This window comes from Mustela putorius, unplaced genomic scaffold (genome assembly GCF_011764305.1).
Source record: "Mustela putorius furo isolate JIRA1106 unplaced genomic scaffold, ASM1176430v1.1 tig00000095_pilon_pilon_pilon, whole genome shotgun sequence".
Classification (NCBI taxonomy): domain Eukaryota; kingdom Metazoa; phylum Chordata; class Mammalia; order Carnivora; family Mustelidae; genus Mustela; species Mustela putorius.
The window spans coordinates 28,675,338-28,736,285 of NW_025421280.1; the positions used below are offsets into that span (position 1 = coordinate 28,675,338).

At 48.1% G+C, this 60,948-nt stretch overlaps 2 protein-coding genes across 4 annotated transcripts; both read right to left on the reverse strand.

Moving 5' to 3' along the window:
* Positions 1–19,126: 19,126 nt before the first annotated feature.
* AP1M1 (adaptor related protein complex 1 subunit mu 1) lies at positions 19,127–44,566 on the reverse strand. Of its 2 annotated transcripts, none has more exons than XM_004761084.3 (12): positions 44,398–44,566; positions 38,787–38,943; positions 37,355–37,422; positions 35,617–35,747; positions 34,791–34,938; positions 27,779–27,905; positions 26,599–26,741; positions 26,216–26,287; positions 25,646–25,804; positions 20,746–20,871; positions 20,113–20,188; positions 19,127–19,992 (listed from the first exon to the last, which is right to left on the reverse strand). In XM_004761084.3, the coding sequence occupies exons 1-12, from the start codon at positions 44,437–44,439 to the stop codon at positions 19,970–19,972; spliced, it is 1,272 nt and encodes a 423-aa protein (XP_004761141.1). In that variant the 5' UTR covers positions 44,440–44,566; the 3' UTR covers positions 19,127–19,969. The 2 variants fall into 2 exon arrangements, with proteins under 2 accessions (XP_004761141.1, XP_044938243.1); XM_045082308.1 differs by lacking the exon at positions 44,398–44,566 and adding an exon at positions 40,618–40,636.
* Positions 44,567–46,671: 2,105 nt separating this feature from the next.
* FAM32A (family with sequence similarity 32 member A) lies at positions 46,672–52,181 on the reverse strand. Of its 2 annotated transcripts, XM_045082309.1 has the most exons (5): positions 52,042–52,181; positions 51,785–51,926; positions 48,414–48,511; positions 48,105–48,158; positions 46,672–47,837 (listed from the first exon to the last, which is right to left on the reverse strand). In XM_045082309.1, the coding sequence occupies exons 1-4, from the start codon at positions 52,113–52,115 to the stop codon at positions 48,140–48,142; spliced, it is 333 nt and encodes a 110-aa protein (XP_044938244.1). In that variant the 5' UTR covers positions 52,116–52,181; the 3' UTR covers positions 46,672–47,837; positions 48,105–48,139. The 2 variants fall into 2 exon arrangements, with proteins under 2 accessions (XP_044938244.1, XP_004761144.1); XM_004761087.2 differs by lacking the exon at positions 48,414–48,511 and having other exon boundaries at positions 47,583–47,837.
* Between the last annotated feature and the right edge of the window lie 8,767 nt (positions 52,182–60,948).

Sequence of the window (60,948 nt, forward strand, 5' to 3'; positions counted from 1 at the left end):
CTGTCAAGAAGACAGCCAAGAGAAGGCTGCACCAGGAGAGGGACCTGCATGTACAAATGGTGCAGGGGAGACAAGCTGGGGGCAAAGAGGCAGGGGTGGCAGGAGCAGAGGGAAGGAGGGTGTGCATGGAAGCCGGAGCCAGGACTGGGCTGGACCTGCAGGAGGAGGGGTTTTATTCTTGAGGGCACTGGGGAGCCATAATAGGATTTTGAGCAGGGGAAAAACATGATCTGAATTGCGACCTTTAGTAAGAGCCATCTTAGGCCATCACAAAAACACGGGTGCTAATTTAACAAATATTTGTTTGTGCACCACTGACCAGAAGGAATGAACGTGACAGATGGAGTGGAGGCATGCGGTCTCCAGCTGTCGCTCTCCTGCCCCAGAGCAGACGGCTGTCTAGAACTGGGAGTCAGTCCTTCCTTCATGGGCTTTACACTTTATTGTGTACTGTGTTGGCCAAAGGCAACAGGATTTATGCGATTTTAGGCTTTATGTAAATAACAGGACAACATCCTCCTGTAATTGGTTGATTTCATTAAGATCATTCATATTTTTGACGAGATTGGGAGGGAGACAAACCATAAGTGACTCTTAATCTCACAAAACAAACTGAGGGTTGCTGGGGGGAGGGGGGTTGGGGGAAGGGGGTGGGGTTATGGACATTGGGGAGGGTATGTGCTATGGCGAGTGCTGTGAAGTGTGTAAACCTGGTGATTCACGTACCTGTACCCCAGGGGATAAAAATATATTATATGTTTATAAAAAATTAAAAATTATTTTTAAAAAAAGATCATTCATATTTTTAACTATTGGTATTTTTATTTTTTAAGCTTTGAAGAACAAACACACAAGTGAAATGAATAAAGTGCACGTGTGCTAGATGTCCATCTTGGTGTGTGTTATCTACGTGCACACGAGTGGGAGCAGCACCCAGGTCAAAATGTAGGACCTTCCCATCCTTCCAGAAGGTTCCGTCCAGTCTGCTGTTCCCAGGGATAGATATTTCCGCACTTGCCTGCACTCTGTTCTGCAGAGGCAGGGAGTGGACCTCTGTGGCTTTTCATTGCTGTGTCCTATGGGGCTGAGAGGGGCTCCCACCATTTGTGTTTCTAGTGTGGGGCTCCCGTGAGTCCGGCTGCCGTAAGCATTCGTGTCCATGTGTTTTCGGGGACCCACGTGCTCACTTCTCTTGGGTAGATGCCCAGGGGTGCAACTGACGGGGTCGCAGGCTGCGTGAAAGTTCAGCTTTGGTGGGAACCACTGAGCGGAGCTGCAGCTGTGGCCGTGTCAGCACACCCAGCCCTGGCCAGTTACGGAGTGAGCAGAATATTCACCTGGATGGGCACACAGCTGCTCTGCCCTCCTTCTCTTGGTTGTGCTTGGGCCGTGCCCTACTGTCCGTTCTTACAGGGCTGTGGGGAGTCTTCTGGAACGTTAGTGCCTGTGTGAGGCGGGATGCAGGGGTGTGATGGAACTCAGACCAGGACAGCAGGACGGCGATGACAGTGTTGCTTTCACTAACCCCTAAGTGAGGTTCAGCATCTCCCAGGGGCACTTGTCACATCACGGGGGCTTTGGGGCAGGTCCTGGCCTCCCCCCACCTGCTGTGCACGTTTCTAGAGAAAGCCACCAACCAAACCCTCCTTCCCTGCTTGTCTGCTACTAGAGGGCACTTTTTGATGCTTGGTGGGAAATGGGGTCGTTTGTAGTAGGGAAGCTGCTCCCTCCTATTGCTGTGCTTGTTTCCATTAGGGATGTCTGTTGTGGCAACACTTCATTCTCAAACTTACAGACGTGGTTTAGTTTGGTGGTGGGATGAGTTACAGGGATTGAGTGGCTTCGGAGGAACCCATTCATGCTCCTGGAGTCAACCCTGCTTAGTCACAGCATGTGGTACCATTCACCCATCCAGTTGCTAATATTTTGTCTAAGAGTTTTGTTTGGTTATTCATAAGTAAGTTTCACCCATGGTTTCTTTTTTTTTTTTTTTAATTAACATATAATGTATTATTTGTTTCAGGGGTACAGGTCTGTGATTCATCAGTCTTACACAACTCACAGGGCTCATCATAGAACACACCCTCCCTGATGGCCATCACCCAGCCACCCCATCTCCCCTCCCCACCCTCAGTTTGTTTCGTGAGATTAAGAGTCTCTTAGGGTTTGTCTCCTTCTCTGGTTTCGTCTCGTTTCATTTTGCCTCCCTTCCCCTATGATCCTCTGTCTTATTTCTCAAATTCTTCTTATCAGTGAGATCATATGATAATTGTCTTTCTCTGATTGACTTATTTCACTTAGCGTAATACCCTCTAGTTTCATTCGCGTCATTGCAAGTGGCAAGATTTCATATTTTTTGATGGCTGCATAGTATTCACACACACACACACACACACACACATACACATACACACATATCACATCTTCTTTATCCGATCATCGGTTGATAGACATCTAGGTTCTTTCCATAGTTTGGCTATTGTGGACATTGCTGCTATAAACAATCAGGTGCATGTGCCCCTTCAGATCACTATATTTGCATCTTTAGGGCAAATACCCAATGCGATTGCTGGGTTGTAGGGTAGCTCTATTTTCAACTTTTTGAGGAACCTCCATGCTGTTTTCCAGAGTGGCTGCACCAGCTTGCATTCCTGCCAACAGTGTAGGAGAGTTCCCCTTTCTCCACATCCTCACCAACACCTGTCATTTCCTGACTTGTTAATTTTAGCCATTCTGACTGATGTGAGGTGATATCTCATTGGGGTTTTGATTTGTATTTCCCTGATGCTGAGTGATGTGGAGCACTTTTTCATGTGTCTGTTGGCCATCTGGATGTCTTCTTTGCAGAAATGTCTGTTCATGTCTTCTGCCCATTTCTTGATTGGATTATTTGTTCTTTGGGTGTTGAGTTTGGTAAGTTCTTTATAGATTTTGGATACTAGCCTTTTATCTGATATGTCCTTTACAAATATCTTCACCCATTTTGTCAATTGTCTTTTGCTTTTGTTAACTCTTTCCTTTGCTGTGCAAAAGCTTTTGATCTTGATGAAGTCCCAATAGTTCATTTTTGCCCTTGCTTCCCTTGCCTTTGGCGATGTTCCTAGGAAGAAGCTGCTGCGGCTGAGGTCGAAGAGGTTGCTGCCTGTGTTCTCCTCAAGGATTTTGATGGATCCCTTTCTCACATTGAGGTTCTTCATCTATTTTGAGTCTATTTTCGTGTGTGGTATAAGGAAATGGCCCAGTTTCATTTTTCTGCATGTGGCTGTCCAATTTTCCCAACACCATTTGTTGAAGAGGCTGTCTTTTGTCCATTGGACATTTTTTCCTGCTTTGTTGAAGATTAGTTGACCATAGAGTCAAGAGTCCATTTCTGGGCTCTCTATTCAGTTTCATTGATCTATGTGTCTGTGTTTGTCCAGTACCATACCGTCTTGATGATTACAGCTTTGTAATAGAGCCTGAAGTCTGGAATTGTGATGCCACCAGCTTTGGTTTTCTTTATTTGTTCTTCCAATCCATGAGCATGGAACGTTTTTCCATTTGTGTCTTTCTCAATTTCTTTCATGAGTATGCTATAGTTTTCTGAGTACAGACCTTTTGCCTCCTTGGTTAGATTTATTCCTAGGTATCCTATGGTTTGGGGGACAATTGTAAATGGGATGGACTCCTTAATTTCTTTCTCTTCTGTCTTGTTGTTGGTGTATAGAAATGCAACTGATTTCTGTGAATTGATTTTATATCCTGAATTCTTGTATGAGTTCTAGCAGTTTTGGGGGGAGTCTTTTTGGTTATCCACATATAGTATCATATCATCTGCAAAGAGTGAGAGTTTGACCTTTTTGCCAATTTGGATACATTTTATTTCTTTTTGTTTTCTGATTGCTGAGGCTAGGATTTCTAGTACTATGTTGAATAGCAGTGGTGATAGTGGACATCCCAGGTATGTTCCTGACCCTAGGGGAAAAGTTTTTCCCCATTGAGAATGATATTCGTTTTTCATAGATGGCTTTTATGATATTGAGGTATGTGCTGTCTATCCCCACACTGTGAAAAGTTTTGATCAAGTAAGGATGCTGTACTTTGTCAAATGCTTTTTCTTCATCTTTTGAGAGTATCATAGGGTTATTGTTCTTTCTTTTATTCATGTAGTGTATCACACTGATGGATTTGTGGATGTTGAACAAAACTTGCAGCCCAGGAATAAATCCCACTTGGTCAGTGAATAATCTTTTTAATGTACTGTTGGATCCTATTCCCTAGTATTTTGGTGAGAATTTCTGCATCCATGTTAATCAGAAATAGTGGTCTGTAATTCTCCTTTTTGATGGAATCTGTGTCTGGTTTTGGAATCAAGGTAATGCTGGCCTCATAAAATGACTTTGGAAGTTTTCCTTCCATGTCTATTTTTTGGAACAGTTTCAGGAAAATAGGTATTAATTCTTTTTTAAATGTCTGGTTGGGGAGGGAAGTAGATGGTGGAGAAGTAGAAGGCTGAGATGACATCAGGTAGCAGGAGATCAGCTAGATAGCTTATCAAACCATTCCGAACACCTACAAATCCAACAGGAGATTGAAGAGAAGAAGAGCAACAATTCTAGAAACAGAAAATCAAGCACTTTCTGAAAGGTAGGAATGGTGGAGAAATGAATCCAAAGTGATGAGAGGATAGCCTGCAGGAAGAGGGGCCGGCTCCCGGCAAGCAGCGGAGCAACGAGCACAAAATCAGAACTTTTGAAAAAGTCTGCTCCAATGAGGACCATCGCTCCAGAGGCTAAGCCGGGGTGAAGCCCATGCAGGGACAGTGTGGTCTCAGGTCCCGCGGGGTCACAGAAGGATTGGGGCTGTCTGAGTGTCACAGAGCTCATAGGTATTAGAGCAGGGAAGCCGGCTACAGAGACGGAGCAGAGGAGTGAGCTCTCAACTCGGGGTTACCTTAAATCGTGATCCATGGCAGAGGCCACTGCTCTGTTATGAGGGACTCCACAAGATCCAGGGAGACCCTCCTGGAACTGCTCAGGGATCTGTGGGGCTCAGAGACTCCAGGTGGGGCTGGATGTCAGGGAAGAGACGCTTGGTCACAGGCTGGGTGAGCTCAGAGCACAGGCAGAGGCCAGGGAGACGGGAGTGACTGAGCGCTTTACTCTGAGGTGCGGGGCCCCAAGCTCTCCAGGCTGGAGACCGCCATTTTCATTCCTGTCCTCCAGAACTCTACGGAAAGCATTCAGGGAAAAAAAGCTCACAAAAGCAAACCCAAGTGGATTACTTAGCCAGGCCCCTGGTTAGGGCACTGCAATTCCACCTCCAGCAAAGACACCTGAGAACCACTACAACAGACCCCTCCCCCAGAAGATCAACAAGAAATCCAGCCAAGACCAAGTTCACTTACCAGGGAGAACAGCAGAATTCCAGAGGAGGAGAAAGCAAAGCATGGAATACATGGCTTTCTCCCCATGATTCTTTAGTCTTGCAAAGTTAATTTTTTTAATTTTATTTTTTCTTCTGCTATTTTAAAAAAATGTTTACCCTTTACTCTTTTAACATTTTAAACTAGTTTATCTTAACAATATCTTTCATTAAAAAAATCTTTTTCGAAACTTCATTATTATAGTAATATTTTATCCTTCATTGTATCTAACTTTACTTTTTTGTATACACATAAGGTTTTTTCTTCTAAAAAAATTTGGGGTACAACTTCTTCTAATAGATCTAAATACACCCTAAATCTATCACAGGGCTTTGTTCTAGCCTCCAACCTGAGTAAATTCTCTACACTTTCTTTTTCTTTATTCTCCCAACCAACTTATCTTATCAACTCCTTTTTTAGAAATTTCTTAAAAAATTTTCATCTTTATAGTCATATTCCATCCCTTCATTATGTTTACACTTATGTGTGGTTTTCATTCTTTAAAGTTTTGGGAGGTAGTTTCTTCTAAGAGACCAAAATACTCCCCAAATTAACTGGGTGACCCTGTTCGATTCACCAGTCTAATATACATATATTTTCTTTTTTATATTTTTTCTTAATTTGTTTTATTTTTTAAAATATTTTTTCTGAACTTCTTTTTCCCCCTTTCTTCCCCCCACAATTTGGGGCTTCTTCTGATTTGATTAAAGCACATTTTCCTGGGATCTTTGCCACCCTCTTAGTATTTTATTTGCTCCTTCATAAATTCTTACCTGGATAAAATGACAAGGTGGAAAAATTCACCACAAAAAAAACCAGAACAAGAGGCAGTACCGAAGGCTAGGGACCTAATCAATATGGACATTGGTAATATGTCAGATTTAGAGTTCAGAATGATGATTCTCAAGGTGCTAGCCAGGCTCAAAAAAAGGCATGGAAGATATTAGAGAAACCTGTCTGGAGAAATAAAAGAACTAAAATCTAACCAAGTTGAAATTTTAAAAAGCTATTAATGAGGTGCAATAAAAAATGGAGGCTCTAACTGCTAGGATAAATGAGGCAGAAGAGAGAATTAGTGATATAGAAGACCAAATGACAGAGAATAAAGAAGTTGAGCAAAACAGAGACAAAGAACTACTGAACCATGAGGGGAGAATTCGAGAGATACGTGATACCATAAGACGAAACAACATTAGAAGAATTGGGATTCCAGAAGAAAAAGAAAGAGAGATGGGAGCAGAAGGTATATTGAAGAGAATTATTGTAGAGAATTCCCCTAATATGGCAAAAGAAACAAGCATCAAAATCCAGGAGGTGCAGAGAACCCCCCTCAAAATCAATAAGAATAGGTCCACACCCCGTCATTTAATAGTAAAATTTACAAGTCTTAGCGAAAAAGAGAAAATCCTAAAAGCAGCCTGGGACAAGAAATCTATAACATACAATGGTAAAAATATTAGATTGGCAGCAGACTTATCCACAGAGACCTGGCAGGCCAGAAAGAACTGGCATGATATATTCAGAGCACTAAACGAGAAAAACATGCAGCCAAGAATACTATACCCAGCTAGGCTATAATTGAAAATAGAAGGAGAGGGGTGCATGGGTGGCTCAGTGGGCTAAAGCTTCTGCGTTCGGCTCGGGTCATGGTCCCAGGGTCCTGGGATTGAGCCCCGCATCGGGCTGTCTGCTCCAAGGGGAGCCTGCTTTCTCCTCTCTCTCTGCCTGCCTCTCTGCCTGCTTGTGATTTCTGTCAAATTGAAAAAGAAAGAAAGAAAGAAAGAAAGAAAGAAAGAAAGAAAGAAAGAAAGAAAATAGAAGGAGAGATAAAAAGCTTCCAGGACAAACAAAAGCTAAAAGAATTTGTAAACACCAAACCAGCTCTACAGGAAATATTGAAAAGGGTACTCTAAGCAAAGAGAGAGCCTAAAAGTAGCAGATCAGAAAGGAACAGAGACAGTATACAGTAATACTCACCTTACCGGCAATACAATGGCACTAAATTCATATCTCTCAATAGTTACCATGAATGTAAATGGGCTAAATGCCCCAATCAAAAGACACAGGGTATCAGAATGGATAAAAAAACAAAACCCATCAATATGCTGTCTACAAGAAACTCATTTTAGACCACAAGACACCTCCAGATTTAAAGCGAGGGGAAAACAATTTACCATGCTAATGGACATCAAAAGAAAGCTGGGGAGGCAATCCCTATATTAGACAAATTAGATTATAAACCAAAGACTATAATAAGAGATCAGGAAGGATACTATATCATACTCAAAGGGTCTGTCCAACAAGAAGATCGAAGAATTTTAAATATCTATGCCCCTAACATGGGAGCAGCCAACTATATAAACCAATTAATAACAAAATAAAAGAAACACATTTACAATAATATAATAATAGTAGGGGACTTTAACACTCCCCTCACTGAAATGGACAGATTACCCAAGCAAATATCAACAAGGAAATAAAGGCTTTAAATGACACACTGGACCAGATGGACATCACAGATATATTCAGAACATTCCATCCCAAAGCAACAGAATACACGTTCTTCTCTAGTGCACAAGGAACATTCTCCAGAAGATATCGCATCCTGGATCATAAATCAGGTCTCAACCGGTATCAAAAGATTGGGATCATTCCCTGCATATTTTTAGAACACAATGCTTTGAAGCTAGAAATCAATCACAAGAGAAAATTTGGAAAGAACTCAAACACATGGAGACTAAAGAGCATCCTTCTAAAGAATGAATGGGTCAACCAGGAAATTAAAGAAGAATTGAAAAAATTCATGGAAACAAATGATAATGAAAACACAACAGTTCAAAATCCGTGGGACACAGCAAAGGCAGTCCTGAAAGGAAAATATACAGTGATACAAGCCTTTCTCAAGAAACAAGAAAGGTCTCAAATACACAACCTAACCCTACACCTAAAGGAGCTGGAGAAAGAACAACAAAGAATGCCTGAACCCAGCAGAATAGAAATCATAAAGATCAGAGCAGAAATCAATGAAATAGAAACAACAAAACAACAGAACAAATCAATGAAACTAGGATCTGGTTTTTTGAGAGAATTAATAAGATTGATAAACCCCTGGCCAGACTTATCAAAAAGACAAGAGAAAGGGCCCAAATAAATAAAATCATGAATGAAAGAGGAGAGATCACAGCCAACACCAAAGAAATACAATTATAATAAAATATTATTAGCAACTCTACGCCAACAAATTTGACAATCTGGAAGAAATGGATGCATTCCTAGAGACATATAAACTACCACAACTGAACCAGGAAGAAATAGAAAACCTGACAGACCCATAACTAGTAAGGAGATTGAAACAGTCATCAAAAATCTCCAAACAAACAAAAGCCCAGGGCCAGATGGCTTCCCAGGGGAATTCTACCAAACATTTAAAGAAGAATTAATTCCTACTCTCCTGAAACTGCTCCAAAAAATAGAAATGGAAGGAAAACTTCCAAACTCATTTTATGAGGTCAGCATCACCTTGTTCCCAAAACCAGACAAGGATCCCATCAAAAAAGAGAATTACAGACCAATATCCTTGATGAACACAGATGCGAAAATTCTCACCAAAATACTAGCCAATAGGATCCAACAGTACATTAAAAGGATTATTTACCACAACCAAGTAGCATTTATTCCAGGTCTTCAAGTTTGGTTCAACATCCATAAATCAATCAATGTGATACAACACATTAATAAAAGAAAGAACAAGAACCATATGATACTCTTAATAGATGCTGAAAAAACATTTGACAAAGTACAGCATCCTTTCCTGATCAAAACTCTTCAAAGTGTAGGGATAGAGGGCACATACCTCAATATCATAAAAGCCATCTATGAAAAACCCACCACAAATATTCTCAATGGAGAAAAACTGAGAGCTTTTCCCCTAAGGCATGGCAGGGATGCCCATTATCACCACTGCTATTCGACATAGTACTAAATGTCCTAGCCTCAACAATCAGACGACAAAAAGAAATTAAAGCCATTGAAATTGGCAAAGAAGAAGTCAAACTATCACTCTTTGCAGATTATATGATACTATATGTGAAAAACCCAAAAGACTCCACTCCAAATCTGCTGGAACTTGTACAGGAATTCAGTAAAGTGTCAGGATATAAAATCAATTCACAGAAATCAGTTGCATTACTTTACACCAACAGCAAGAGGGAAGAAAAAGAAATTAAGGACTCAATCCCATTTACAATTGCACCCAAAACCATAAGATACCTGTGAATAAACCTAACCAAAGAGGCAAAGAATCTATCCTCAGAAAACTATAAAGTACTCATGAAAGAAATTGAGGAAGACACAAAGAAATGGAAAAATGTTCCATGCTCATGGATTGGAAGAAAAAATATTGTGAAAATGTCTATGCTACCTAAAGCAATCTACACATTTCATGCAATCTCTATCAAAATCCCATCCATTTTTTTCAAAGAAATGGAACAAATAATCCTAAAATTTATATGGAACCAGAAGAGACCTCAAATAGCCAGAGGAATGTTGAAAAAGAAAACCAAAGTTGGTGGCATCACAATTCCAGACTTCAGGCTCTATTACAAAGCTGTCATCATCAAGACAGTATGGTACTGGCACAAAAATGGACACATAGATCAATGGAACAGAATAGAGAATCCAGAAATAGACCCTCAATTCTATGGTCAACGAATCTTCGACAAAGCAGGAAAGAATGTCCAATGGAAAAAAGACAGCCTCTTCAACAAATGGTGTTGGGAAAATTGGACAGCCACATGCAGAAAAAATGAAACTGGACCATTTCCTTATGACACACACAAAATAGACTCAAAATAGATGAAGAACCTCAATGTGAGAAAGGGATCCATCAAAATCCTTGAGGAGAACACAGGCAGCAACCTCTTCAACCTCAGCCGCAGCAGCTTCTTCCTAGGAACATCGCTAAAGGAAAGGGAAGCATGGGCAAAAATGAACTATTGGGACTTCATCAAGATCAAAAGCTTTTGCACAGCAAAGGAAAGAGTTAACAAAAGCAAAAGACAATTGACAAAATGGGTGAAGATATTTGTAAAGGACATATCAGATAAAAGGCTAGTATCCAAAATCTATAAAGAACTTACCAAACTCAACACCCAAAGAACAAATAATCCAATCAAGAAATGGGCAGAAGACATGAACAGATATTTCTGCAAAGAAGACATCCAGATGGTCAGCAGACACATGAAAAAGTGCTCCACATCACTCGGCATCAGGGAAATACAAATCAAAACCTCAATGAGATACCACCTCACACCAGTCAGAATGGCTAAAATTAACAAGTCAGGAAATGACAGGTGTTGGTGAGGATGTGGAGAAAGGGGAACCCTCCTACACTGTTGGCAGGAATGCAAGCTGGTGCAGCCACTCTGGAAAACAGCATGGAGGTTTCTCAAAAAGTTGAAAATAGAGCTACCCTATGACCCAGCAATTGCACTACTGGGTATTTACCCAAAAGATACAAATATAGTGATCTGAAGGGGCACATGCACCCGAATGTTTATTGCAGCAATGTCCACAATAGCTAAACTATGGAAAGAACCTAGATGTCCATCAAGAGATGAATGAATAAAGAAGACGTGATATATATATATATATATATATATATATATATATCATATATTGCAGCCATCAAAAGAAATGAAGTCTTGCCATTTATGACAATGTGGATGGAATTAGAGGGTATTATGCTTAGTGAAATAAGTCAATTGGAGAAAGACAGTTATTGTATGATCTCCCTGATATGAGGAAATGGAGATGCAATGTGGGGGGTTTGGGGGTAGGAAAAGAATAAATGAAACAAGATGGGATTGGGAGGGAGAGAAACCATAAAAGACTCAATCTCACAAAACAAACTGAAGGTTGCGGAGGAGGGGGGTAGTGAGAGGGTGGTGGGGTTATGGACATTGGTGAGGGTATGTGCTATGGTGAGTGCTGTGAAGTGTGTAAACCTGGCAATTCACAGATCTGTACCCCTGGGGCTTATAATACATTATGTGTTTATAATAATTTTTTAAAAAATTACTAAAAATTTTTAAAAAGGAAAGGGAAAAAAAGTCTGGTTGAAGTCCCCTGGGAAGTCATTTGGCCCTGCGCTCTTATTCTTTGGGAGATTTTTGATTACTGCTTCAATTTCCGTACTGGTTATGGGTCTGTTCAGGTTTTCTATTTCTTCCTGGTTCAGTTTTGGTCATTTATACATCTCTAGGAATGCATTCATTTCTTCCAGATTATCTAATTTGCTGGCATATGGTTGCTCATAATATGTTCTTATAATTGTATTTGGTGTTGGTTGTGATTGCTCCTTTTTCATTCATGATTTTTTAAAAAATTTGGGTCCTTTCTCTCTTTCTCTCTCTCTCTCTCTCTTTTTTTTTTTTTTTTTTTGATACGTCTGGCCGGGGGTTTATCAATCTTATTCTTTCAAAGAACCAGTTCTTAGTTCTGTTGATCTGTTCTATTGTTCTTTTGGTTTCTGTTCCATTGTTTTCTGCCCTGATCTTTATTATTTCTCTTATCCTGGGTTTGGGCTTTATTTGCTGTTCTTTCTCCAGCTCCTTTAGGGGTAGGATTAGGTAGTGTATTTAAGACCTTTCTTGTTTCTTGAAAATCATTGTATTGATATATACTTTCCTCTTAGGACCATCCTTTGCTGCATTCCAAAGCTTTTGAACAGTTGTGTTTTCATTTTCATTTGTTTCCATGAATTTTTTAAAAAGTATCCTTTAATTTCCTGGTTGACCCATTCATTCTTTTTTTTTTTTTAAGATTTTATTTATTTGACAGAGAGAGAGATCACGAGTAGGCAGAAAGGCAGGCAGAGAGAGAGAGAGATAAAGAGGGAGGAGGAAGGAGGCTCCCTGCGTAGCAGAGAGCCTGATGTGGGACTTGATCCCAGCACCCTGAGACCATGACCCGAGCTGAAGGCAAAGGCTTAACCCACTGATCCACCCAGGCACCCCGACCCATTCATTCTTCAGAGGGATTCCCTGTAGGCTCCATGTATTTGAGTTCTTTCCAAATTTCCTCTTGTGATTGAGTTCTAGTTTCAAAGCACTGTGGTCCAAAAATATGCAGGGAATGATTCCAATCATTTGGTTCTAGTTGAGGCCTGATTTGTGACCTGAAATGTGATCTATCCAGGAGAATGTTCCATGTGTACTAGAGAAGAATGTGTATTCCATTGTACTGGGATGAAATGTTCTGAATATATCTGTGATGTCCATCTAGTCCAGTGTGTCATTTAAAGCCTTTATTGCCTTGTTGATCTTTTGTTTAGATGATCTGTCCATTCAGTGAGGGGAGAGGGTTAAAGTCCCCCACTATTATTGTATTATTGTTGATGTGTTTCTTTGATTTTGTTATTAATTGGCTTATATAGTTGGCTGCTCCTATGTTAGGGGCATAGATATTTAAAACTGCTAGATCTTCTTGATAGATGGACCCTTTAAGTATGATATAGTGTCCTTCCTCATCTCTTCTTATAGTCTTTGGTTTACAATCTAATTTGTCTGATATAAGGATTGCCACCCCAGCTTTCTTTTGATGTCCGTTAGCATGGTAAATTGTTTTCCACCCCTTCACTTTAAATCTGGAGGTGTCTTATGGTCTAAAATGAGTTTCTTGTAGACAGCATATTGATGGGTTTTGTTTTTTTATCCATTCTGATACCATGTGTCTTTTGATTGGGGCATTTAGCCCATTTACATTCATGGTAACTATTGAGAGATATGAATTTAGTGCCATTGTATTGCCTGTAAGGTGACTATTATTGTATATTGTCTCTGTTCTTTTCTGGTCTATGTTACTTTTAGGCTCTCTCTTTGCTTAGAGGACCCCTTTCAATATTCCCTGTAGAGCTGGTTTGGTAGTTGCAAATGCTTTTAGCTTTTGTTTGTCCTGGAAGCTTTTTATCTCTCCTTCTATTTTCAATGATAGCCTAGCTGGATATAGTATTCTTGGCTGTATATTTTTCTCATTTACTGCTCTGAATATATCATGCCAGTCCTTTCTGCCCTGCCACGTCTCTGTGGATAGGACTGCTGTCAATCTAATGTTTCTACCATTGTAGGTTACAGACCTCTTGTCCTGAAATGCTTTCAGGATTTTCTCTTTATCTCTGAGACTTTTAAGTTTTACTATTAGATGATGGGGTGTTGACCTATTTTTATTGATATTGAGGGGGAGGTTCTCTGTATCTCTGGGATTTGATGCCTCCTTCCTTCTCCAAATTAGGGAAGTTCTCTGCTAAAATCTGCTCCAACATACCTTCTACCCCTCTCTCTTTATTCTTCTTCTGGGATCCCAATTATTCTAATATTGTTTCATCTTAGGGTATCCCTTATCTCTCAAATTCTCCCCCTTGTGATCCAGTAGTTGTTTATCCCTCCTTATCTCAGCTATCATTTGGTCTTCTATATCACTAATTCTCTCTTCTGCCTCATTTATCCTAGCAGTTAGAGCCTCCATTTTTTTTTATTGCACCTCAATAATAGCTTTTTGACTTGATTAGATTTTAGTTCTTTTATCTCTCCAGAAAGAAATTCTCTAGTGTCTCCTATGCTTTTTTCGAGACCATCTTTATAATCATCATTCTGAATGATGATGTATCTTTATAATCATCATTCTGAATGATGATGTATCTTTATAATCATCATTCTGAATGATGATGTATCTTTATAATCATCATTCTGAATTCTAGTTCTGACATTTTACTAATGTCCATATTGATTAGGTCCCTGGCAGTCAGTACTACCTCTTCCTCTTTTTTTTTTTTTTTTTTTTTTTGAGGGGAGTTTTTCCATTTTGTCATTTTGTCCAGAGAAGAATAGATGAATGGGGGAACAAAATGCAAACAGGGGAACAACCACCCCAGAAAAATATACACTAAACAAATCAGAAGAGACCCAAAACCAGGGGTGGGTGGTGAGGAAAAAAAGGAATATGATCAGACTGGTGAATAGAACAGAGCAACACACTAGATTTTGGGTGTCTTTTGGTCTGTTAGAAGAAACTGTCTCCCAAAATTTTAAAGAAAGACATATATACAAAAATAAGGGTAAATATGAAGAAGGATGGAATATGACTAAAAAATGAAAATTAAAAAAGATTTTTAAAAAAGTATTGTTAAGATGTTGGTTAGAATAGGAAAGAGGAAAAATTTTTAAAAATAGAAAAAAAAATAAAGAAAATTTTAAAATTTTGAAAAATGAAAGAATCATGGGAAAAAGGCCAAGAAGAATTCTATGTGGTGTATTCCCCTAACTCTGGAGTTCAGCAGCTCTCATTGATTGGTGAACTTGGTGTTGGCTGGATGTTCTTGCTGATCTCCTGGGGGAGGGGCCCGTTGCAGTGATTCTCAAATGTCTTGCCTGAGGCAGAATTGCTCCACCCTTGCCAAAGCAGGCTAAGTAATCTACTAGGGTTTGCTCTCAGAGCTTTTGTTCCCTGGAGGCTTTACATACAGCTTTGGAGGACAGGAATGAAGCTGGTGGCCTCCTAGTCTCTGGCCCTGGAGAAGCCAAGAGCTTGGAGACCCACTCCTCAGTACAACCTCAGAGAAAAGCAGTCAGTTCCTCCTGTTTCCCTGGTCTCCAGCCGCTGTCCATGCTCACCCGGCCTACGACCAAGCATTTCTTTCTTTTTTTTTTTTTTTTAAGATTTTATTTATTTATTTGAGAAAGAGAGACAGTGAGAGAGAGCATGAGCGAGGAGAAGGTCAGAGGGAGAAGCAGACTCCCCATGGAGCTGGGAGCCTGATGTGGGATTTGATCCTGCGATTCCAGGATCATGACCTGAGCCGAAGGCAGTCGTCCAACCAACTGAGCCACCCAGGCATCCCGACCAAGCATTTCTATCTCTGGTGCATGGCTCCATTTGGAGTCTCCAAACCCAGCAGATTCCTGCCATGTGCTCCCGTGCCACTCCTCCGAGGGGGGAGGAAGATGATTCTCCCTGGATCAGCTGCTTGTGGAGTCCCTTCTCAAAGGGTAGTGACTTGACTGTGCCAGGTATCATGGTTTAAGGTAACCCCAAGCTGAGAGCTCACTCCTCAGCTCTGTCTCTGAGCTCCGGCTTCCCCACTCTGATATCTGCCACATCAGGCACCCCCCGTCTTTCTGTGGCCCCATGAGTCCTGATACCACATTGTCCCCCTGAGGGCTCCACCCCCACTTAGCCACTGGAGCCAAATCCCTCCATGGAGCAGACTTCTAAAAGTTCTGATTTCATGCTCCACATGCTCTGTCACTTGCTGGTAGCAGGCTGATGGAGGCTCCCTCTCCATGCGGTCTGTCTTCCCAAATATTGCCTTGGATTCACTTCTCTACACTTCCTACCTTCCAGAAAGTGGTCGTTTTTCTGTTCATAGATTTGCTGCTATTCTTTTCTTTGATCTCCTGTGGAGTTTTTAGGTGTTCAGAATGGCTTGATAACTCTCTAGCTGAATTCCTGGGACCAGATGAAGTTCAGGTCTCCTGCTCCTCCACTATCTTGCCCGCCCCCCCCCCCCAGGGTTTCTTTTCTACCTCCTTAACTGGTTTTGGTATTCAAGTCCTGGCTGCTTAAAAGAATGAATTGGGGCTCTCCATCTTTTTGATTTACATAACAATAAGTGTTATGTTAAATGACATTAAATTCATCTGATTTTTGATGCATTAAACATCATTATAACATCATACTATAAAATGCATAAAACACAAACATACCATTCAACAAAATTATGAGGCAAACACCCACATCACCACCACCCACTCAACAAAGAGAGAGCAGCCAGCACCTGGGAGCCCCCTCTCCTGTTCCCTCTTTCTCCCCAAGTAGATCCATTCTGACTTCCTCTTCTTTAGATTTGCCCCTCAAAATGGAAGCATCCCCAAAGAACAGTTTCACTGAAGCCTGGTTTTGAATTTCCTTCTGATGCAATCACACTGTGTTATTTTGTGTCTTAATTACTATTGATGAAATAGGCCTTGCTGCCCAAATAGGTCATCCTCCCCCCACTTTCTTGTTGAGAGAGTGTGAAATTAGGGTGAAGGGCAGAGTGGGGAGAGAGAGAATCTTGAGTAGACTCCCTGATGAACGCAGAGCTCAACACAGGGCTCAGTTTCACAACACTGAGGTCATGACCTGAGCTGAAACTGAGTCTAATGCTTAACTGACTGAGCCACCCAGGTGCCCCATTTTATTCTTCAAGATTCTTCATGATTCTTGGCTCTGACCTTCCATGTGAATTTTAGAATTTGCTTGTTAAGTTCCACAAAAACCTGATTGGGATTTTAAATGGGAATGCCTTCAACCTGTAAATAGTTTTGAAGTCTACTCATATCCTATTGCTGATGTAACAAATTATCACAAACAAAAAACAACACAGATTTATTAACTTCAATTCTGGAGGTCAGAGGTCTGAAAGTGTCTCATGGGGCTAAAGCCAGGGTGTCAGTGGGGCTGTGTTCCTGCTGGGGACTTTGGTGAGAATTTGTCTCTTCCTTTTCCAGCTTCTGAAGGCAGCCTGCATCCTTGGCCCATGACCCCTTCCTCCACCTTCACAGCCAGCAACCACAGACTGGGTCCCTCCCACACTACTGCTTTCTGCTTCTCCTTCCTCTATCCCCTTCTTCTACTGTTAAGGACCACTGTGATTACACTGGACCCACCTGATGGTTCAGGGTAACCTCCCCATTGTGGTCAGTGGATTAGCAACCCTAATTCCATCTGCAAACTTAATCCCCTTTGCCATGCAACTTAACACAGTCAAAGGTTCTGGGGACCATGGACATCTTTGTGGGGAACTATTACTCTGCCAACCAGAGGGATTATTAACATCTTGACACAGACATCCATTCTATGACAAGGACGTACCTCCCCTGCTTTAGGTCTTCCCTGAACATCCTCCATAATGTTGCCCGTGAGGCTTTGTGTATTTTTTAATCCCAGGTACTTCATTTTTGGGGGGGGGGGTACTGTTGTCAATAATTTGTAGTTGGCTTAAGGGTTATTCTCTTTTTTTTATCATAATGTTTAATTTTATCAAACACTTTACCTGCACCTATTGAACTGATGATCATAAATGTTTTCCTTCCTTACTCTTTTTAAGGCAGTGGATTAGATTAACCCATTTTCCAGCATTAAACTGATTTTGTCTAAGATTTAACCTTAGACCCAAGGTTATGTCCTTTGTATACATCCCCACTTCCCCTCTGATTTTTATTTAGGATCTTCACATCTATGGCCATCAGTGAGATTGGCCTATAATTTTCCTGTTTCATATTATTTTGAGGAAATGCTGGTCTCACAGATGGGTCAGGAAATGCTTCCTATTTTTCTGCCAGTGAGTGTTGGGTAGAGCTCTCCTAATAAGGCCATCTGGGCCCGGAGCTCTGACTGGTTCTGGCTCTTTAGTAGCCATAGGACTGCTCAGATTTTTTCTTTCTTTTTGGGTCAGCTTTTGTCCTCTAGGAACTTACTCATGTTAGTTTACACTTTCAAGTGCACTGGCACAAAGTCACTCCCAGCATCCCTCACCCCCTCTGGGGTTTTCAGGTAGCTTGGACAAGGACAGCCCCTCTTGGGTGGCTGGAGCTCCGGGGGCATGGGTGGCCTAAATGCCCCATGAGGTGACAGCTGTCCTGCTCTAACCTCTTTCATGTTTGAGAAGCTGCAGTAATGTCTTTTGTTGCCTTTTTATCTTGATCCAACTTCTTAGCAGCTTTATTCATTTTTTAAAAGAACAAACTTGTAGTTCTGCTTTTATTGAATGTTTGTTTTCTATTTCCTTCCTGTCTGCTATTATTTCCTGCTATGCTCTTAGGCTTCGTTGTTTTTTTCTGATTTCTTGAGATGGATGATTAACCCACCGTTCTCAGTCTTTCTCTTATATATACTATACTAAACATCACATACATATGAGCTAATAGCGGGAGGGCTTGTGGACAACCTTGTCCCAAGCATTGCTGGGAACAGAGGCCCCCCTCTACACTGTGGGTGTCCACTCTGTCCCACAGGGGCTCTGGAGGCTGCAGCTGGGCCTCCGGCGATGGCAGTGAGGATGGGAAAAGCTGTTGGATCCGAGGTCTCCTGGAGGGAGGCCAGGCTGTGGATATGGGTGTTGGCAGCGAGGGACGGGGCATCAAGGGTGCCTCCAACAGCCCTGGCCCAAGCCCTAGGCCACGGCAGTGCTCTTTATTCAATGCAGGTGAGAGGCCAAGCTCCTACTTGGGCTGATGCCCACCAGTCCTCCAAGGGGGAGCTGGGTGATACGGGAGAGGGACAGGGGAGAACAGCCCTTGAAGGCAAGAGGGGGTGATCCAGGTGGGGCCAGCAGCACAGATGGGGAGGCAGGTGTGTGGTAGGTGCCCACTGCGGGAAAACAGGGTGCTTCCTGCCCAGGCGCCCCCTGCCATAATCCCCTCTGTGGATCAGGTAGTGGTTCTCAAACTCCAGCACATGCATGAATCACATGGAACCTATGAACTCTCCTTGGCAGGTAAGGGTAGATCTGTGAATGTGCATTTCGGGTGAGCTCAGAGGGGACACAGACGCTGCTGCTCTGAGGATCACACTCTGAGGGAGACCATCGGGCCAGCACGGGGGTTGATGGGAGCCCCACACCTGCCCCTGCTCACCCAGGAGGAGTTGACCACGTGCCGCATCAGAGGGAAAGCAGGCAGCACCTTTAAGTAATGGAATTTAATGTAATCATGACATTAACATAGACAGGGTGGTGGTGGGGTGAACCAGCACAGATGGGGGTGACCTGTGCCCCCAGCCCTCTGAGGCCACCACCTCCTTGGTGGGACAAACACTGATGTGGCTGAGTGACAGCATCGCACGGTGTGGCGGACTCTGGGAGAGCATCTCCGCGAGGCCGGGAGCCCCCGAGGAGGAGCCTCTGCCGCAGAGGCGCGGGCCGGGGTCAGGCCAGGCAATGGGAGGGAACCCAGTGTCGCGTGGGCCTCGCTGCGGAGGAGGGCACTGTGCCCTCACTAAGTGCTGCCCAAGAGCTTCAGGACAAAGGGCGGGAGGCACGGACAGTGGGGTGCACGTAAACAACAACGAACAGATGGGACAGAAACTAGGAACACTCATGAACCTAGAACATTCAACAGAACAGCAACCGAACAGTGGCCTAGTCGGCCTGGCCAGAGGCCGCGTGCAGCCAGTGGCTGGGTGAGCGTCTCCCCATCTTTTTGGTGCCTGGGGGCTCAACAGCACAGAAGGCTGTATTTGATCTCTAGAGGGAAAGATTTCATTTCCTTCCCCTCAAACTGACTCAGGGGGCAGAGAGACAAGACTTCTCGAAGATGAGCCTCGTCTGGGAGGAGGGACCCAGAGACGAGAGTGGCAACGGCAGAGCAGGTGTGCCTGGAAGAGGAGGGGTCCCCGGGAGGAGCCGGAAGGGTGGCCGGTGGCCAGGGGTGCCCCCCCTCCATCCAGCAGGCTTGGCAGGTGCTTTCTCCTGGTGCTTCCGCCAGGAGCCCCAGCGCCGGGGCCGGGGGGCGCTGGCTGCAGGGCCCCTCACTGGGTCCGAAGCTGGTAATCTACAATCAGGGAGGGAAGCATTGGTTTTCTGCTCTGTACCTGGGTCTGGGGGTGGGGGGAGTCCCCTCCCCCAGACCCAGGGGCTGCTGCACGCCCACCGCCCTCTCAGCCATGCGCACCTCCGTTCTGAGTGATGTAGCGAACCCACGGCAGGGCCTGGTAGCCGCTCTTCTCGATGATCTTCAGGTAGCGCACCTAGGGCACAGGCAGCAGGGCGTGTATGCGCTGGCCCCTCTTTGTCCTCCCCACCAACCCCCTCCCAAGGCCAGGGAGGGAAGGCTGTGCCGAGGACCAGGGCAGCACAGGCAGAGGAGGAGACGGGTGGGCGGGGCCTGTCACTTGCGGATGCCAAGGGAGGGAGGAGTCACCGTGGAAGGGGTGGGAGAGAGCTGGAGGTGCACCCTCAGGCCCGGCGCTCCAGCAGACTCCTGGGGAGGGGGGCCCGGCCCCTCATAGACTTGCCATGGAGATGCCTAGGGAAACAGGCCCTGTGGTGGCGAGTGTGTGGCCAAGAGAGGCTTGGACTCGAGTTCTGGGGGTCAAACGAATCTCTGAGCTTGGGGCTGAAGCGCGGGGTCAGGTCTGGGTAGACAGGTGTGGAGAGCGGCAGAAGCAGGGCAGCACCGCGGCGCCCCAGGACAGGCTGTCCGGCACCCTCGCTGAGGCGGTCATCTGCAGCTCTCTGAGCCGGGACGGACAGCCGGGCCTGGCCACGTCCGCTCCGGGGCCCCGGCGACCCCGGCCGTACGCACCTGGATGCCAGAGGTAGTGAAGTAGGGGATCTCAAACTTGACGCTGATCGGGGGCTTGCCCTCCTTGTCCTCCGCCTCCACGCTGGGCAGGCCGAAGTGGGCCCGCATCAGGTACTCCTTGCCTCCCTGCGGGAGCACACGAGCAGAGACGGTCAGGCGGACAGCTGCCCCCAGAGAGTTCCAGGTGGCTGGCCTGGCCAATGAGCCCCTTCCTGCGTGGCCGTGGTCACCCAGAGTCTCGGCTCCTCCAGCACATTTACACTCACCCAGGCCTCACGGACTGTCTGGCCAGCCGTGCCAGGGGAAATCCGTGAACTCCAAGCATCGGGAGAGTTTCACAGACTCTCAGGGAGGGCAGACTAGTCGCTGCAAGGAAGCCTAGCCCGACAGGCCTCAGGAAGGAAGTGGGGGCACAGAGCACCGAGACAGACAGTGCAGGTGCCTCTGTAGGACTCGGGCTCTCTGGCCCAGGCCAGAGTCCAAGTGAACACCCCAACATGTCCAACGTCCGGTCAGCATGTGTAAGCAGAAGGGGAAAGGTCCAAGTGAGGGACGGTGAACAGAGGGAGGTGACAAAAGAGACCGGGGTCGGGGGCTGACGATGAGCTGGACTGGAGTCCTGCTCCCAGAGGGGTAGGATGAGGGCAGCGCTGGCCCCGGAGGCTGAGCAGTGGCTCTGGAGATGGGGCCTGAGGCAGAGTCAGGAGGAACCGGAAGCCCAGTCCTGCATGGGAGGAAGGCATCGTGCTCTGGTTGTCCAGGGGCCCGGTGTGCCTTGCCTACAGCAGTGGGGAGCAAAGACAGCCCAGCTCTGGCCACACCAAGGACCATGTAGGCCTCGATCCCCAGGCTCCTGGAAGGAGTGGCTGCCGACCAGCTGCCTCCACCCCGAGTCGTGGGCTGTCCTCGCACTTCTCGGGTAGAGCAGAGCTGCGCCCCAGTTCCCCAGGGCGGCGCTCAGGTTCCCTGCCCTGGGACGGTGCCAGTCTCTGCTCACCACCCCCGGGGGCCAGCGTGAGAGCGGGGACTCCGTACGAGTCAGGCACATGTGCTGAGTAAAGACTCTGGGACAATGAGGGGAGAAAAATGGGGTCCTAACAGCAGACAAAGCAGGTGGCAAAGGAATAAAATCAGCTCCACCAGCCTGTGTATGAGACAATAACCAGACCCCAAATCTGGGCCTTACGAAGACAAAAGGGAAAATGAAAGCAAAAGCACCTGCAGGGGGCAGGCCCTCCCGGCGGGGCGGTGGACGTGGGCTCCCCTACCCTGGGTCCGTCATGTCGACGTCCATGGGTCTGATTCTCCCACGAACGAGGCAGGCCTCCAGGCTGGCTCACAGCCCAAAACACAGCTCTGTGCTGGAACAGCAGACAGAAGATCCCCCAGCAGGAGGACCAAGCAAAACAGAGTGGGGGCTGCTGTCACCGGGGAGAATTCAGGGCAAGAAGGGAGGCCAGGCCGCAGTCCTGAAGGCTGCAGTCCTGTGTCCAGACGGAAGGGATCATAGTCCCGAGTGTCCACAGCTAACACAGCCGCAACCTCTGTTAAGCAGACGCTAGATGATGGGCAGAGGGCACCAGAGGAAGGCAGCGCCAAGTGGGCAGACCTCGAGGGCTCCCTACCCCGGTACCAGAAGCCTCGTCCTCCTACCAAGTGCACCTGCGGCATTTACAAACTTGGACCTTCTGTTAGCACACGACAAACACGCCGAGAAATCCCAGAAGTAGAAACAGTCCAAACAACACTCTCTGGCTCCAGCGCTCCGCAGTGAGGACAGATGAAAGTCAGAAGGCCCGCCCCTTAGGGACTTAGGAAAGAACCATGGGGTGCTTGGGTGGCTCAAGTGGTTGAGCGTCTGACTTGTGATTTCAGCTCAGGTCACGATCTTGGGGTCCCGCACTGGGCTCCGCACCCAGCAGACAGTCTGCTTGAGATTCTCTCGCCCTCTGCCCCTCCCTCCATGCTCCTGCACGCTCGCTCTAAAATTAATAAATACATCTTTAAAAAAAAAGAACGATAATCAACTCTATCCAGTTACAGATTTCTAGATGAGCAAGTCAAATATTACGTGTCAGAAACTATGGGTTACCCAGGTAAGGCAGGGCTCAGAGCAACATCTATGGTTTAAATACTTGTATTAATATAAAGTTTAAAACAAGATCATCAAATGAAAATATCTAACTTGAAAAATTAGAACAAAAAAAGGATGAAGAAATTCAAATCAAAGACTTGTAAAAGACAGAAAAATATTACAACAAAATTAAAAAGCAAACCTGGAAAATAAAAACAAAAAGATAAGCTGCTAGGCAGCCTTATCCAGGGAACCAGAAGGCCCAAAGACACACCAGAAGAAAGAATAAGGAAGAAGTAACTTTATAGGTGAATGGGAGGTAAAAAAAGACCACTTTCTCCAACTTTGCAGACAACGGCGGAAGTCTGCTTAGGATGGATCATGTTGAAGGGAAATATGATTTACCCAGTCTCCGACAGAAATGGAAACTCTGACGACCCGGTTTCTACAGAAGAGATGAAGAAAGTAGTCGAGATCTGGAAGGTCACATGGCCAAATTCTATCAACCTTCTCAAGACCAGACGACGTCCTGGCCACTTAACTGTTCTGCAGCACGGAGACGGGACACAGAGTACTTACAAAGCAGGCATAACACAAACCCTGGCAGACAGTACACCGAAAAAACAGCCTCATCAAAGTGAAACAGGTCATCAAAGTGAAAATGTCACATACAGTGTTACTGATAGAATCCAATGGTGCACGGAAAAGGAAAGATCAGGCGGAGTTTGCCAGAACTCCGGGGACGGTCCAGCTCCACCCACGGACAGACCCGAACTGAGACACGCTGAAGGGGCACCTGGATAAGTCTGTCACCCATTTGTGTCAGAACCGCAGTAAAGTGGGGCTGGGTCAAATCCACAGCCCCGTGCAGCGTCGGACTTGGAAGGGACACCTGACTGGCATCTCTGGGTTGCGGCAAGACCAGGCGGCCACTGTCCACCGCGTCTTACAGGTCCCAGAGACAGCAGCCAAAGCAAGGAGGTGCCAGAGCCATCAAATGCCCGAGAAGAGCAGAGGAGAAGGGAAAACTGTATTTGGCTGAAATGATACGAGAGGATATCTGAAAACCCACAGGAACTCAAAGAACAACAACACGAAAGCAGACACCCGGTAAGGAACCAGAGCAGAAATTACCATGCAAATAGCGGCTACCCCCTGGAGGGCACAGCTGAAGACCAGACCCCACTCACTAGCACGCTGACTTAAAGCTCATCTTAATGAGAAATGTGCAAACTGGCAGGAGCCTTGGGGGCTCCTGACGGTTGGGGGGCATTCTGCGGCTTTCGCCTGGTTCTGGACACACGGATGTATCCCTGCCGAGGAAACTCCTTGAGCTGTCCACATTTCGTCTGTCTACTTTTCTACATGTTGTACTTCGATGAAGTACTTTTTAAAGCAAGAGAGAAGCTATGTGAGGTACATAAGGTAAACGTGAAGACAGTCCCAAAGCACTGAGGTGACATTGGCACAAAGCCTCATAAAGGTGTTTGCACTTCCGAATTGACTTATAAATTTAGTGCCAACAAACTGATTCTAAAACTTGTAAGGAACACCGAACAAGTAAGCAAGCAAGAATCACCAGGAAACAAACAAGTGATGTGTGTATGGGGGGATGGGAGTAAGTTCGGGTGGGGTGGGCCTGGCCTTACCAGATGTTAAAACAGAGAATAAGGCCCTGAGTTAAAATATGGCCTTGCTGCATGGACAGAGAGACAACAGGACATTCAGAAAGACTTCTTTCGCTGTGTGAAAATCTGATATTTAATAAACATGGCATTTCAACCCACTGGGGAGAAGACGGACCTTTTAGTAAACGATATTCAAAAACTGGATAGCTATTTGGAAAAAGATAAAACAGAACCTGCACCTCCCCCCATTTATCAGACCCAGCTCTGAAAGTACCTAAAATCTAAGGTGAAAACTGCCACCACACAGGGTCCAGAAGTAAATATGGATGAATTCCTTTACATCTGGGAATAGTAAAGCATTTCAAAGCATGACTTATAATTCAGATATTATAAAAGGAAAAGATCAAGAAATCTGACATTAAATAATAATGAAACAAAGAATTAATTGAATCAAAAAAGGTCACACAGCAAAAACTACCAGAAACAAAGCCAAGAGAAACATTAAAGGGGGGAAAACCATTTGCAACTTACAGCAAAGAAAAAGTGCTCATTTTGCTCATATAGACAGAGCTCTCGGAAACGAAGGAAATGACCAAACCTGACAGAAAATGAGCAAGAGGTGGCTGCGAGAGCTTCCAGGGAAAGAAATGCAAATGGCCCTCAGACATAAGAAAAGGTGCTTCATCTTGTTTAAAAGAAGAAAATGGCAGTGGGCCATGGCCGGCCCAGGAGCACACATCCACCTTCAGGCTCTGTGGGCACGACTGGCTGCACACCCGGATTCCAGTGCTGAAAATCCTGAACACAAGCCAGGCAGCTGGGCCAGCCTGAAGTGTTCTACATTCCTGGAGCTGGTGCTGGATTCCTGAAACCCACGCTGCTCAGGCCGCAAGGCAGTCTGGTCCCTTAAGGGAAGCTGAGTTCTGAACCAGTGTCAGAGAGAGGGCAATGGGGTTGAGGGTGCTGCCCGATGCGGAAGATAGGCCGTTCACGCATAAGCTGCCTCTCCCAGCTCCAGCTTCCTCTTCCTCTCTTTGCTCAGCCAGCCCCTCAGCTCTGTCCACTGGCCTCTCAGAATCCCCACGTGCAGATCACAGCCCCATGCCCCGGTTTCGAGGCTGCTGCACTGTGGTGGGGACAGGGAGCAGATGCGGTGTGCCTGGAAGTCAAGGGGCATCCCACTGAAAAGGGCACTCACCGGGAAGGACTTGATGGACCACACGATCTCGCTGTTCTCGGGGACCCACTTGACACTCCCCACTGTCGTCTTGAACTTGGGGGAGTCGGCATCATTGGGCACGGGGATGTGGATCTCCACGTTGTTGGCTGTCGATCGCCGCTTAAACTGGCTCTTGGCCTGGAGATGAGGCCGGTGCGGCCAAGGTTGTGGAAGGCACAGGTGAGAGCCCAGCCCCCACCCAGCCTGTTCCCACCAGGGCCCTACACCCCTTGGCCTGGCCTGTGGGCCCCACCAAGCCGACCCCCAGTCCTCTAGGCACAGCTCACACCCTCTCAACCACCTGAGATTCTCCCTATGCCCTCCAGTCCCTTTGACCTTCAGGGCTCCCCGTCCTTCCCTCTGGCTCACAATGAGGCAGCACGAGCATCAGTCACAGGGCTTATCTCCCAGAATAGGGAGCACAGAGGCATGGGGCCCCTGCCCTGCTTAGGACCAATGTCAGAGGCCCTGAACAGGCGGGGTCATCCACCAGCCCCCTCTCTTTCTGCCCGCATCCCCAGGCTAACTGTGTGCGGGCTGCACGCGCACCTTGATCATGTACTCGATGCGGCTGTGGGAATGCTTCTCAATCACGGACTCGATCCATATCAAGGGCTTGACCTGTTGAGGAGAGTGAAGGTGGCACTCACACATGGTCATTTTACACAGGCCTATCTCATAGAGGGGAAACTGAGGCCCAGGGCAAGGGACCATCTGCCCGGGTGTGAGCCCAGCGTGCCAACACCCAGGGCTATCAAAGGAGTCCACAGCCAGACTGGGATGGACAAAGAGACCAGGGGGTCTCCGTGAAAATGCAGAACACATCACTGGGGCTGCTTAGAATGGGGTCTGGCCCCTTAGAAAGTGCAGCGCCCTGGGCTGTGGAACATGGGCTCTGCGGAGTCTGGGCGGGGGCCTGTGGGCACACTCACGTGCGTGTTGAGGCGGTACGACATGAGCTCAAACTCGCCATCTGGAGGGATGAAGGAGATGGTGCGGTCGTTCTCGAAGCGGGAGAGCCGCACACACTGGTGGAATTTCACGTCCTCCAGCTCCACGGACTTGCTTTTGCCACCTGGGTGGGGGGGCAAGGGTGAGAGCGGGACAGATCCTAGGCCCTCTGGGTCTGTCAGCGACACTCCCATTGTTTGGGCTCACCCCTGGCAGAGCAGAGCTGCCTCTTAAATCTGTGGGTCATGATGGCCAAGGGGCTTGGGTTCCCAGGCAACCTCCCCTGTCCTTCCTTAGCCCCTCGGAAGCCTTGTCGCATCCCGACACTGGGCACATGCTGAGGGCAGGGCTGGGTGGCCTGGTTCAGTCTGAGTCCGCAGCAGTTAGGCCAAGGTCTAGCCAGGGCTGCCACTCAGGAACGTTTGCTGAACGACCAGTAGACCAGGCTGGCAATGCACACGGACGGCTCAGGGCTCCCAGGATGCCCTGGCCCCATCATCATCCCTTGGGTTCTGGGTTCCTGTCTTGGTTTTCTAACCCTCAGAGGAGCTGTGCAGGCTGGGCCCAGCCAGAGACAGGAGCCGCCCTGATGGCCCAACACTGGAGAGACCCTCAGTTCTGCTGCTGTGGAGGTAGGTCTGACAGTGCGGCCATGGCTCCTGTGGCTGGCAGTCTAGTTTGCAAACACAGAGCCTCAGGAAGCCAGGCCCCTGGGGTCTCCCACCACATCCAGGCCAGATGGGAGAGCTAGAGCCACTGTGTGCGGCCTTCCAGCAGCCCAGACCACATGCCCCATGCAGGGGCAGGAGCTCCGCAGGGAGGGGAAAGAATAAGGCCTAACCTTGAGCCCACTGCTCCTTCCAAGATGGTACAGGGCGGGGTCGCGGACCTGCTGCGTGACCCTCCTGGAACTTAACATCTAAGGCACTGGCCCGTGTTCTCTGGCCCATGGGGCGGTGAGGGGACTTGACTTTAGGATCTTCGCTCTTCCGTACTTTCTATGTCCAGGTATTGATTTGTTTGTTTTCACAGCTGTCTCGTATACAACGTGAAAATGTGTCTGAAGCAAGTGCTTGAGATCTGCGTGTTCCCTCATGCAGCTGACTATCCCCTCGTCTCCGCTCAGCCACAGGGGCGCAGTGGGGTCGGCGGGGTACTCACGGCCCGTGTTGTCAAAGAGGACCTTGTCGTTGAGGCCCAGGCGCAGCTCGGGCATGCCGGACAGGAAGACCCGCATCTTGATGGAGCCAACGATCTCGCTGCGCAGCACGTTGCCGTTGGCACTGACCTGGGGGATGGCGAGGCGGGTGTGATGGGACGTCCCCACTCACAGCTGCCCCTTCTCCATGCCCTTCTCGCCATCCCCTGAGCTGGGCGAGCCTCACCTGCCTCTCATCCGGCCTCTGTGCCAGGGCCTCAGGCCACGCGGGCAGGCCTCTTTCGGAGCAGGCCATACTTGCTTTTCTTCTACTTCTATTACTTCCTAAAGATGGGGTTTCCAGGACCCTGACCCCTCCCTGCTCCCCGGGGGTGGCCTGAAGTCTGGTACCACCGATCCAAAATAACAGTACATTTACACAGGTACGGTAACTGACTGAGCCCTTTCTCTGCTCCGGGTGGGGCTCTGCGCGCCTCAACAGCCTGCAGGCCAGGGTTCTGACTCGGGCAACCCTCTACCTCACATGCACACCAGGAAGCAACTGAGCGCAATGAGACAGTCACGGCAGGCCAACAAGCAAGCCCTGAGACTGTCCTGAGAGAGCCAGGCTGCTGCAACGCCTCTTGACACACAAGGACACTGAGGCACAGAGCAGAGGCCATGTGTTGGCTGGCAGAGGTGCTGGGGCCACAGCTGGGACTGCCACCCCATATCAGCATGTCCACACACACAGGTGAGAACCAGGGCTGTGAACACAGGGGCCCAGAGGGGCCAGCCACACTCTCGTGGTGCAGGGCTGCCTCTCTTGGCAGAGGAGGAGGAGAACCCGTCCAGCCTTTAACTGGAGTGTCTGGAGAGCCCCGCATGCACACAGGTGAGCCCTCTACCTCTGAGGGAGGCACAGACCTGAGGCACCAAGCAGATGACAACCCCAGAAAAGGCACACAACATGCCAGAAGGCCCTGCACGGTCTGGCTCCATTACCCCCACCCTCGCAGCTCACTCCACTCTGGCCACGCTGTCCCCCACTGACCCTAGTGGGCAGGTACCTCCCTGTCCCCACAGCACACAGCAGCCACCTCTTCCTCCCCTGCCTCTTGCCAGCTCTGCCTGCCCACCTCTGCCCCTCCTCAGGTGACAGGCTGTGTCAGGCTGCTCACCGCCGGGCCAGCATGAGGACAGTGCCTGGGGGGGCAGAAGGTCCTCAGAGAGCACGTGCTAATGGGGGCCCTCGCTGGCCAGCCGGGCTCTGGCACTGCCTGGCCTTACTCAGGAGGCCCTCCAGGCTCCCAGGGGTGACTTCCCCTAGATTGGGAGGGCCATCTTCCCCTTGGGGAGTAGGGACTCCTCAGCCCCCTGTAACTGAGCACATGAGCCGGGAAGGCAGGCTCAGGAAGGGTGCAGCCCACGAGGCTAATCTCAGCTCTGCGGGCAGCAACCAGGCCAGGTGGGCACAGCAGAGATGGCTGCTGAGCTGCTGAAGGACCCCACTGCGTCCAGATGACCAGAATCTGGAGGCCCATGTTGACTCAGCTGCTGGCTCTGCAGTCAGACCCCGGAGTCTGGTGTTCTGACACATAGGGGTATCCACACCCTCATGGTGCCCTGTGTATGGAAGAAAAGGGCTCCTTCGGGCACAGACGCATGCTGGGGTGCACTGCGCTGGACACCCCGTGAACTCCTAGTGCTTTCACATAGAGCTATGTAGAAACTACTCCTTGGGATTTACTCTTCTAGCCCAGGACACTCTAAAGTCTGAGACACCATGTTCTGGGCTCAATAAATAATTCAGACAAAGGTCCCGAGACGGGAGAGGCCTGTGGTTACCGAGGCCACTGTCTTGCTCCACGACTTTAACAGTAAGAAGGCAAATATGTTTACGTTAAGTCCACTGGGAGAATCTGTTGGGGAAGCACTCTTGGCAATTCCACAGCGGGGAACTCAACGTTCCAGGAATCCCACCCAGGGGTGGGAGATGCCCCAAACACATGTCTGAGGATGAATAAGTTTGCCTGTTTCTGCACTGTCTGCAGCACCTGGAAATGGGCACAACTAAGTGAGTTACACAATGGGATTGGCCCAGTCATGGTAATCTGAAGGCGACATGGGGTCGGCTCTCATCCCCCTTCCCTGCCACTGACTACATGACAAACCTAGGCAGGGTGCATGGGCAAGCACGGAAGACTGGAAGGCGCAGCAGGGGGATCTGGGAAGAACCGGTGTAGGAGAGCGCCCTCCTCCCCCTTCGTGCGGAAGTGCAGAGGAAACCTGGAAGTGGAAGTGAGCACTGGGGTGCAGACAGAGCTTGCAGAATCCTCTAGCTCTGGTTTTAGGGCCAGAAGGGGAACTCCTGCCTCTTAGAGCAAGTACAGAAATCCCCTAGTTCCCCCCTTTTGTCTGTTCTCTCACACCCAGGCCCCAGGCCACATAACTGCTGTTCCCAGAGGGTGGGGCAAACCCAGGATGGGAGCCCACTGCAGACAAGCACAGGGATCAGGAGTCCCCAGTTGGTCACAGAACCAAAAAGGGATGCCCAAGGCAACTGGAAAGTACCAGAAAGGTAACTGAGAATGAGGAGTCCAGGGAAACAAACCCATGCACTTGTTTAGGTCTCCACGGAGCTCTCTAGAACTAGGCAAGGGTGGCTATGATGCTCATTAGCATGCCAAAGGCTTTGAGATACAAACTGCACAGTCCCAGACTGACCACCGGGTGGTGCATACTCCGGATAAGCTCAAAGAGCAAACAGCATGAAGGCTTTGAAAACTGAACTGATACTCATTGCCCATGGACTGGAGAGTGCAACTTGTGGCTAGAACCTAACCAGGTCAACTGTCAGCTGACACACAAATAATGACGCTTCTGGTATAATCTAAACAATACCTAGAATCTTAGAATATTCAAAAAGTCCAGGATCAAATCTAAAAATACTTGGCATACAAAGAACCATGAAAACTTTAGCTCAGATGGAAAAATACAGTCAACAGGTCCCAACCCTGATGTAAACGCTAGGATTATCTGACAAAGACCTTAAACAACTAGGTAAAAATCACAAACACCCTGGTAGCAAATGTTAAAATAGAAAGTCTCAGCAGAGAAGCAAACTACAGGAAGAAGGATCAAATGGAATTTTTAGAGCTAATAAATACAATGACTGAAATACAAAACTTGTTGGATGGGCACAATAGCAGAATGGGGACAAAACAGGAAAGGGTCAGTGAATTTGAAGACAGATCAAAAGGAATCATCCAATATAAACAACCAAAAGAAAAAAAAAGTTGGGATAAAATGAACAGAGCCTCAGAACCCTTGGGTCACTGACAAAAGGTCTAACATTCATGTCCCTGGAGTTCAAAAGGAAGGAGAAAGAGTGAAGTGATGCAAACCTATTTAAGGAAACACTGGCTGAAAACATCCCAATTTCTGTAGAAGATGTAAGCCTACAGATTTGAGATGCCAAACAAATCCCAAACAATAGAACCCAAAGATACCCATACCCAGACACATCATGATCTAGCTGCTAAAAATTAAAGACAAACACAAAATTTGGAAGGCTCCTATGAAATGCAATGCCCTAAAGGGTGACTATAGTGACTGTGGATTTCTCGCCAGGAAGCATGTAGCCCCGAGGGAAGGCAGGACATTTTCAAGGTACCAAAGGAGAACTGTCAACCCAGAATTTGATATCCGGTCAAAGTATCCTCCAGAATGAAAGTGAAAGGAAGACATTCTCAGATGAGGGAAAACCAAGTGGACCTGTTCTGAAGGACCTGCTAAAAGCAGTTCTACCGCTTAGGGGGAAGGGACAAGATCCCAGAAGGAAACCTGGAAAGTCAGGAAATGAAGGGAAAGCAACAGAAGTGTCAAATGTCTGGGTTATGTGGAAGACTGTTATTCTTCCACTCTTGATTGCTGTCAGTGTTTGAGAATTAAAAGCAAAAATCTTAACATTGTCTGGGACGCCCGGGTGGCTCAGTCGGTTAAGCATCTGCCTTTGGCTCAAGTCAGGATTCCAGGCTCCCTGCTCAGCGGGGAGTCTGCCTGTCCCTCCCACTCCGCCCCTCCCCGCTTCTCATGCTCTCCCTCACTTCCTCTCTCACACTCCCATGTCCTCTCAAAAAAATCAATAAAATCATTAAAAAAAAAAATCTTAACACTGCCTGATGTGGTTTCCAATGAATCTAGATGGATATATGGAACAATTCTAGCATCAAGGGGTAGGAAAGTTTCTGGATTCCAATTGAAATGATAAAATATTGATTCTAAGTAGAGGATGAAAAGATAAGTATGCATTTTATAGCAACAACATTTTATAGAAAAAAAAACTATCCAGAAATATAATAATGACCACAATGAAGAAATGAAAGGGAAAACTAAAAATATCCAGACCATACAAGGATAGAGGGGGGAAAAAACCCCAAAAGAATAAAAAAACAGAGGGAACAAAAAGAAAACAAGTAATACAATGGTAGATTTTAATCTAACAAATTAATAATTACTGTACGTATAAATGCTCTAAACATATCAATTAAAAGACAAACTCCTAGAACAGATTTTTAAAAATGACCCAGTTTGAGCACTGGATAATATATGGAAGTGTTAAATCACTGTATTGTATACCTGGAACTAATATTATACTGTATGTTACCTTACTAGAATTTACATAAAAACCTTTTAAAAATGACCCAGTTATATGCAGTCTACAAGATATATGATACATGTAAGTTAAAAATAAAAGGACAGGGTGCCTGCCTGGCTTAGTCAGTAGAGTGTGTGACTCTTGATCTCAGGGTTGTGAGTTTGAGCCCCAAACTAGGGGTAGAGATTACTAAAAAATAAGATCTTTAAAAATAAAATAAAAGGATTAGAAAAAGAAGTAAAAGGATAGAAAGACACATAATGTGTAAACACTGATTGAATGAATTCTGGAATAACAATATTAATAACAGACTTCAGAGCAAAAAAAATTACTAGGGATAAAGAGGGATATTATATAATGATAAAAGAAAGGGTTGGTTCACCAAGGAAACATAAGAATCCTAAATGTGCTTGTGCTTATTGGCACAGTGTCAAAATCTGCTAAGCAAAGGCATTAATTTGCCATTAACAGCTGGAGCTTTTAATACTGTCAATAATAGTTAGAACTAGTAGAGAGAAAATTAGCAAAATAAGCTAGAAGAATTGAACAACATCACCAACCAAGAGGGTTTAATTGGCATTGACAGGACACTCCACCCAACAAAAGCAAAATATACATTTTTTTCAAGTGCATAGGAACATTCACCAAGATAAGATTATATTCTGGGTCATAAAATAAACTTTAACAAAATTTAAAAAACCAACATTATTAAAAGTATATTCTTAGATGATAATGCAATTAAATTAAAAATCAGTGACAGAAAAATTTGTGAACACTTAAAAATTAAACAACACACTTTTATTAAATAATCTACGGGTCAAAAAGGAAGTCTCAAGGGAAATTTGAACATATCCTGAACAAAAATGAAAATCCAACAAACCAGTTATGGGTTGCAGCTAACATAGTACTTGAACATTAACAGCATTAAATATTTATATTAGAAAAGAGGAAAGGTTTCAAATCAGTATCTTCAGTTTCCACTTAAAGAAACTGGAAAAAGAGCAAAATAAACTGAAATCAAGAGAAGAAAATACTGGTGCTAATAGCAGAAATCAATGAAATAGAAAACAGGAAAACAACAGAGACTATCAATGAAACCAAAAGCCACTTCTTGGTAAAGATCAATAAAATAGATGAAACTCTCACAAAACCGACAAAGAAAATAAAAAAGCCATATGGCCAATATCTGGAATGAAAGAGGGGACAACAGCATAGACCCTGCAGACATTAAAGAGACAATAAGGGAATACCATAAACAACACTATGCATATAAACTCAATGACTTCGAGGAAATGGAACAGCTTCTTAAAAACAACACACTACCAAAACTCACCCAAGATGAAAGAGAAAATCTGAATAATTCTAGAACTATTACAGGATTGAAATTTGTAGCTAAAATTATCCTGAAAAAGGGTTGCCTGGGTGGCTCAGTTGTTTAAATGTTCAATTCTTGATTTTGACCTAGGTCATGATCTCAGGGTGGTGAGATCGAGATCCACACCGGGCATGGAGCCTGCTTAAGATTCTCTCTCTCCTTCTGCCCATCCTCTCTTAAAACAAAAATTCTGAAAAAGATATCTCAAGGCTCAGAGAGTTTCACAGGTGTGTTCCACTAAATAAATTAAAAATACACAATTTATGATACCTTCAAAAAAATGAAATAGTTAGGTATAACTATAACAAAACATGCACGTGGTAAAAAACTACTAAACGTTGATGAAAGAAATCAAAGATGACCTAACTAGAGAAAGAGATATATAGCATTTATGGCTTTTGAGACAATATACTAAAGATACCAATTTTCTCCCATACTGATTAATAGAATACCAATCAAAATCCCAGCAAAATCTTTTTGTAGATAAGACAAGCCAATTCTAAAATTTTATACAAAGGAATTAAATACCTAAAACAATTCTGAAAAAGAAGAATGTTGGCAGGACCACACAGTCTGATTTTCAACATGGACGGGACTGGAAGAGAGTATGCTGAGTGAACTAAGTCAAGAAGAGAGAGTCAATTATCATACGGTTTCACTTATTTGTGGAGCATGGAGGACATGGGGAGTTAGAGAGGAGAAGGGAGTTGGGAGAAATTGGAAGGGGAGGTCGGAGTGCCAGGTGGTGGGTATTATAGAGGGCACGGATTGCATGGAGCACTGGGTGTGGTACAAAAATAATGAATACTATTATGCTGAAAATAAAAAATAAATAAATAAATAAAAAGGTAGGTGGAAAAGATAAAAAAAGAAAGAAAGAAAGAAAGAAAGTAAACATCTCTCATGGCCTGGCTAGTTTTAAAAGTCTAGCTGCTTTTTCTTTAATCATGGAGAAGACAAAATTTCTCTAAAAGCAGCAAAGAAAGGAAAGGGAGCCTACCAAGAGGTTGACAGATTCGATGACGTCCAAGAACACCTCGTTCTTCCGGTACTTGATGCCCTCGGACCGCCAGGACACTGCGTTGGTGACGGTGGCTGGGGGCCTCGGGGCCCCCGTTTCCAGCTTGTGGCCTTCCTGAGTGATGTATCTGTGGGACCACACCCAGGGTCAGGAGCTGGGGCACCGGCATTTGGAAAACAGTCAAGAAGCCCCAACAAACTCTATACTGAGTGTAGAGCACGCAGTTTGGGGGCGGGGGTGGCAAGGAGACAGCAGTGGGGAGGAAAACAAGGAACGGACACCCCCCCAGGACCGAGCCCTGGGGGGAAGCTGGTGACCCTGATCCCACCTGGGGACTGATGGGCGCGGGATGCCAGCCAGTGATGTGGCTTCTCCGAGTGTCCCCTGCACCATGTAAAATGGGGAGCCACGCCCCTCACACAAAGAGGTGAAGCTTTCGCCACGGGGCCTAGTGCCCAGGAGGGACTTGATCCGTCTGCCCCGGTGCAAAGGGCAGGGCTGCCAAGAAGAATGCGTTTTTTCCTCGGCCTCATGTATGACAATGAAAACAGAGGGAGGTGACTCCCTAACGACAAGGCACGTAGTGCACCACCTAGCACGAGCGACATGCTTGTGGTGTGTGGGGACGCTGAGCGCCCAGGAATCTACAACCACCCAGGAGCCTGCAAACGCCCAGGTTGGACCGAAGATGGAGACAGGGTGGCAGCTCACAACAGGAAGGCGCTTTCATTTCCTCCTGTCTCCACACCTGATGACATCAACGCTGTGATGTCCCCAGGCCTGGGTCCCCACCCTGCCCACTCACTCCTGCAGGATCTTGCTGTCGGTGGTCTGGGGGTAGCCGAAGTCCATGAGCTCATCCAGCAGCTCGTAGATGATGACAAAGTTGTCACGGATGCTCTCCTCCTCCAGCTCCTTGAAGTACTCAGAGAACACCTGCGGTGGGGCGGCAGATGGGTGACACGGGGCCAAGCAAGGGAAGCGCCTGCAGGAAGCCACTTGGCCTTCAGGCCCCAGAGCCCACAGCCCTCATTCCGACCCGCTGCATCTGCCCATGTGCAAGGCTGAGTGACAGACCATTGATGAGGCCTCAGGCTCGGCGACTGGGCAGGAGGATAGCACTGGCTGCGGAGAGGCAGGAAGCAGGCTGCGGGCAGGGCAGGCATCCTCGGGGGCTGGCAGAGCTCTGCATCTCCATTCCTGTGGGTCCTCTCTCCTCTCCATCCCAACGGTCCCCACTGGGTCTAGGGTCCCATTAGAGCTTCTCTTTAATCCCCACTGTTAACTATCACCCTGAGCATGTCACAAGTGATTCAGGTGAGGGGCAAGAGCCACTGGGGACAGAACAAGGAGTTCTTCTGGACTCTTCCAACTCCCCTGGGCTGTGACACATCTCCCCCAGTTCAACAGGAAATTAAGAGAATCAAAGAAGGGAAGGGAGAAAAGTTTCATTAGCCCTAACCCTAAAGGAAAGTCACCAAGGCAAAAAGGAAATGCCAAACGCTGCAGGGAGAAGAAACTTCCTCCCTCCCCCTTCTCTGGTCCGCTGATGCCCCTCTGCATCGTGGGACCAGCCGCTGGGCCTCTCTCTACTCACAAGTCATTCCTGCACCAGAGGAAATGACCCACTGCTCTGGGACGAGCACCTACTCCTCAGCCTGGACTCAGGCTCCCCAGGGGGACACACATTCTCCTGCCCCTGTGTTCTCATTGCCCAGATCAGCCCATTCCCCAGTGTCCAGCACTTGTGGCTCCTGAGCTAGCTGCACATGGCACCACCTGGGGAACCACAGCTCTCTTGGGCCCACCCAGGGCCTCCTGGGTCTGGTTCTCCACTTTCTTCAACCCCACGGCTCCTGCTCCAGTCAGGCCCTCCATTTGCCCTGTGGGAGCTTGCAGCAACTTCCTCATTGGCCTCCTGCCGACTTCTAGTTCCTCCTCCATTTAGCACCCTGCCAGATGATCTCAACTCCAGTCAGGTCTTGTCAATCTCCTGCTTCGAGTTCCCCACCATCTCTCATCACTCTTGGAATGGAATCCAAATTCCCTCCAGCCCCTGTGCGTCCCTAACCCCAGTCCAGCTCTGCCAACCTTGCTGAGCTCAGTCCCACACTGTCCTGAGCACCCTGGCCAGCCTGATGCTCCCTGACCATACAATCCCACATGCACTCCTGCCCCAGGGCCTTTGCATGTGTTGCTCTCGCTGCCTCCCCATCTCTGAGCAGAATCTGGTTCTGCCCTCCTCCTGGCTAGCCTGTCTTGCTAAGCTCTGACTCTCAGCTGGCTGCCCACCACCCTTCCCCAGCCAATCCTGGATTCAGGGCGCACTGACCTGCCCCGAGCTCTGTTCACTCTGTTCACTTTCCTCTCCTCACCATGTCAGAAAGACAACGAAGGCCATAAAATCCCACACGTGGGGCAGCTGGAGCTCCCCCTTCCCATTTTTCGGGGTTCTATCCCTGCAACTCCCTAGGGTGCTGCAGCCCTCAGGGGGTATGGGCAGAGGCCCATAGCAGAGCCAGGGTGACTGTGGTTCGACTCACCTGAACCACCTTATAAAGGAAGGAGAACACCAGCGACACGCATGCGTTCTTCTTCGACGTGGCAACCACTGATTGGAGGCCCCAGTTAAGGAGTGTTCAGAGGCCTGGGCTGGTACCTTGCAGACCCCGGTTCACCACAGGTCTGAGGGGGGACCCCACAGCCATGTGGGGTTCAGAACCTCCCTCAACCCAACCCTAGACATTCACTTGGCCTTCAGTGAGTCACTGAGCTTATGACCTGAGCCAGGCCTGAGACACAGCAGTCACCCAATGTGGTCCCAGCCCCAAGGGAGTCCTCCCTCGTCAGAGAGGCAGCAAGGGGCACAGGGAACCCGCCCCAGCCACGGGGCTGCCATGAGGAGCTGCTACCTGAGCCGAGAGCCAAAGCCCAGGGTGGTGGTGGGGGTGCACCTTGGGTGGGGTGAACGTCCCGGGGTGGGGAGCAGAAAGCAGGACCACAACTGGTCTTTCCCCAAAGCCAGTGGTTTAGGTGATCCCCCTGAGGCCCACGGCTCCCCAGCCAGGCTCCAGCGGAGACAGCCAGGGCCAGCGCTGGCTCAAGCCCTTCCTGCAAGCTTTGGCTCCTAAAGCAAACCTTTTTAAGGGACTCTCCATTTTCCTACTTGTTTGATGGAGGCCTGACCATGGATTCATCGAGGTGATGTGTGTAACATGTGCAACACAGACTCTTCCTCCAACACAGGGGAGGGTCCCTGCCTCATGGAGTCAGCATGTGCTATACACCTCCCGTTCCTTTCCCTAAAGGGCCTCGAGCCACCTGGGGAGGCTGGTTCCTCCACTGCAGGCCCATGTGCTGTGCCCTGGACATGCCCGTTCATGGCACACCCGTGCCGCCCAGCCCCTGGGGCTAAGCCCGGAGCTCCAGGCAAAAGGGATGGCGGGACCCATGTCCACCTCACTTCCTGCCCAGAGCAGGGACCCAGGAAACCGATGGAGGGCCAGTCAGAGTGCTGGCCTCTGTCCTCCAGCCTGGGATCACATGCCCTTCTGCTGCTTTTTAAGGAGGGACAGCAGGCCCTCCAGGCTGGGCCCTGCTGGAAACTGTCACGGATAATGGAACCAGGGAGGAGGAAGGGGATGTTGGGCAGCAGCACCCAGAGAGGTGAGCGGCTGCCGTCTCCTCCCCGGGTTCGACTGGGAACTGGTCAGACGGCTCCTGCGGTGCTCACACCACCACCACCTCCACACCGGGCGGCCACTGCCCAGACCCAGGGCAGCTTCACAGACTGCCAACCCCTGGACTACAGGCTGCCTGTGGTACTCTGGAGCCGTCCCCCAGTCCCTCCGGAGCGGGAGGGGGAAGGAGCAACAGAGGCTGCAGGGGAGGGACCTCAGGGAGCTCTCGGTCACCCGTGCGTGCCTGTGTGTGTGCGCACAGCAGGCCCCGGGGAGCTGCCCCGCGAAGGGATACGATACAGATTGTTGTGCTTGATCCACATGAAGCGGACGCCCCCGTGGGCCAGGATGGGCGACAGCATCCCTTCCTCCTCCTTCTCCATCAGGATAGGCATGAAGTGCTCCACCTCCGACATGTCCACGTCACCGCGGTAATTCCGGCAGATGAGCACCTGGGTAGGGCGGGGAGGAACACTGCTTTCAACGTGAGCCCACAAGCCAGGTGCCTGGAGTGGGAAGGTGGCTAGTCACAGCCCTGTCCATCAGAGACTCCAGGCCATGCTGATCTCTGCATTTCCCAAAGTGAGCGACACAGCCAGCCGGCTGCTCTGCAGGGGAGGGGAACAGGGGACAAGGGGTCCGGGACTGAGCCAACTGTAGGGTGCCAGGTTAAAACAACATCCTGTCAGCTCTCTCGATGCAGACCTTCCCAGAGCCTTGCCTATGCTAACATACCCCACCCTTCTGCCTGTGTCAGGGTGCCCGCCCATTCAGGGGACACCGCTGAATGTTTGTGTCCACCAGAACCCCCCTGTGGCCTGAGAAGCACGTCCTAGCACTGCTGCTTCTTTCTTGCTCTTTCACAGCCCCTGTGTGAGGACATGCAGCACCCAGAACCCTCATCTGCTGCTCCCGGAGACTTGACATGGGACAAGCACTTCGGGAAAGTCTGGCAGGCTCTCACACAGGGAGACCTAGCGTAAGACCCAGCCATTCCTCTCTTAGGTATCTACCCAAGAGAAGCGAAATCATACATATACACCAAGACCCAAATACGCTGAAGCTTTACTGTAAATAGATCAGGCTGGAAGGAGAGTCATCGTCCTTCGACGGGCGAATGGAAATAAGAACTCTGTCCATCCACAGCCCGGAAGGCTCCTCAGTCACGACAAGGAGCGACTACTGCCATGGGTGGCAGCATGAGGGACTCCTAGGACCACTGGGCCCAGGGGATTGCATTCACATAAAACCCTCTCAAGGGGTGACAGAAAACATGTCCGTGGCAGCCAGGGGATGGGCTCGACACAAGGGGAGTGAGGAAGCCTCGGGGGTGATGGACTGTGTGCATGCGGCTTCCCGGGTTTACACAATGACTGAACTCATCAAATAAACGCGGTCTGGACCATGAAAGCGACCCCTCCCGGAAGGGATAAAGAGGAGGCCGAGCTCTGCGAGGCTGCACAATGCTCTCTCTGGAGACCGGTGTTCTGGGCGGCCGTGCCTGAGTCAGCCCTGGGCCCCTGGTTGCCTGTGTGTGCCGGGCTGCTGCCACGAGCCCGGGAGGACAGCGGCAGCAGGACTCGGCACCAAGGCAAGAGGGTCCCTGCACAGCTAACCATGCTGGCAGCACCAGCCTCAGAACCTCTAGTTCCACAAAATACACTCTTTGTTGTTTCAAGCCAGGACAGAGAGAGAATCAGAGAGAGAGAGTCAAAAATGAGAATCTCTTTCCTAGTTTCCCTTTCGTGGTCTGTGTCCTCTTCCTGAGAGGTCCAGAGGGCCTTAGGGAGCCAGCACCCAGTGGCTAAGCTCATGGGCACATGGGCCAGGCCCGGGCTACTCCTTGCCAGGAACAGACACGGCGGGACTGTTACTTTTAGAGAGATGCACAGTCTGCCCGTGGTCACACGGCCTGTCCGCGGTCACAAGCCAGCAGAGGTGACTCTGGATTCTAACCAGTTCTCATCCCCTGCATGGTCCCTTCTGTTCCCTGAACATTGCTTTCCTGGCTTCTCAAGGCCCAGCTTCTTCCCCAGGTATACAGTTTTGGGGGCTGCTGCTAGCAGGGAGCCCCAAGTCCCCAGAATGGTCAGAGGAAAGAGCAGGGAGCAACTTCTCTCGCTCACCTTCTTCACCAGGGCTGAAGAGAGGCCCGCTCACCGCCACAGCAGGCACTGTGTGCCCCTCTGCCATACACCAGGCCGGACCTGGGGACACGGAGGTGACCAAAACAGAGTCCCTGCACTGGGATGCTTGCTTAGGAGGCACTGAGAGCCTCCCGAGGGTGTGACCTTCTAACTGAGGCCGGAAGGGCCGGGGGGACAGAGGCAGGGGGACGAAGTTAGCTGAAGCCACGGGGTAGAGTCGGGGGTGCAGCCCATGGTGGGACCTGCGAGTGCTGGGTTGGTGGAGTGAGGAGAACCTCAGAGCTTGGGCTGCAGGTCCCGGATGAGAGGACAAAGGCAGGAGACAGGATAGATTGAAGGGAGGCAGGCAACGTTGATGAGACAAACCTCTATCCTTATGGCTACTCTTGAGTCCCACAATTCCTTCCCCACAAAAAAAGAGGGGTCTTCTTATGCAGAACTCAGACTGGGATTCTCCCTGCTGAAACTGCTGTCCACCCCGGTCTCCCCCATCCTGAAAGCAAACTGCACGCTGAACCCCATGGCAAACTGGTGCTTCATGGCTCCGCTGAAGCCTCTCAGTCCATCTCGCCCCCACCCTCCCTCCCCCACCCCCAGGTCACTCCATTCCAGCCATCCCGGTCCCCTAGCCGCTCTCTGAGCCCTCCACATCTGTTCCTGCCTCCAGGCCTCCGCACCTGCAGCTCCCTCTGCCCGGAATGCCCCGGCCTCTTCTAACTTCTCAAGCCTCAGGTCAGGCGGCACCTCCCCCAAGAAGTCAGAGAGCAGACCCTGTCCCTCCCTAGCCCAGCGCCACTCGTCCTTCATTGCCACAACCCTGCTGCACTAGAACGTCTATCCTCTTTCACGGTCCGTCCCTTCTGCCAGAGTCTAACACTCCCTGAGCACGATGACCACTTCTAACTCGTTCACAACTGTGTCCCAGCACCCACAACAGAGCCTGATCCCGGTGGGTGCTCAGCTAATGTCTGTGGGGTGAACATGGGGTGAGGAGAGAAAGGAGGCCCGGATAATGCCCAGGTCTCCAATGAGGGCAGTCCCGTGGATGGCGGTGTCACTCACTGAGATGGGGAGAGGGCCGGTCTGGGGTGGCAGCGAGCTCATTTTGGGAAATGCCAGGTCTGTGGTGGCTGTGGGACCTCTGAGGTGTCCCAGAGGACAATGGATCTCCAGATAAGTATTCTGGGCTGTGGCACAAACTTGAGTCCCTGGTATAGGGCCGTGAATCAAAGCCTGCCCAAAGTGTGCGCGGGACTCCTAGGCCTGAGCAGGAGGAGTCAACACCCAAGGGGAGAAGCCAGTACATGGAGACAGAAATGGGCAAAATAAGAGGGAGCAGCTACTCGGAGACCAAAGGGAGCCCACCGAGGAGTATGGTAGAGGTGTCAGAAGCTGCAGAGAAACAAGAAAGTAAGGGCAAGGAGATGTCATGAAGGCTTTCTAGCAGCTAACTGTGGCCATGCTGGTTTCCCTGGCGATCAGAGGTTCTGGCTGGCAGATAGACATGTGGTCATGAACTTCTTAATGGGCAATTACCTTACTTTTTATTAAATATAGTCTGCACAAAAGGTCCTTTTAAAACCTGAGGTCTATGGGGAATGGAGTAATAAACAGCACGATGGTTGCTGAGGCCGGGAGGCAAGGCCATGACTGCCCTGGGAGCGTCCTGAAAGGCAGGTCTGGTCATGCTCCTCCCCGTCTACAATCTCCTCCTGTGGAGGTGGTGGCTCCTGTTTCTCGGGATCCCACTGGTCCCTTATGTTCCTCATTCCCATCTGGACATCCTCAACCACCCATGGCCCGGCTGGTGCCAGCCTCCAGGCTCCAGCATTACCCAGGCCTTCTGGCTCACCAGCCCCAGCAGGCCGCCCCTGACCCCTCAAGGCCAACCATGATGCTTCCATGTCCACCTGACCGTCACCTGGTCCCAGCTCTGGCACCTTCCTCCTCCAGGAAGCCTGTTGTAACTACTTGTCCTTCTGCAAGGCTGGCATCTATATTACCTGGCGCTGTGTCCATACTTTGCAAGCTACCTAGATCTGACCATTTGGATCCATCCGCTTCCGTGTGTCTCCCCTGCTAGACCTTGAGGCACCAAATGGCGTTAATAAGGATGGTGGGCCATGGGTGGTGCAAACCCATCTCAAACATCTGCTCAGAGAGTTTGCACAGTAACACCATAACCAGCCTGTGTGAGCAGTGAGGAAAACAAGGCTCAGAGAAGGGAAGGTACTTGCCTGAGGTCACATAGCTGAGCAGCAGCGATGGGTTTTGAACTCAGCCCTAACTGTACAGTCACGATAAGACAGTCCGCACTGGGCTTGGTGCATGCTAGATGCTCATGAAATGTTTGCGGAAAGAATGAGAGATCGGACATAAGGCAGCCTTTGGAAACCCAGGACACAGTGGCTCCCATGGAAGGAAGAATACGCGTGACAAAAACACTAGGAACACTGCACCCACTTGGCCCTGGTATGCCCTGTGTCTTCCCTTGCCTGAGGGCTGGGGAAGGGAGTCCAGCACGGGGCCTCACTAGTTGTTGACTTTGGGTGGCATCCAGGGCAGGCGACCCACTCGAGGGACTCTCAGAAAGTGCTAGAGTGCGGAACTCTGGGATGGGGGCTGGAAGGGATAGCCACCTCACCTCTTCACTCCCCGCTGCTTTGGAGCTGACTCCTACTTGCCCCCCTGGGCCCAATGCCCACCTCTCTTCCAGAGATCCAGGCAGGACTGATTTAGCATTGTTGGTAGTGTTCCTCTTACGTCCAGATGCAAGAGGCCAATACTCTCACTTGCCTAGTCAGGACAGACTTGGGGGAAGGCAGCAGCCCCCCTGGAAAGGCTCTGAGATCCCTCCTTGAAGAAGTTTTCCTGGAGTCCTCTGAGAATGGTGCCTGGGTCCTAGTCACGTTCAACTCTACCTTTAGGTCTCAGCCAGATTTGTCAGTCCCTCCCGGAAACCCTCCCCAACCCCCAGCCAGGGCATAGTCTCCTATTACATCGTCACTGCTTCATGAGGGCAACTGACTTTGATTCGTGCTTTCTGAGATCAGTGTCCCTTTCTCCCACCAGACTGTGAGCTCGAGAAGGGATTCCGATTTTGCTTACCAAAGGCAGGCGGAAGCTAAGCACCCCTAACAGGTGCTCCCCAAATATCAGCTGACTCCTAGACCTGCCATTCTGTGGCTGGTGTGACCTTGGGCAGGTGGCGCGCCTCTCTGTGCCTCAGTTTCTCCCTCTGTAAAATGGCCCTCCCACCACCCACTTCACTTAATCCTTTAACTAACTCTGTGTCACTCCGAACTTTAAGAAATTCAGGCGGGGACTGGCCCAGAGAAATCACCGGATAAGGAGGGCGGGACTGGCCCGAGGGCACACTGTCCCCGACTTGCCTCACCACTACAGGCCAAGGGTCGCACGGCCCCTGAGCGCCAGTCCTGGCTTCGAAAACGACTGAGGGTCGCCCTCCCGGCTGCCTCGGGTTCCCCTATGCCCCCACGGAGGACTGAGCACCCGACCCACAGTGGGAGGGGGGCCATGCAGGTGTGTTACCTAGCAACAGGGCGGGGCTCCGGATAGAAGCCCCCGCCAGGTTACCTAGCAACAGGGTGGGGCCCTCAGGTGAGGTTGACCGGCCTCTTCGCCTAAGACTAGGGTGGGTCCCATTGGCGGGTTACCTAGCAACAGGGTGGGTCCCCCTCCAGGGGGCGAGGCCCCACCGGTTGCCTGGCAACGGGGAGGGTGGAAAGCCGTATGTACCTTGCCCTTTAGGTCCAGCACGTAGACGGCGCTGGCGGACATGACGGCTGCGGGAAGCCTCGGCAGCTGCCGAGGACGGCGGCGACGGCGGGGACTGCCGGGCGTTGAGCAAGGCCGGGCGCACCCCGCGACAGTTCGCCTCCACTTCCGGTCCGGGGAGCCGCGCGCGGACCGTTATGTCCGGTCGGGGAGGGGCTGCCAGAAAGGCGCAGGCGCGAGGCGGAGTATGCGCAGGCGCAGTACACGCGATGTGACCTTATTTCCCGCTCCTGCCTCAAGCATCCCGGAAGTAAGGCGCGGAGGGGCGGGACCGGGCGTGGCCGACTGAAGCAGGGCACTCTCCAAATGCCAGGCGGGGCGAGGAGGCCAGGGAAGCTGGAAACCCCGCCCGGCCGTGGGCCAAGTGAGGTGATATACCGGTGGCAGAACCCACCTTGGGCCCAGTCCCATGAACCCCACAGTCTAGTGGGGGAATCTAGGAATAAATATAGTTACCAATTATGATATGCTTGATAGGGAAAGGGAAGGCGGTGGTTACTTGGAAAGAGGCCAAACTCTCTGAATGGCAATCCAGCCTTACCAACAAGTCACCGCTTGTTACCTGTCAGTGTCAACATTCTTCAGTGCCTGTTTATTGCCTGGAATGATCTGGAAACCACGCCCCACCGAACCTTGGTGAAAAGCGCTTCTCTTGTTTCTGTAGTTAGTGACTGTAATGGGTGATGCAAATTGTGACCCCTGGTCTATCGACTGGGTATCCCATTGCTTTTAATAACACTCGGGATGTGGAGAAATGCCTGCATTTTGTCCTAGTGAACCATCACAGTGCTCTGGAGACCACAACCCTGCAATCTTCCTCCTATCTCCTTTGGGGTTTTGAAAGATGGCTTTTGCAATACATCCTCTGCTTAGGATAAAGATGAAGTGCAAGAAAATCCAGAGAAGAAAACCAGAGTATTTAGAAAACTACTAAGTAAATCCTGGGCTGGAAGCATTCTTTCACAAAACATCTGGGAGACTGTTTTTGACAGACTTCAACTGTCTTGTACAATACCCTATTATACCTAGCCTCATAGTTTGCCCAAAATATTTCAATGTTTTAGGAAAACATGTCTTTTGAAAATTACAAAATTATACACTTCTCTGGGAAAAAAAAAATCTATGGAAATGCCAAAAAGTACAAGACAAAAAGAAAAACCACCCAGGAGAGGTGACCCCTCTCATTATAGAGTATTTCAGGCTTGCTCTAGGCAATGTTTAGATGTTTAAAATCAGTATTGGGGGGTGGGGATAGGGCTAGGAGGAACAGAGTGGACAAAAGTCTTGAAGAAACAAGACTCCCAAGTGCCAAGAGCACCATGACAATAAACACTGTTTACATAAATTATTTGTACCCTCTCTTTTCCGTGTGTGGGTGGAATTCAGGTCACCGTCCTTGGCAGTTACACTTAATGTATTAGCCAGATTTGACCTCTGCACCATCTCAGAAAAGACCAGATGTGGCAGACCAGGGCTTCTCAAACTTTGCTGCCTATTAGGGTCATCTGAGGAGCTCTGAAAAATCTCAGTGACAACCCCACCCCAGGAAGCATCAGTGGTTCTTAATGCTCCCAATGCTCCCAGGAGTCTAACATCCACAAGAACTCAAGAAATGTTGTGGTAGAACAGTGATGGCCTGAATCAAGAACGTCTCCTGGTATGCGTGGCCATGGAGTTCTCTCCCTCACTGGGTCTGCCAAATGTGACTTGTGTTGGCCAACGAGAGAATACACAGATTCTGAAGAAGGCATAGATGCCACCTTAGACTTTCTAATCCCCAGGCAAATTAACACAGTGACACAGAACTATACCACATGGCGTAGAACCGTCCAGCCCAGCAGTCAACCCACAGAAGAGAAATCCTGCTGTTTTAAGTCCTTCAGCTTTGATTAGGTAGGCAGAGAAGTGGAGGATCTGTCTTCCAGCGTACTGACGATGGCTTTTCACAGCATCCCAACATGCTCATAAACCCCAGCTGCTGGCTTGTGGATGAAAAAGCCCTCCAAGTGCCTTTCTGCTAGGCAGAGGGGGAACCTGCCCCAAAGAGCCACTACTAATGAGTGGACTCTCAGGTGGGCTGCCAAGCCACAGGTGGAAAAATATGTCACCTAATTTCTTCCAAGTTGAGGATGAATGGTCACTTTGTAGCATCCACATTCTACAGGTGCAATAACCCAAAAAGCAGTGTTTCTAGTGATAATCAAACCACTTTTAATTAAGACACTCAGACTTCTGTTTAATAACTATTTTTTTTGCTTTATTCCATTCATAGGTGACAGCCTCAAACACAACACTTGGTTTTTCTCTTTTGACTTTGCTGTTCTGTCACTACCTAGGTCAACAGAGTCTTCCTCCCAATAGTATATGCAGTTTGATCCTCAGCAAGTAGGGTACCAGTAGGTCCTCAGAGATCATGGCTCTCCAGCACCAGGATCTGGGTCCTCTCCTTTGACTGCACTGTCTGTGCTGGGGCTCTGCCCAGCACAGGTCCTGTCACTCCTGAGGTGTCCTTAGGCCAGAAAGGCCAAGCGGGCTACATGTCATGTGCCAACTCTGAACAAACCCAGGGGATGCTTAGAGCCCAGGGTCAAGGGTAGTATGGCAGGTTGTGTCAGGGTTCTATTACAAAGGGATGCCATGCTTGATTAGTGATGTCTGCCCTGGCAACACCCTCTAGACATGTCTGGAACAGAGACACCAGGGGAAGAGGCTGCATGCCAGCCACAGGCTCAGATAGGGACAAGGCATGCATCCCATTCTTGCCTTAGACAGTCATTCCGCTTCCCAAACTACATTGTCTCACAAACGACGTGGCTGGGGAGGCATTCTGAAGGCCATGAAGGTTCAAGCGGCTTCCTTAGGCTCTGGAAGGAACAGCCTAAGCCCCAAGCTAGAGGAAGCTTGGGAGGACAGCTCACGCAGGGCCCCGTGGGGGCAAAGGCTCCTCATCTTCTAGAGTCTGTTTCATCCGGGGAAAGAGAGCTGAGCTGGCTGACTGTCAGAGTTAGATGCAACTTGGGAGGTAAAGACACTTTTCTGTGACACACAGAAATAACCTTAATCTCTGGGTAAACTTGCAAAAATTTCCAGTCCAAACTAAAAAGGTTTATCGTTTGTGCTACTGACAAACCAAAATAGAGTAAAAGGACAGTCTTATTACTTTAATCATGTTCCAGAAAGAGGGCATACTGCTTTGGAAAGCACTTGTCTCAGCAGAAGACACAAGAGTGTGTGTAAAAGTATGTTTCTAGAAAAGACCAAAGGCACCAAACATAACCCCAATTTTGCCTTCCACTTCCCCTTGATGCCACTCCATACCCTGGGTGGGGAGGCTACTTCGTCCAGCTGACTTTGGGAATGTCATAGTGCTCTGTGAGGGTGTCCAGGTGTCTGTTGAAATCCTGGGAAAGCCGAGAAGAAAACCCACATCAGTATAGCCTCAGACAGGGCACTACTGCCGTGTGGCACTGCCCACTCCCACTTGTCCACATCCTGCCTCTCCTCTGTGAGCGCCCTCCTCTCAAAGCCACCTGGCCCTGAACCCTGGGCTCATCCTTAAATGACCCTGGGAGGTGTCGTTTCTGCTGGGTACCCCCACCCCAACACTCCAGTGGCTCCCTCTGCCAGACTACATAGCCTGGTCTTCCCCACTGGACATGTAAACTTACCTCCACTCTCTGCTTGTGGGTTTTGGATGCTTTCTTTAGGATCCTTTCCATTTGCTGAAGAGAGGAGAGAAATGGAGGTGAGTTCACACACTTGACACAGCCCAGGCCAGCATGGGGTGGAAGACAGAAGCCCCTACCAGCTTGGCTCTCACACCTAGCACAGCTGGAGGTCTCAGGAGGTACATCCTGTCCCTCCCTTAACTCTACTCAGGCTGGTCCAACAGGGATGCCCAGCCCCCAATATGTCCCACCAGGAACCCTGGTCGACTGCCCTTCAGTCAGAGTGGCAAGGAATGTACTAGCACTGACCTTAGCAGGCTCTGCTGGGAACTGTATGTGTGCTTCCTGCAGCCCCGGGCAACTGACTGCATTCCCATTTTGCAGAAACAGAAAGTTTCAGATGGGGTCTGAAGAAGGATGAAAAATGAGGAAGGTGAAAGGCCCAACACCTGGTAGGAGCTCAAGGAAGTAGGTGCTGGTGACACAGTGCCACGAGGGCTCCAAGATCCAGATCGCCCCGATGAGTGTGACTGTGGAATGTGTATCTTGTACCACCATGACCTGCCCCACACCATTCCCAAAACTGGATGGGACCTCGTAAGAGCGAAGAGCACGGGACACAGAGCCCAACAAACCCGGGGCTGCACTTGGCTCTATGTTTACTGACTGAGTGACTATGGCCAACTTTGGTGCCCCCCCTGTGACCCATGCTGCCTGGTACTGGTGCCCTAGTGCAGTTCTCTGCCACAATGACTCTGGGATGGCCCTGTGACTCAATTTACTTAACAAAATGCAGTGCCAGTGCTGGGCCAAAGATGTAAGACCCGGCAGCCTTTGTGTGTTCTTGGAAGCCAGCCACCATGCAGGAATTCTGATGACCTTACTGGAGAGAAAGGACCTGGAGTATAAGATGACATGTGGGGAGAGAGGCCATGGGAGGAGCAACAAGGCATCAGGCGTGATGGTGACACTATCTTGGACATTTCAGCCCAGTTGGGGCTCCGACCTCAGCTGCCATCTAACTGCACAGATTCCAAGCGAGGCAAGCTGGAGAACTCTTCAGGTAAGCCGAGCCAACCCACAGAAGACCATGTCAGCCACCACCTGGCTGCTCCTTCGCCCCCCATCTCATTTGCTACCTCATCTTCCTCTGCATCCAGTTGGCTCTCACCTGGCTGACCTGCTTTCCCATCCCTGCCTCTCTTCCTGCTGCTGTGAGCCCCTGTGAGGCCTGTGCATCCTTATAAGAGGCCACACTGACCTGACCAGTTGTCACCAATGCCAGGCACTCAGTAGGGCTCTGCCTTCCCTCTCCCTACTTTATGTACCAAGTTCACAGGGTATCCCACTTCACAGATACAGAAAATGAGGACCAGCCTGTGAAGTGGGTGATGAGACTGGAGATGCCAAGCCCTATCCCTTCAGGCTGGGGCCCTGCCCCATGGGCCCTTCTTCCAAGAACTGTCCAGCCTTCAAGCTCACTACGCTCAATCAAACACCCTTCTACAAAGGAATCCGCATTTCCCAATCCCAGCTACCTTTGCCCACACTTTCCCCCATCTCTCTCCTGGGTCAAAACAAAACCAACTGCAGAACTTCCAGTTTTCAGTGCCAGCAACAAAAAAACTCCCCTTGACCTTCCACCACCGTCTAGCTACAGATTCATTTCTGTTCCTCTTGACAGATCTCCCAAGAGTTATTTCTGGGTCTTGTCTCCACCTCTGCCTTTCCCCACCCACCCCACAATCCCCTCTAATCAGCCATTCTTCCTTCTCATTCCAACTAAGGGCTCTCTGTACTCGCCCCACAAGACCCTCGGCAGCTTGATACTGTTGATCACTTCCTCCTCCCCTTTTTTTTTTTTTTTTAAATTTTATTTATCTATTTGACAGACACAGATCACAAGTAGGCAGAGAGGCAGGCAGAGAGAGAGGGGGAAGAAGGCTCCCGGCTGAGCAGACAGCCCAACTCAGGGCCCGATCCCAGGACCCTGGGATCATGACCCGAGCTTAAGGTAGAGGTTTTAACCCACTGATCCACCCAGGCACCCATACTTTCTCCACTCAGCTAAGGACACACTCTCCTGGTTTTCCTCTTTCCTGTGATCCTTTGCAATTTCAGATTCTAGACCTCATCTCTGTCCCTGTGCCTCCTCAGAGGATCTCACCCAGTCCAATGGCAATCCAGAACGTTTGTAAAGGTCCAGAGAGGCCTAGACCTCTCCTCCAAACTGGAGATTCAGATCTCAAACTGTTCACAAGAGTCCTTCATTTGAATGTCTAACAGCCATTCAACATTCAAGTGTTCTCTAAAACCAAGGTCTTGATTCCCCACTTTAGAAGCCTGCTCTACCTGCTATCCTTCCTACTGTAGTAAATAGCACCTTCATTTACCCAGTATATCCCACCAAAAATCTTGTTCATTCCTCATGTCCCAGTCCACACCCAGTCCATCACCTAATTCTGCTGTTCTTGCTCCAAAATCAATCCCAAACCTGATACTTTCCATTGCTTCCACTATTACTGTTCTATTCCGTTACTAGTCACCTGATGGTGACTCTCCCCAACCGTGCTTTCGCTCCTGGAGTAACATCCCAGCCCAGCCTGGGACTGTAACCTCAGGGACGGAACTTAAGTGCATTCACTTGTTAAATTCTCACCACAAACCTGTTAGGTAAGGACTTCACCCCCGTTTTACAGGTGAAGAAATGAGGTGTGGGAGGTTAACCAACCTGCCCAGAGTTATACTACCACCAAGAAACAGTAGAGACTGAATGGAACCCAGGTCGGTCTCGTCAAAGCCAGTGAGTCTTACCACCCCCATTTAAAAAAAAATGACTCAACTAAGCCTGAGAGTGATGAGTTAATTCTTTATGATGTTACTGGACAAAATCACCCAGATCAGGGTTAGGGTTTCTCAGCCTGGACACTTGACATCTGGGGCCAGATCATTTTTGCTGTGGGGGATGCTGTCTTGATTACTGTAGGATGTTGAGCAGGATCCCGGGCCTCATCCCACTAGATGCCGGTAGCACTACTTCCCCCCGCCATCAGCACACCCTGAAGTTTTAACAAACATAAATGACCTCAACCACTGCCAAACGTCTTCATGGGAGCAGACGTAGGTTACAATCACAACCTATTTGAATCAGCCAAACAAAGTCCTCATGGAAACAGACTTTGTGGAAACTTATAGCCAGGAGCATCACCAGTTAATATCAACAGCTACCATCAACGGAGCACTGACTGACTTTGCCAGACTGAGTGCCAAATGCTTTATCTGGATGACTTTATCTAAAGTTCCCATCCCTTTTAGGAGAAAGCACTATCCTGATCCTTACAGACAAACTGAAGCAGAAAGAAGAGGAGTCATTAGCCCTGTCACTGGGCAAATGAGCAACTGCGCTGGAATCCAAAGCCAGCCCCCAGCTCTGGCCTTTCAATGCCAGCTCTAGCTTTCTTCTCTGCCGTCCACTCTGACCAGAGGCTCTTCCTGTCCTCGGAACTGCCCCCAACCGTGGATACCATCTTCTCGGAATCCAGGTCTCTCTGACCGCTCACACTCCTCCGAGAGACCCCGGGCTGACCCCAATTTCGAGACGTCTGGCCCTGCCTCTCCATCCACCTCCAGAGACCCAGACCTGCCGCGCGGAGCATCTCCAGCTTCCCCACCGGCCTTACCCGCTTCTCTTGCATCTTCTCGAAGGCCGCCTGGGCCGGGGTTCGTTTGTCCAGACCGCGCCTCTTCTCCTCCTCATTCTTTTTGCTCGTTCCCATCGCTTCCAGGAGTTTCGCCTTGTCTTTGTCCTTCTTTTTCTTCTTTCTGGGAGGGGAGAAGCGGGAGAGGTGAGGGCGCATCAGGGAGAAAGAGCTTGGGGACTCTAGAAGAGGCTTAAGGGGACAGAAGACAAACTTCTGAGGGGCTCTCGGGGCCTCACCGCTTGGTGACGCCAAGCTCTGCAACGCCTTTTAGTTTCAGGGGCCCCTTTTGAACTTGCTCGTAGGCCGCCATGATGCCGCTCGCCGTTCTGTAGGTAAACTGCCACACTTCCTGTTTGCGTACGCCCTTTACGTCCGAACGCCCGCCTCACTTCCTCTTGATTGGTTGAGCTGGGAGGCGCGCCTGCGCTCTTGGCATCCGGAACTGGACCACACTTTCTGGTTGTAGGTGGGGCCTGGAGGGTGTGAGTGGACCTCATCCTGCGCAGGCAGTGTCCTGCCACGCTTGCGGTTGGATGCACTCGTTCGGTTTGCCCGGCTTTGGGCCCCCTCGATCCAAGAAGCTCCTCTGAGGGGCTCCTCATTTCCTCCTCCTCCTTTCTTCTTCTTCTTCTCTTCCTCCTCCTCATTCCTCATCCTTTTTTTTTTTTTTTAAAATATTTATTTATTTGAGAGGGAGAGCCCACGCTAATGGCTAGTGGGGGAAGTGGCCGAGGGAGAGAGACTCTAAAGCTGACCTCACACTTAGCGGGGAGCCCAACGTGGGGCTTGATCTCAAGACCCCAGGATCTTGACCTGAGCTGAAATCGAGGGAGTGGGATGTGCAACCAGTTGAGCCACCCAGGTGCCCCAGAATCCCCAGTTCCTAAAACTGCAGTGTTCTCTTGAGTGTTTTGTGTGCACAGGGATGTTCCGTTCTCTTTTACTGCTGTATTTTGATTGAGAGTTGTTTTGTTTTTAAGGTTTTATTTTTAGGTAGTCTTTACAAGGCCCCAGTTACCTCCACTCACCTTCCTCAATGGCTGGGTGTTCTGAGGCTGAGTGAGGCCCTCCCTAACCAACGCTCATCGACTTGCCCACAATCTCAGCTCACTTTTTGCAATGGCCTGAATCCGTAGTATTATATACTACTGTACTACATAGTCAGTCATGTTCTGCTGACTGAGCCTGCCAGGCACCCCTGAGAGTTTAATAGATAACCTAATTTTGTGAACCTAATCAGTACTTAACTAGTTTTTTCCGGTCTTGGTGAATGATGGTATTATGCGAAGTACATGTAAATCATATTTGAAAAAAAAATTAAATATATCCTATTGAGGTATAATTTATAAACAGTAAAATGCATGCATTTTAATTGTACTTTTTGATGAATGTTGTCATGTTTACACACCTCTGCATTCAAGACATAGAACATCCCATCACCACAAAGTCCCTTGTTCTCTTTCCCAGTTAACCATCCACGCCCACCCCACCGTTCTCTGCAGGCAACTCTGAACCTGTTCTCTCTCACTGTAGATTAGATTTGTTTTTTGTAAAAGTTTCGTATATATGGAATTATACTATATGCATGGAATTATATACAATCTCTTGAGCTAGAGTTCTTTCAATGAGCATAATGTGTTTGAAATTCTTCCTTTTTTAAAAGATTTTTTGTTTGTTTGTTTGAGAGAGAGCATGCTATTGAGAGAGAGAGAGAGATGGGGTCCAGTGCTGCCCAAGGCAGCCAGTTAACCAACTGAGCCACTCAGGTGCTCCGCTCTAGTTTGTTATAAAAGTACTCCATTTGTATTGCTGAGTGTTATTTCACGGTATACATATACTAAATTTTTAAAAAAAATCCACTTATCTGTACATGGGCACTTGGGTTTCTTCCAGTTTGGAGCCCTAATGAATGGAGCTGCTGTGAACATCAGTCTATAAGTCTTTGTATGGACCTAAGTTTCATTTCTCTTAGGCTCACTTCTGATGCCTTCGTTACCTTAAGTAGAATAGTAGCAAAGTTTGGTTTTTCTCTTTATAAAATGTTGAGTCTTGGGTGGCTCAGTCGTTAAGCATCTGCCTTCAACTCAGGTTATGATCCCAGGGTCCTGGGATCGAGTTCCGCATCGGGCTCCCTGCTCAGCAGGAAGCCTGCATCTCCCTCTCCCACTCCCCTTGCTTGTGTTCCCTCTCTCACTGTCTCTCTCCCTCTCTCTGCTAAATAAATAAATAAAATCTTTTTAAAAATGTTGAGTCTCAGCCACTCTGTTTTGAGGGTTTGATAGAGAAAATAGCTGCATAGGATGTACTGAAAACCCTGATCCAGCAGAGCCATAACACTTGGGGCTCCAATGAGTTGGGGTGTTTCATTCCCTGATAGCATAAGTAATTTGCTTATTGAGTAAGCAGAGCTATTGTCATAACCGAAACATTCCTATTTTTCTTTCCTTCTTTCCTTTTAGGCATTATATTTCTCAGCGTGGATCATCTTCCTCTGGCCCTGGATGAAAATGCTGTCAGGCCTTCCAGCTTTTCTCTCATTGTTTATGTGATATACGGTACTATTGTCACTTTAAGTAGTACATGGTTCTCAATTCAATATGTGGAAGGTCTGGAACTTGATCTGGAAAGAGTAGTCTCTCCTTTTCCTTAGCTGGGACTAACACACACTAAAAAAATAAATAAGGTGGGGCACCTGGGTGGTTTCAGTAGGTTAAAGCCTCTGCCTTTGGCTCAGGTCATGATCCCAGAGTCCTGGTATAGAGCCCCACACTGGGCTCTCTGATCAGCAGGGAGACTGTTTCCTCCTCTCTCTCTCTGTCTGCCCCTCTGCCTACTTGTGATCTCTCTCTCTCTCTCTTCAAATAAATAAACTAATTAAAAATCTTTAAAAAATAAAAAAAATTAAGGCAATGGGCCCAAAATGCCTTATGCTAATCACCACATCGCCAAACACAGACTTGACTTCATTACAGTTTTGGCTCTTCAGAAATGAAATCTTAAACCAGTCAATCAGGAATTCTCTGATCAGCACTAGGGAGGTAATCTGCCTGACAGGGTCATGGGATTGAGCCTGGAGTCAGGCTTTGCAATGAGCATGGAGTCTGCTTGGGATTTTCTCTCTCCCTCTGCCGATTCCTATATCTCTCTTAAATAAATAAATTTAAAAAATGGAATTTTAGGTCTTCTTCCTATCAGAATGTTGTGATTTGCTTTTGTATGTTGAGCTAATACTAAGGGAAACAGAGAAGACTCCAAATCTTCCATAATCCTCTGCTGACATTAAAAATATATATACACACATGCATACGTTCCATTCAAGAAAAGCACACAGTATGGAAAAGGTTAAAAGGAAAAAAAAAAAAAAAAAGTAGAAACATCTCTTCCTACCTCTTTTCAAAATGATTCGCAATTTCATTTTTAATATTTTTTGGCACAAAAGTGTATATGCCAACATCTGTATATCTGTGCAATGTTCTTTTATTTACGTCCTCGGTTTTTCATTTAGCAAACTGTCTTTTTTTTCCTAAAGATTTTTAAAATTTATTTTAGAGAGAGTGAGCTAGCGTGTGAGTGCGGGGAGGGGCATAGGGAGAGAGAGCCACCCCCCCAAGGGGACTCCAGGCCGACACTGGAGCGCAGTGTAGGCTCCAACATTATCAAAATGTCTTGAAGCTCTTTACAAGGCCCCAGTTACCTCCACTCACCTTCCTCAATGGCTGGGTGTTCTGAGGCTGAGTGAGGCCCTCCCTAACCAACGCTCATCGACTTGCCCACAATCTCAGCTCACTTTTTGCAATGGCCTGAATCCGTAGTATTATATACTACTGTACTACATAGTCCAAGATTACGTACATTTTTGCATTTTAATGTAGACTGCTATTGCCCAAATTGTGCCAAAGACTTTTGAGGGAATGAGAAGGAGAGAGAGAAGCAAAGCCTCCCGGCGTTAGGCCAAAGGAGGGCTCTGGACTGACATTTTCAGTTCTACCTGCAGGGGGCAGCAAGCGACTGCCCAATTCTCCAGCCATAAACTCAACCCTTGGTATTCAAGAGTTAGAAGAGAGCGTCCAGAGAGAATGGGTTTCCTGGTATTGCCGGTGGGTCCGGGTTTGCTAGTGGGGTGATCCTTGACAGAATCCGCACCTCAGGGAGGAATAGGACAGACTCCGCTGGGAAAATCTGTTCTCCCCCAGCCAGCCTAGCAAGTTTGACGCTCCTCTCCGGCACTTCCAAGGCTGTGAGCCCTGCAGCAAGTGGCTTGATTTCTCTGACCTTCTCTTTCCTCTTCTATAAAATGGGGCTTCTGCTGCTGCTAACAACAGCTAATACTTCCCTTGGATTTCCATGGATCATCTAATTTACTCCCAAAGCCACCCTGTTAAACAAACCATCCTGATTTTACACGTAGGGAAACTGAGGCACAAATTGTAATCCAACCTATGCTGATTGTTCCAGCCTGGCTTTTGTCACCACAGTGTGAGGCCATGCATTGTAAGATGAGTCACTATTTTATAAACCTCTGTGACAGCATTTCTCAACCTTCCCCCCCGCCCCATTATCATTCCCTAAAGAGAACAGCCCCTAAAGAGAGCTCAATTCAATTTAGTTTAAGGAGAGAAGTTCAGTATCACTGATGAGGTTTTTGTCAAAGATTGAGCTTTAGGGATGCCTGGGTGGCTCAGTGGGTTAAAGCCTCTGCCTTCTGCTCAGGTCATGCTCAGCAGGCAGCCTGCTTCCTCCTCTGTCTCTGCCTGCTTCTCTGACTACTTGTGATCTTTGTCAAATAAATAAATGAAATCTTAAAAAAAAAAAAAAAAAGATTGAGATCTGGAGAGAGCCACAAACCATTGAAGCATCTAGGGTTTTTGTGTCCCCTCCTCCCAGAGCCAATTTTCACCATCTTAGGAGCAATATTGCCCCTATTGATAATTAATGTTCTAAGAGGAGATTTGTGCTAAATTCCTGTGCTTTTGCTCACTTGAAATTATTTATTTTTATTTATTTATTTATTTATTGAAGATTTTATTTATTTGACAGAGAGAGAGAGATCACAAGCAGGCAGAGAGAGAGAAGGTTTCCCGCTCAGCAGAGAGCCCGATGTGGGGCTCGATCCCAGGACCCTGTAAAATTTTTTACTTTATATCCTCTTAAAGAGTCATGACATTTAGGGGCACATGGGTGGCTCAATGGGTTAAGCTGCTGCCTTTGGTTCAGGTCATGATCTCAGGGTCCTGGGATTGAGTCCTGCATCGGGCTCTCTGCTCAGCAGGGAGCCTGCTCCCCTCTCTCTTTCTGCCTGCCTCTCTGCCTACTTTTGACCTCTGTCAAATAAATAAATAAATAAAATCTTTTTAAAAAAAAAAAGTCATGACATTTAAATACACAGAGATTTTTATTATATATTATTTTTGCATATACATACAAAGAAAATAAAATAAATCAGCTAAGGTTTTCTACGTGTCTTCAGACACAGTTACAAATCATCGAAATCACTGTCCAACTCTAAGTGTCCACACTGGTGCTTTATCACATGACACTGCCCTCTGTACCATCGAGGACCCTGATAGGGAGGATTTCTTTAACACAATCTGCAGTGTTTCCAAAGAATAGTGAGTGTATGGAAAGGGAAAGCAGTTACGCAAGGATGGGAAAACAGGCAAATGCCGCCATAACCAAGAGATCAAGGTCAACATTGTCGGTGACATCATGTAGCTATCAAGTAACCCCAGGTATGATGTGATGAGGAGCACATCTCACCTCTGAGGTCTTCCCCCCAAACCCTATAAACTCAGTCCAATCATGAGAAAATACCAAATAAAAATGAGGGACATTCTATACAGTACCTGACTGGTAATCTTCAGGATTATAAAGGTCATGGGGGAAAAAAAAAGACTAAAAAAATCAAAACCAAATAAAACAAAACAGACTGACGGTCAGGAGCCTAAGATCCCAAGTGTGACGTGGGATCCTGACACAGAAAGAAGGAATTGACTGCATATGCACACCCATGTTCATAACAGCGTTAATCACAGCAATCAAAAGGTGGAAAGACACCAAAAGTCCATTGATAGAGGAATGAATAAACAAAATGTGATCTATCCATACAATGGAATATTAGTCTTAAAAGGGAAAGGAATTCTGACATGCTACAATGTGGCTGAACCCAGAAGACATGCTGAGTGAAAGAAGCCAGACGCAAAAGGATAAATACCGTATGACTCCATTTACATGAGGTTTCCAGAATAGGCAAATTCACAGAAACGGAAAGTGGGATGGTGGGATGGTGAGTTCCAGGAACTGGGGTAGGGGAGAATGCAGAGCTGTTTAATGAGGACAGAGTTTCAGTTCTTCAAGATGAAAAGAGGTCTGGGGACAGATGGTGACAGCTGCCCAACAGTGTGAATGTATTCTATCCCACTGAGCTGTGCACTTATAAGTGGTCCAAATGGGGGCGCCTGGGTGGCTCAGAGGGTTAAAGCCTCTGCCTTCGGCTCAGGTCGTGATCTCAGGGTCCTGGGATTGAGCCCCACATCAGGCTCTCTGCCCAGTGGGGAGCCTGCTTCCCCCACCCTCTCTCTGCCTGCCTCTCTGCCTACTAGTGATCTCTGTCAAATAAATAAAATCTTTTTTTTTAAAAAAAAGCGGTCAAAATGGGGGGCACCTGGGTGGCTCAGATGGTTAAGTATCTGCCTTTGGCTCAGGTCATGATCCCAGGGTCTGGGGATAGAACCCCACGTTGGGCTCTCTGCTTGGCGAGGAATATGCTTCTCCCTCTCCCTCAGCCTGCTGCTCCCCCTGCAACAATTTTCCCTCAATGGTAACATCTTACCAAACTCTAGTGCAATTTCACAACTGGGATATTGGCATTATTATAGGCAAGATATAGAGCAGTGCATTATCACCAAGACCCTTCTTGAGGCACTTGATATACACCCATCCCCTACCCCCACTCCATCCCTCCACACTGGCAGCCTGCTGTTCTCATTCCTATAATTTTGTCATTTAAAGAACACTATGTAAGTGGAAACTCACATTACATAACATTTAAGGATTGGCTTCACCCCCCAACAGTCAACAGAATTCCCCAGAGATTCATCCCAATTGTCAGGTGTATCCCTTTTATTGCTGAACGGTGTTCCGCAGTTTGGATGAACCAGTTTGTTTAACCATTCATCTGTTGAAAGATATATGGGTTGTTTCCTGTTTGGGGCTGTTTTGAATAAAACATCCATTACAGGTTTTTATATGAATGTAAGTTTTCATTTCTCTTGGATTGCCCAAGAGGGCAAGTGCTGGGTCCTAGGGTGGTTACATTTTGTTTTTATCATATTTTATTGTAGTAAGAGTACTCAACGTAAGCTCTAAACTCTTCATAAGTTTTTAAGTGTACAAAGCATTATTGTTGGCTATAGATATAATGTCCAGTAAACCTCTGGAACTTATTCGTCTTGCTTGATGAATCTTGCTTTTGTGCCTGTTGGCTAGTAAGCCACTTTCTCCCCTCCCCCAGCCCCTGTGAACCACCATTCTACTTTCTCCTCCTGTAAGTGGAATCCAGTAGTATTTGTCTTTCTGTGACTGGCTTATTTTACTGAGCAAATGCACTCAGAGGTCACCCGTGTTGTTACGTATTGCACAATTTCCTTCTCCCACCCCACCCCCCACCCCCACCCCGTACCTATATGTCCTATTTTCTTTATTCTTTCATCCATCCATGGACATTTAGGTTGTTTCCATATCTTGGCTATTGTGAATAATGCTGCAGTGAACGTAAGAATGTTAATACCTCTTTTGAGATCCTGATTTCGTTTCTTCTGGATGTATACTGGCATCTATGGGAGATCTATTTTTAATTTTTGGCACTTCCATACCTGTTTCCATGGCTGGTGCTATGGAATTTGCATTCCAACCCACATTGCACAGGGTTGCCATTTCTCTACATCCTCATCAACACTTACCGGCTTTTGTTCTTTTCATGATATCCATCCTGATAGTGATATCTTACTGTTGTTTTGATTTGTTTTCCCCTGATGATTTTTGAAATGCCGTATTGTCATTATGATTCTAAATTCTTTACCTTATATTACAAGGGGGAAATTGTTGCCTATTATTTGTCATAATATAAGCTGGTATTTATCCATACAAAGATAAAATTAATTCATGTGTGCCATGAAAAATTATTTCTTTGGAAATGCAATAAAGAAAAATCCCATGATTGGAGCTGGGTGTCAGAGAGGCAGCCTCTGCTGGCGGACCAACTGGAGGAGCAGCTTGGTAATTTTAATTAGTGCTTGGTGAGCTCCAACACAGAACCACCCTCTTGCCCTCCTCCAACTGTGTCAAACTTACTCCAGCCTCAGGACCTTTGCACTTGCTCTTCTCACTGCCAGGGACTCCCTTCCCACTCACGATTCCCTCAGTTCCCTCCAGTCACTACTCAAATGCTGCTTCTTCAGGGGGGCTTTCCTCTCCCAATCCATTTAGCCCAACCTCTTCTCTCTCTATCCCTGCCCCATTTTATTTTTCTTCCTGGAGCTTTACACTCCTGACTAATTATGTGTTTATTTGGTTGCTTCCCCACTGGCACAAGAGCTCCATGAGAACACTGCTTTCGTATCGTCAGGACCTAGGACAGTGCCTGGCACACATTAGGTGCTCAATAATTAATTGTTTATGGGTGGGGAGACACATAGCCAAATCACGGAGTCCCTGATAGGGTGAGGCATAGGAATCTGGACTTCAACCATGAGGCACTGGGGAGTAAGGAGGTGTTTGCTAATTCGTTTTCTTATTGTTTTCATTTTTTTAAATGTTTTTACATGCAAAAAAACTCACCCTTTTTGGTGTACAGTTCTATGAGTTCTGATAAACGAATACAGCCATGTAACCAATACTACAATCAAAATATAGAACAGTTTCATCTCCCCTAAGTTTCCCTTGTTCCTCCATCTGCAGCCCCTGGCAACCATTGATCTGTTTTCTGTCCCTATAGTTTTGTCTTGTTGAGTATGTCATCCTGATGGAATCGTCCAGTAGGTAGCCTCTTGAGTCTGGCTTCTTTCGGTTAGCCTAACACATCTGAGGTTCTTTCATTTTGTGCGTATCTGTAGTTAATTCCATTTTATGGTTGAATAGTCGTCTCT

Bases quoted from the DNA above. Each gene is read 5' to 3' on its own strand.
- AP1M1 (XM_004761084.3), bottom strand. From the start codon at position 44,439: ATGTCCGCCAGCGCCGTCTACGTGCTGGACCTAAAGGGCAAG. The intron at 37,423-38,786 runs GTATCCCTTCGC...GCCTCCAATCAG, and splicing joins CAAGCACAACAATCTGTATC to TGGTTGCCACGTCGAAGAAG. The intron at 25,805-26,215 runs GTGCGCGTGCAG...CCTCATCTCCAG, and splicing joins GCATCGAGTACATGATCAAG to GCCAAGAGCCAGTTTAAGCG.
- FAM32A (XM_004761087.2), bottom strand. From the start codon at position 52,115: ATGGCGGCCTACGAGCAAGTTCAAAAGGGGCCCCTGAAACTAAAAGGC. The intron at 51,927-52,041 runs GTGAGGCCCCGA...CTCCCCTCCCAG, and splicing joins GAGCTTGGCGTCACCAAGCG to AAAGAAGAAAAAGAAGGACA. The intron at 47,838-48,104 runs GTAAGTTTACAT...CGGCTTTCCCAG, and splicing joins CCCACAAGCAGAGAGTGGAG to GATTTCAACAGACACCTGGA.